This window comes from Artemia sp. Qi Xiang Cuo, chromosome 12, assembly GCF_049724085.1.
Source record: "Artemia sp. Qi Xiang Cuo chromosome 12, ASM4972408v1, whole genome shotgun sequence".
Classification (NCBI taxonomy): Eukaryota; Metazoa; Arthropoda; class Branchiopoda; order Anostraca; family Artemiidae; genus Artemia; species Artemia sp. Qi Xiang Cuo.
Genome location: NC_142805.1, coordinates 14,638,038 through 14,710,126, shown reverse-complemented (window position 1 = coordinate 14,710,126; position 72,089 = coordinate 14,638,038). Strand labels below are relative to the sequence as shown.

Genomic DNA, 72,089 nt, shown 5'->3' with positions numbered 1-72,089 from the left:
CCCCCAGGGCATAACTTAAAACCCTTGTCTTGAGGGTTTTGGGGGAATGTCCTCCTCAAAAATATATTTTCTATTTGGAAATCAACTACGCTGAACAAAATGGCTATCTCAAAATTTTGATTGGATGTGTTTGGGGAAATGATGGGTGTGGGGGGGGGGCTAGTTTCACTCCAATCACTGCTTTTAATTGCTTTCACTTTAATTGCTTTTTCACTTGCACTGATATTAATTGCTTTCAGCAATTAATATCATTATACATCAAATATTCAGTTTAATTTATTAGTCCTTTCCAAGTTTGGTCAAGACAAATATAGTTTCACTACAAACAAAATTTGGATACTGCCCCCTTCTTTAACTGCAAAAACCTAAAGGCTTCTGCGTCGTTAGCACTTCACTGTAAACGAATTACTCTTATATTACAAATTTATTCTTTTCCAGTTCTTACAACATTGAAAATAAAAGTAAAAATTACAGTGAAAAAAAAAATCTTGAACTGATCGATCTTTCAAAAATTAATATCATTATATATCTAGTATTCAATTTTATTTTGTTTATACTTTCCAAGACTGTTCATGACTCATATAGTATCAGTAAGGCGCCAATGACGCAGTAGGTTTTAGGCTTCTGCAGTGAGGCGATACCCAAACTCTTGTTTGTATTTATTTTTGTTCGATTCAAAATTGATTTGCGATTTTGATTTATTTTTATTCGATTCAAACTCAATTTAAGTTTCACTCGTTTTACGATTTATTTGATTTTGATTTATTTTTATTCGATTCAAACTCAATTTAAGTTTCACTCGTTTTAAGATTTATTTATTCATTTACATTAATATATAGTGTATGTTCGTTCGCATTGATTGTTTATTTAATTTCTGTTCGTTTTAAGTTTTATTTATACTTGAATAGCAAACTATTTTTTTTCGTTTTAAGCTTGATTTTCATATTCAGTCTAAGCATTACACGCTTTAAAATCCATTTTTTTTATTTATATTATTGCTTGTTGTATGTTTTTGCTATGATTGTTTATTTAATTTCTGTTCGCTTTGGGTTTCATTTATTCTTTAATAGTAATTTCTGGTCGTTTTGGGTTTGAATTTTAACAGGTATTCATATCTCCTGAGCTTAAGTTTAAAATAGCCTTTACTTTTCTTTGAAAAGCTTATTTTTCGGATAGTTTTTTTTAATTAATACACATCAAAGGCTATAAGTCTGAGAACATTTGTCTTATTTTTGAAAAGGGGGGGGGGGGCTCCTTTGAGGTCGAAGAATCTTAATGAAACTCACACCATCAGCTTCAGCGTATCAGAGAGACTTATTGTAGAGGTTTCAACCTCTTATCTGCAAAAATGTGAAATTTTCTAATTTTTGTTTATAGAAGAAAGGTCACGGATGCGTGTTTATATGTTTGTTTGTTTTTTTCCCAAGTCTAATCCTATCGACCCACAGATCCTAGAACATTGTGAGAGGGGTCATTCGAACATGCATAGAAAGTTCTAGTGTCCTTTTTATGTAACCAAAAAGATTCGAGATCAGCATGGCCCCCATCCCCACCCCTTCCCCCCCAAAAATTGTCTGATCAATTTTGAGATATAGGTAGCCGTTTTGTTTATCATAGCTTAATGGCCCCATAATGATGCCTTTGGATACAACATGACCTTCCCCCCAGCCCCTAGGGAAAGTTCCTTAAGTTATACAATTTTAAAATTCGTCCATTGTTTCTCATAGTATTGGTTATTGGGCAGTATGCATACATTTTTGGTTGGGGGAAGTTTTCAGGGGAATTTCACAGTAGGGGAATTTGCCATAATTCCTATACAAAATTAATTTTTTTGTCCTACTTCTTTTTTCCGTCTCATTTTACGAGCGGAGATGTTAAAGGTAAGTTTCCGGGGTAAATTTTCACAGAGAAGGAATTTTTTAGTGGATAATTCCGTGGGGAGGGGTGTTTCTGCATGGAGAGTAGCCAGATTTCCTGGCAATATTTAAAAAACGATCAGAAATTAAATGAAAAACAATTTTTTGCAACTAAAAGGAAAGAGCTACATTAAAACTTAAAACTGAAAGAAATCACTACGTAAATAATATCCTCTCAATAACTTTTGTGAGGGCCCTATAGTAGAGGGGGGGGTTCTACTCGTGACAGCACACCAAATATGGGCATAGAATACTGACAGCACACCAAATATGGGCATAGAATACTGACAGCACACCAAATATGGGCATGGAATCCCCAGGGAGAATGATTGCGTAATCGGTCAATGACCTAAATTGATTGCGTAATCAAAGTGTGTCAACAACAACAACATCGACCTTGACATTCGCTGAGAGCGTGCACTTACAACAACAACAACATCGACCTTGGAACACCTGTGCTGTCGACCTCAATTCACCTATCGTGAATCAATAATTCCCCTTAGAAACAACAAATTAATTCCCCTTTCTTGACAGATCAATCATCTGTCAGACTTTAAAAATTTTCGCATAGAAACGATTCTCCAGGAATAGATCCAAGTCATTAATGTCTTTGCCTCGGAAACAACTCTTTTGGTCGAACTCCAAAGGATATTAATAGCCAAAAGCCATGGAAACAATTCTCCAAGAAACATCTTAGCGATGAATTGTTTTAGCGCGGGAATCAGGTTTCTTATTAATTTGAAATGCATTAGCGCAGAGATGCCAAAAACAAAAGGAACACGCTGAATTACGTTTAGGGATTATTTGGGCGAAACTGTTTTAGACAGGTTATGGAACTATTTCGGCGAAACAGTTAGAGACATTTTAAAAGATGATTTTTGAAGAGATTTTAGAAGAGAATTTAATGGTGAAACTCTGTGGTCGTTATAATACACAAGTTTCATTTGAACAGTGTTGTGAGGTCCTCTAACCCAACCCAAAGGGTTCCAATCCTCCTACCCAACCCCGAAGGAAGCCCCCGGTCCTCAAAGGTCCCCCAAGCTCCCAAAGGGCCACCGGCGCCCCCAAAGGCCCACCCAGACCTCCAAAGGCCATCCCCGGGCCCCCCAAAGGTCCATCGAGCTCCCAAAGGACCAACGGGCCCCCCAAAGGCCCATCGAGCTCCCAAAGGACCAACGGGGTCCCAAAGGCCCTCCACCGGTCCCCAACGGCCCCCCCCCCGGACCCCCAAAGGCCCTCCCTGTGCCCCAAAGGCCCTCACTGTGCCCCAAAGGCCCTCCCCCGGCCCCCAAAGGTCCCCGGGACCAGAGAAGCGCCACCGGGATGCGCCGCGGGCCAGGAAAGTGCCGCAGGATGTGCCGCAGGGATGCGCCGCGGGTCAGGAAAGCGCCTCAGGATGCGCCGCAGGGATGCGCCGTAAAAAAAAGTAAACTAAAAAGTAAAGATTTCGAAATGTTATCCCCCAAACACCTTCCTCAAACCCCCAAAGGCCCTCCCCTGGTCCTCAAAGGTCCCCCGGGCACCCAAAGGACCACCCGGCCCTCAAGGGCCCCCGGATCCCCAAACACCCTCCCCGGGCCCCCCAAACAGTCCCCGCTCCATTTTTTAATAATTTTTTATGGCTTTATTATATCTTTTCAGAACAAGTTCCAGAACCTATTTTCCAGATCCACTTTTCAGAACAACTTCAGAGCAAGTTACTTACTTAATGTCCCTCCTAAACCCATTTTCTAACTTGAAGTACTTATCTTGTTCACTCACAACTATACTTTACAGATTTGGATACCTCAACACCAAGAAATATTTTTCAAAAGTCATTTCAGAGCAAGTTAATTTCTTAATTTCACTCCTAAACACATTTTGCAACTTGAAGTACTTGTCTTTTTCGATCACAACAATACTTTAGAGGTTTTAGGATACCTCAACACAAAGAAATACATTTCAAAGGCCATGTCAGAGCAAGTTACTTTCTTAATGACCATCCTAAACCCATTTTCCAACTTGAAGTACTTATCTTGTTCACCCACAACTATACTCTACAGCTTTTTGGATACCTCAACACCAAGAAATACTTTTCAAAGACCATTACAGAGCAAGTTACTTTCTTAATGTCCCTCCTAAATCCATTTTCCAACTTAAAGTACTTATCTTTTTCACCCGAAACTATACTTTACACCTTTTTGGTTACTTCAACACCAAGAAATACTTTTCAAAGACCATTTCATAGCAAGTTACTTTCTTAATGTCCCTCATAAACCCATTTTGCAACTTGAATTACTTATCTTTTTCATCACAACTATACTTTACAGCTTTTGGGATACCTCAACACTAAGAAATACTTTTCAAGGACCATTTCAGAGCAAGTTACTTTCTTAATGTCCATCCTAAACCCATTTTGCAACTTGAATTACTTATCTTTTTCACCCGAAACTATACTTTACAGCTTTTTGGTTACCTCGACACCAAGAAATACTTTTCAAAGATCATTTCAGAGCAAGTTGCTTTCTTAATGTCCCTCCTAAACCCATTTTCCAACTTGAAGTACTTATCTTTTTCACCCGCAACTATACTTTACAGCTTTTTGGATACCTCAACACCAAGAAATACTTTTCAAGGACCATTTCAGAGCAAGTTGCTTTCTTAATGACCATCCTAAACCAAGTTTCCAACTTGAAGTACATATCGTTTTCAACCTCAACTATACTCTACAGCTTTTTGGATACCTCAACACCAAGAATTACTTTTCAAAGACCATTTCAGAGCAAATTACTTTCTTAATGTCACTCCTAAACTCATTTTCCAACTTAAAGTAGTTATCTTTTTCACCCGCAACTATATTTTACAGCTTTTTGGATACCTCAACACCAACAAATACTTTTCAAAGACCATTTCAGAGCAAGTTACTTTCTTAATGTCCCTCCTAAACACATTTTCCAACTTGAAGTACTTATCTTTTTCACCCACAACTCTACTTTATAGCTTTTTGGATACCTCAGCACCAAGAAATACTTTTCAAAGACCATTTCAGAACAAGTTTCTTTCCTAATATCACTCCGCAACACATTTTTAAACATGAATTACTTATCTTTTTAACTCGCAACTATAATTTACAGATTTTTGGTTACCTCAACACCAAAAAATACTTTTCAAGGACCATTTCAGAGCAAGTTACTTTCCTAATGTCCCTTCTAAACCCATTTTCCAACTTGAAGTACTTATCTTATTCACCCACAACTATACTTTACAGCTTTTTGGATACCTCAACACCAAGAAATACTTTTCAAAGACCATTTCAGAGCAAGTTACTTTCTTAATTTCACTCCTAAACCCATATTCCAACTTGAATTACTTATCTTTTTCATCACAACTATACCCTACAGCTTTTTGGATACCTCAACACCAAGAAATACTTTTAAAAGACCATTTCAGAGCAAGTTACTTTCTTAATTTCATTCCTAAACCCATTTTCCAACTTGAAGTACTTATCTTTTTCATCACAACTATACCCTACAGCTTTTTGGATGCCTCAACACCAAGAAATACTTTTCAAAGACCATTTCAGAGCAAGTTACTTTCTTAATGTCACTCCTAAACCCATTTTCCAACTTAAAGTACTTATCTTTTTCCCCCGAAACTATACTTTACAACTTTTTGGATACCTCAACACCAAGAAATACTTTTCAAAGACCATTTCAGAGCAAGTTACTTTCTTAATGTCCCTCCTAAACCCATTTTCCAACTTGAATTACTTATCTTTTTCGATCACAACTATACCCTACAGCTTTTTGGTTACCTCAACACCAAGAAATACATTTCAAAGACCATTTCAGAGCAAGTTACTTTCTTAATGACCATCCTAAACCAAGTTTCCAACTTGAAGTACTGATCTTTTTCACCCTCAACTATACTTTACAGCTTTTTGGTTACCTAAACACCAAGAAATACTTTTCAAAGACCATTTCAGAGCAAGTTTCTTTCTTAATGTCCCTCCTAAACCCATTTTCCAACTGGAAGTACTTATCTTTTTCGATCACAACTATCCTTTAAAGCTTTTTGGATACATAAACGCAAATAAATACTTTTATAACAAGATCTCAGATAGAGTTCCAATATAAATGACCCTCCCAAACCCATTTTCAAACTTGGCGCAATGATATTTATTAACCACAACTCTACTTATAAGCTTTTGGGTTATTTGAAAATAAAGAAATACTTTTCAACGACCATTTCAGAGCAAGTTTCTTTCCTAATGTCACTCCTAAACCCATTTTCCAACTTGAAGTACTTATCTTTTTCACCCGCAACTATACTTTACACCTTTTTGGATACCTCAACACCAAGAAATACTTTTCAAGGACCATTTCAGAGCAAGTTGCTTTCCTAATGTCCCTTCTAAACCCATTTTCCAACCTGAAGTACTTATCTTTTTCAACCGCAACTATACTATACACCTTTTTGGTTACCTCAACACCAAGAAATACTTTTCAAGGACCATTTCAGAGCAAGTTGCTTTCTTAATGTCACTCCTAAACCTATTTTTCAACTTGAAGTACTTATCTTTTTCAACCGCAACTATACTTTACAGCTTTTTGGATACCTCAACACCAAGAAATACTTTTAAAGTACCATTTCAGAGCAAGTTTCTTTCATAATGTCCCTTCTAAACCCAGTTTACAACTAGAAGTACTTATATTTTTCATCCACAAATAGACTTTACATATTTTTGTATTCCTCAACACCAAGAAATACTTTTCAAAGACCATTTCAGAGAAAGTTAGTTTCTTAATGTCACTCATAACCACATTTTCCAACTTTAAGTAATTATCTTTTTCATCACAACTATACCCTACAGCTGTTTGGTTAACTCAACACCAAGAAATACTTTTCAAAGACCATTTCAGAGCAAGTTACTTTCTTAATGTCCCTCCTAAACCCATTTTGCAACTTGAAGTACTTATCTTTTTCACCCACTTTCTAAATGAAAAAGAAATTAGTTTTTAATCAATTCTTTTTTTCCAAATAATATAAAAATTTTCCACTTCGGTTCAGATTTTTCTCAAGGGGAAGAAAAAATTTAAAATAATGTTCCAAATTTTCTCTACGCGCGCGTACGTAGGCTAACCTAGCCTAACCTAACTTAATCTAACCTAACTTAATCTAACCTAACCTAATCATACACCTAACTTTTTGCCTGACTCTCACCTAACCTAAGTGAAGCGTACGTAGGTTAACCTAACCTAACCTAATCTAACCTAACTTAATCTGGCCTATTCTAACCATACTTGCCAGAAAAGTTTAGGTTATCTTATCATGAGCGCTCATGATAAGTTAATCTAACCTAATCTAACTTAAACCTGTAGAAATGTTTCTATTTATTTATTAATATTTATTTATGCCTAACCTAACTTATTGTTTTGGAGGTTAGATGAACGAGTTTGAACGATTGCCTTTAATAATAGAACGAGTCACTCATTTTCTAATTTAAAATTTGAGGGGTAAATCCATAAGACAAAGGAGATAAAATTTAATTTAAAATTAGAATAGAACTTTAAATTTTTCATCTCTTTGAGAAAACACCAGAAGTGAAATGGAACCTTTTTATTTTCTTGGAAAAATTAGAAGAGAACTTTGAATTTTTTATGTCTTTGAGAAATTAAGAACTGAAGTGGAAGCTTTTTCATTTCCATTGGTAAAATTCAGAATTGAGCGAACTTTTTTTACTTCTTTAAGAAAATTCAGAAGAGAACTTGAACATTTTGCACTTCTTCGAGAAAACTCAGAATTAAAGTGATGCACCTTATCTTCATGTCGAATATTCAAAATCAATGTATAACTTTTTCCATCTTCTATGAAAAATTTGGAACATAACTTTAAATTTTTCATCTCTTTGCAAAAAATCGGAACTGAATTTAAGAAAATTAGAATTAAAGTGAAACTTTTTATCTTCACTGGAAAATAATCACAATCATAGTATAACTTTTCCTATCTTCTACAGAAAAGTTTAGAACTGAAATTTAAATTTTTATGTCTTTGAGAAATTTTGAACTGAAGTGGAAGGTTTTTTCATTTTCATGGGTAAAATTCAGAATTGAGTTAACTTTTTCTCTTCTTTAAGAAAATTCAGAAGAGAACTTGAACATTTTGCACTTCTTCGAGAAAACTCTGAATTAAAGTGGAGTTCCATATCTTCATGTTGAATATTCACAATAAATGTATAATGTTTTCTATCTTATATGAAAAGTATGGAACAGAACTTGAAATTTTTTATTTATTTGATAAAAATCAAATCCAAATTTAAGAAAAATTTTAAACAAAGTGAAACTTTGATCTTCATCGACAATAATAACAATAAGTGGGTTGCTTTTTCTATTTTCCATCTAAATATTTAGAATATAAATTTAAATTTCTTTATTTCTTTGGGGAACTTAAAACTGAAAGTGGAATATTTTTATTTTCTCTGGAGAAATTAGAATTGAAGTGTGATCTTTGGTAAATTTCAGAAGAGAACTTGAACTTTTCTTCACTATGTCGAGAAAATTTTAATTGAACTAGAACTTTTTATCTTCCGTGAAAATATTCACAAGTATGGTATTACTTTTTCTATCTTCCACGGATAAATTTAGAATTGAACTTTAAATTTCTTTATGTCCTTGTGAAATAAAGAGGTGAAGTGGAAGATTTTTATTGTATCTTGTGAAATTAGAATTCAATTGTGTTCTTTAGTAAAATTCAGATGAGAACTTGAACTTTTCTTCACATCGTTTAGTAAATTTTAAGTTGAACTAGAACTTTATATCTTCCAGGAAAATATTCACAAGTATGGTATTACTTTTTACATCTTCCACCAAAAATTAGAATTGAACTTTAAATTTCTTTATGTCTTTGTGAAATTAAGAACTTAAGTGAAAGATTTTTGTTTTCTCTGTAGAAATTAGAATTGAATTGTGTTCTTTAGTAAAATTCAGAAGAGAACTTGACCTTTTCTTCACTTCGTTGAGGAAATTGTAAATTGAACTAGAACTTTTTATCTTCCGGGAAAATATTCACAAGTATGGTATTACTTTTTCCATCTTCCTTCAAAAATTAGAATTGAACTTTAAATTTCTTTATGTCTATGTGAAATAAAGAGCTGAATTGGAATATTTTTATTTTCTCGGGAGAAATTAGAATTGAATTGTGTTCTTTGGTAAAGTTCAGAAGAGAACTTGAACTTTTCTTCACTTCTTAGAGAAAATTTTAAATTGAACTAGAACTTTTCATCTTCCATGAAAATAGTCACAAGTATGGTATTACTTTTTCTATCTTCCACCGAAAAATTTAGAAATGAACTTTACATTTCTGTATGTCATTGTGAAATAAAGAACTTAAGTGGAAGATTTTTATTTTCTTTGGTGAAATTAGAATTGAATTGTTTTCTTTAGTAAAATTCAGAAGCGATCTTGAACTTTTCTTCACTTTGTTGAGAAAATTTTAAATTGAACTAGAACTTTTTATCTTCCATGAAAATATTCACAAGTATGGTATTACTTTTTCTATCTTCCGCCGAAATATTTAGAATTGAACTTTAAATTTCTTTATGTCATTGTGAAATAAAGAATTTAAGTGGAAGATTTTTATTTTCTCTGGTGAAATTAGAATTGTATTGTGTTCTATAGTAAAATTCAGTAGATAACTTTAACTTTTCTTAACTTCTTTGATGAAATTTTAAATTTAACTAGAACTTTTAATAGTCCGTGAAAATATTCACATGTATGGCATTACTTTTTTCATCTTCCACCGAAAAATTTAGAGATGAACTTTAAATTTCTTTATGTCCTTGTGAAATTAAGAACATAAGTGGAAGATTTTTGTTTTCTCTGGAGAGATTGGCATTGTAGATTGTTCTTTGTTGAAGTTCAGAAGAAAACTTGAAATTTTCTTCACTTCGTGGAGAAAATTTTAAATTGGACAAGAACTTTTCATCTTCCAGGAAAATATTACCAAGTGTGGTATTAATTTTTCTATCTTCCACCGAAAAATTAGAATTGAATTTTAAATTTCTTTATGTCTTTGTGAATTAAAGAAGTGAAGTGGAAGATTTTTTTTTTCTCTGGAGAAATTAGAATTGGAGCGTGTTCTTTGGTAAAATTCAGAGGAGATCAAAAACTTTTCTTCACTTTGTCGAGAAAATTTCGAACATTATTTAAAATTTGTTCATCCCCTTGAGAAAAATCTGAACCGAAGTGGAAAATTTTTATATTATTTGGAAAAAAAGAATTGATTAAAAACTAATTTCTTTTTCATTAAGAAAAAGGGTGAAAAAGATAAGTACTTCAAGTTGCAAAATGGGTTTAGGAGGGACATTAAGAAAGTAACTTGCTCTGAAATGGTCTTTGAAAAGTATTTCTTAGTGTTGAGGTAACCAAAATGTTGTAAACTACAGTTGCGGATGAAAAAAGATAAGTACTTCAAGTTGCAAAATGGGTTTAGGAGGGACATTAAGAAAGTAACTTTCTCTGAAATGGTCTTTAAAAAGTATTTCTTGGTTTTGAGGTATCCAAAAAGCTGTAGGGTATAGTTGTGATGAAAAAGATAAGTACTTCAAGTTGGAAAATGGTTTTAGGAGGGACATTAAGAAAGTAACTTGCTCTGAAATGGTCTTTGAAAAGTATTTCTTGGTGTTGAGGTATCCAAAAAGCTGTAAAGTATAGTTGTGGTTGAAAAAGATAAGTAATTCAAGTTGGAAACTTGGTTTAGAAGGGACATTAGGAAAGTAACTTGCTCTGAAATGGTCTTTGAAAAGTATTTCTTGGTGTTGAGGTTTCCAAAAAGCTGTAAAGTATAGTTACGGGTGAAAAAGATAAGTACTTCAAGTTGGAAAAGGGGTTTAGGAGTGAAATTAAGAAAGTAACTTGCTCTGAAATGGTCTTTGAAAAGTATTTCTTGGTGTTGAGGTAACCAAAAAGGTGTAAAGTATAGTTGCGGTTGAAAAAGATAAGTACTTCAGGTTGGAAAATGGGTTTAGAAGGGACATTAGGAAAGCAACTTGCTCTGAAATGGTCATTGAAAAGTATTTCTTGGTGTTGAGGTATCCCAAAATCTGTAAAGTATAGTTGAGGGTGAAAAAGATAAGTACTTCAAGTTGGAAAATGGGTTTAGGAGTGACATTAGGAAAGCAACTTGCTCTGAAATGGTCTTTGAAATGTGTTTTTGTGCTATCAGGTAAACTAAGGGCTTTAAACGATATTTGCGGTTGATAAAGATAATTACACCAAGTTAGAAAATGGGTTTAGGATGGACATTTATATTTGAACTCTCTCTCACAAGTTGATTTAAAAATATTTCTGTACGTTGAGGTATCCAAAAAGCTGTAAAATATAGTTGTGATCGAAAAAGATAAGTGCTTCAAGTTGGAAAATGGTTTTAGGAGGGACATTAAGAAAGTAACTTGCTCTGAAATGGTCTTTGAAAAGTATTTCTTGGTGTTGAGGTATCCAAAAAGCTGTAGAGTATAGTTGAGGGTGAAAAAGATAAGTACTTCAAGTTGGAAACTTGGTTTAGGATGGTCTTTAAGAAAGTAACTTGCTCTGAAATGGTCTTTGAAATGTATTTCTTGGTGTTGAGGTAACCAAAAAGCTGTAGGGTATAGTTGTGATCGAAAAAGATAAGTACTTCAAGTTGCAAAATTGGTTTAGGAGGGACATTAAGAAAGTAACTTGCTCTGAAATGGTCATTGAAAAGTATTTCTTAGTGTTGAGGTATCCAAAAAGCTGTAAAGTATAGTTTCGGGTGAAAAAGATAAGTAATTCAAGTTGCAAAATGGGTTTAGGAGGGAAATTAAGATATTAACTTTCTCTGAAATTTTCCTTTAAATGTATTTCTTTGTTTTGAGGCAACAAAAAATCTGTATTGTCGAGTTGTGATGAAAATGAATAGTATATAAATTTGGAAAATGGGTTTAGGAGTGTAATTAAGAAAGTAACTTGCTCTGAAATAGTCATTGAAAATTATTTCTTGGTGTTGATGTAACCAAAAAGCTGTAAGGTATAGTTGTGAGTGAACAAGAAAAGTACTTCAAGTTGGAAAATGGGTTTAGAAGGGACATTAGGAAAGCAACTTGCTCTGAAATGGTCCTTGAAATGTATTTCTTGGTGTTGAGGTATCCAAAAAGCTGTAAAGTATAGTTGTGGTTGAAAAAGATAAGTACTTCAAGTTGTAAAATGGGTTTAGGAGTGACATTAAGAAAGTAACTTGCTCTGAAATGGTCTTTGAAAAGTATTTCTTGGTGTTGAGGTATCCAAAAAGCTGTAAAGTATAGTTGTGGGTGAAAAAGATAAGTACTTCAAGTAGGACAATGGGGTTAGGAGGGCCATTAAGAAAGTCACTTGCTCTGAACTGGTCTTTGAAAAGTATTTCTTTGTTTTGAGGTATCTCAAAAGCTGTAAAGTATAGTTGTGATGAAAAAGATAAGTACTTCAAGTTGGAAAATGGATTTAGGAGGGACATTAAGAAAGTAACTTGCTCTGAAATGGTCCTTGAAAAGTATTTCTTGGTGTTGAGGTATCCAAAAAGCTGTAGAGTATAGTTGAGGTTGAAAACGATATGTACTTCAAGCTGGAAACTTGGTTTAGGATGGTCATTAAGAAAGCAACTTGCTCTGAAATGGTCCTTGAAAAGTATTTCTTGGTGTTGAGGTATCCAAAAAGCTGTAAAGTATAGTTGCGGGTGAAAAAGATAAGTACTTCAAGTTGGAAAATGGGTTTAGAAGGGACATTAAGAAAGCAACTTGCTCTGAAATGATCATTGAAAAGTATTTCTTGGTGTTGAGGTAACCAAAAAGGTGTAAAGTATAGTTTCGGGTGAAAAAGATAAGTAATTCAAGTTGCAAAATGGGTTTAGGATGGACATTAAGAAAGTAACTTGCTCTGAAATGGTCCTTGAAAAGTATTTCTTAGTGTTGAGGTATCCCAAAAGCTGTAAAGTATAGTTGCGGGTGAAAAAGATAAGTACTTCAAGTTGCAAAATGGGTTTAGGAGTGACATTAAGAAAGTAACTTGCTCTGAAATGGTCTTTGAAAAGTATTTCTTGGTGTTGAGGTAACCAAAAAGGTGTAAAGTATAGTTGCGTGTGAAAAAGATAAGTACTTCAAGTTGGAAAATGGATTTAGGAGTGACATTAAGAAAGTAACTTGCTCTGAAAAGGTCTTTGAAAAGTATTTCTTGGCGTTGAGGTATCCAAAAACCTGTAAAGTATAGTTATGGGTGAACAAGATAAGTACTTCAAGTTGGAAAATGGGTTTAGGATGGTCATTAAGAAAGTAACTTGCTCTGAAATGGTCTTTGAAATGTATTTCTTTGTGTTGAGGTATCCAAAAACCTGTAAAGTATTGTTGTGATCGAAAAAGATAAGTAATTCAAGTTGCAAAATGGGTTTAGGAGGGACATTAAGAAAGTAACTTGCTCTGAAATGACTTTTGAAAAATATTTCTTGGTGTTGAGGTATCCAAATCTGTAAAGTATAGTTGTGGGTGAACAAGATAAGTACTTCAAGTTAGAAAATGGGTTTAGGAGGGACATTAAGAAAGTAACTTGCTCTGAAGTTGTTCTGAGAAGTGGATCTGGAAAATAGGTTCTGGAACTTGTTCTGAAAAGATATAATAACGCCATAAAAAAGTATTAAAAAAAAATGGTGAGGGGCCACTTTGGGGGGCCCGGGGAGGGTTTTGGGGGAGCGTGGAGCTCTTGAGGGCGGGGTGGTCCTGTGGGGGCCGGGGGGACCTTTGCGGACCTGGGGAGTGCGTGTGGGGGTTTGAGGAGGGCGTTTGGGGGATAACATTTCGAAATTTTTACTTTTTAGTTTCCTTTTTTATTTTTTTTTGCGGCGCATCCCTGCGGCGCATCCTGCGGCGCTTTCCTGCGGTGCCTCCCTGCGACGCACCCCCTGCGGCGCTTTCCTGACCCCGCTGCGCATCCCTGCGGCACATCCTGCGGCACTTTCCTGGCCCACGGCGCATCCCGGCGGCGCTTCTCTGGTCCGGGGGACCTTTGGGGGCCGGGGGAGGGCCTTTGGGGCACAGGGAGGGCCTTTGGGGCACAGGGAGGGCCTTTGGGGGTCCGGGGGGCAGTTGGGGGCCTGGGGGACATTTGGGGACCGGTGGAGGGCCTTTGGGACCCCGTTGGTCCTTTGAGAGCTCGATGGGCCTTTGGGGGGCCCGGGGATGGCCTTTGGGGTCTGGGTGGGCCTTTGGGGGCGCCGATGGCCCTTTGGGAGCTTGGGGGGCCTTTGAGGACCGGGGGCTTCCTTCGGGGTTGGGGTAGGAGGATTGGAACCCTTTGGGGTTGGGTTAGAGGACCTCACAACACTGTTCAAATGAAACTTGTGTATTATAACGACCACAGAGTTTCACCATTAAATTCTCTTCTAAAATCTCTTCAAAAATCATCTTTTAAAATGTCTCTAACTGTTTCGCCGAAATAGTTCCATAACCTGTCTAAAACAGTTTCGCCCAAATAATCCCTACACGTAATTCAGCGTGTTCCTTTTGTTTTTGGCATCTCTGCGCTAATGCATTTCAAATTAATAAGAAACCTGATTCCCGCGCTAAAACAATTCATCGCTAAGATGTTTTTTGGAGAATTGTTTCCATGGCCTTTGGCTATTAATATCCTTTGGAGTTCGACCAAAAGAGTTGTTTCCGAGGCAAAGACATTAATGACTTGGATCTATTCCTGGAGAATCGTTTCTATGAGAAAATTTTTAAAGTCTGACAGATGATGTCATTGTTGATTGATCTGTCAAGAAAGGGGAATTAATTTGTTGTTTCTAAGGGGAATTATTGATTCACGATAGGTGAATTGAGGTCGACAGCACAGGTGTTCCAAGGTCGATGTTGTTGTTGTTGTAAGTGCACGCTCTCAGCGAATGTCAAGGTCGATGTTGTTGTTGTTGACAGACTTTGATTACGCAATCAATTTAGGTCATTGACCGATTACGCAATCATTCTCCCTGGGGATTCCATGCCCATATTTGGTGTGCTGTCAGTATTCTATCAGTATTCTATGCCCATATTTGGTGTGCTGTCAGTATTCTATGCCCATATTTGGTGTGCTGTCACGAGTAGAACCCCCCCCCCCTCTACTCCCTATCCCTTAGAATCCCAATGCCGGTGCTTTTTTTTAAGCAACTGGATATTTGGCAAAGTTTCTTGAAGTAGGGAAAGTTTCTAAAATGATATCCAATTCCGCTTCCCCCGCTTCTGGCCCCGCTTACAGCGATTCTTGTTCCCGATTCTGCTGGTACAGACGCCGGTCCCAGTCCCAGTCCTGATTTCACCGATTCTTTTTCCGTTTGTTGCAGTTCCGCCATTTCTGACCCTCGATTCCACGGTTCCGATTCCACCAATTCTGCTTCAAGCTCTGTTGGTTCCAGAATTTTCATTTTCTGCTAATGGTAATTATATCAAACAACTGGCCCTGGCATTTCAGGAGGAGTTATTTCGAGTTGAAACAACATTTTATTTGGGAACCGTTTTGTACTTCTTCCCGCGCCTCTGGGAGCTTTATCACTCAAAAATTAACAGACTAATAATATATTCTATTTCAGCCTGATATATTCTTTTTCGGGATGAATTCATAGGTGTTTTAATGGGGAAACAATTTTTATTTTCTCTAGGTATTTTCAAATATTTTTTAAATAAAATGAAATCCAATTCCGCTTCCCCCGCTTCTGGCCCCGCTTACAGCGATTCTTGTTCCCGATTCTGCTGGTACAGACGCCGGTCCCAGTCCTGATTCCACCGATTACGGTGGAATCGATTACGATTCTCCATGGTCTCTTTCTCCAGGTGTGTTTTTGGCACGCTCTCAGCGAATGTTATGATCCAGAAATAGGAGATAGATTGTTTCCGGGGAAGCTAATTAATGTCTGACAGATGACGTCAAGTTAATTAATGTCTTTGGAGTTCGACCAGAATTGTTTCCGAGGCAAAGTTTAGATCACACATGACAGATGATGTCATGATTGATTGATTGGCATGAAAGGGGAATTAATTTGTTGTTTCTAAAGAGAATTGATTTGACACGAAAGGGAATTAATTATTTGTTTCTAAAGAGAACTGTCTCCGAGCGAATGTTTAGATCTTAGCGATGAAGAGATTGATTCACGAAAGGGTTTACAAATAATTTGAAATGTATCAGCCCAGAGATGCCAAACAAAAGGAACACGCTGAAATTACGTTTAGGGATTATTTGGGCGAAACCGTTCTAGTCATTTTATGGAATTATTTCGGCGAAACAGTTAGAGACATTTTAAAAGATGATTTAAAAGATGATTTTAGAAGAGGATTTGAGGGTGAAACTCTGTGGTCCTTATGATACACAAGTTCTATTTGAACAGTGTTGTGAGGTCCTCTACCCCGACCCCAAAGGGTTCCAATCCCCCCACCCCAACCCCGAAGGAAGCCCCCGGTACTCAAAGGTCCCCCAACCCCAAAGGCTTCCAATCCCCCTACCCTAACCCCAAAGGGTTCCAATCCCCCCACCCCAACCCCAAAGGGTTCCGATCCCCCTACCCCAACCCCAAAGGGTTCCAATCCCCCTACCCCAACCCCGAAGGAAGCCCCCGGTCCTCAAAGGTCCCCCAAGCTCCCAAAGGGCCCCCGAACCCCCAAAGGCCCTCCCCTGGTCCCCAAAGGTCCACCGGGCTCCCAAAGGACCAATCGGCGCGCAAGGGCCCCCCCATACTCCCAAAGGCCCTCACCGGACCCCCGAAGGAAGCCCCCAGTCCTCAAAGGTCCCCCAAGCTCCCAAAGGGCCCCCAGACCCCAAAGGCCCTCCCCAGTCCCCAAAGGTCCACCGGGCTCCCAAAAGACCATTCGGCCCTCAAGGGCCCCCCAGACCCCCAAAGGCCCTCCTCCCCCCCCCCAAAGGCCCTCCCCCGGTCCCCAAAGGTCCCTCGGGCTCCCAAAGGACCACCCGGGCCTCAAGGGCCCCCAGGATCCCCAAACGCTCTCCCCGGGCCCCCCAAAGAGTCCCCTCTCCATTTTTTTAATACATTTTTATGACTTTATTATATCTTTTCAGAACAAGTTCCTTTCATAATGTCATTCCTAAACCCATTTTCCAACTTGAAGCACCAATCCTTTCACCCACAACTATACTTTACAGATTTGGATACCTCAACACCAAGAAATATTTTTCAAAAGTCATTTCAGAGCAAGTTTCTTTCTTAATTTCCCTCCTAAACCCATTTTCCAACTTGAAGTACCCATCCTTTTCACACACAACATTACTTTACAGCTCTTGAAGGCCACAACACCAAGCAATACTTTTCAAAGGGCATTTCAGAACAAGTTATTTTCTGAATGTCCCTTCTTAACCCATTTTACAAGTTGAAGTACTTATCCTTTTCACACACAACTTTACTTTACAGTCTTTTGCATACCACAACACCAAGAAATACTTTTCAAAGACATTTCAGAACAAGTTTTTTTCTTAATGTTCCATTCTAAACCCATTTTCCAAGTTGAAGTACCCATCCTTTTCACCTACAACTTTACTTTACAGCTTTTTAATGCCCCAACTCCAAGCAATACTTTTCAAAAGGCATTTCAGAACAAGTTATTTTCTTAATGTCCCTTCCAAACCTATTTTCCAACTTGAAGTACCCGTCCTTCTAACCCACAACTTTACTTTACAGTTTTTGAATGCCCCAACACCTAGCAATACTTTTCAAAAGGCATTTCAGAACCAGTTCCTCTCTTAATGTCCCTCCTAAACCCATTTTACAAGTTGAAGTTCCCATCCTTTTCACTCACAACTTTACTTTACTGTTTCTTGAATGCTCCAACACCCAGCAATACTTTTCAATGGCATTTCAGAACAGATTCTTCACGTAATGTCCCTCCTAAACCCATTTTACAAGTTGAAGTGCCCATCCTTTTCAACCCACAACTTTACTTTACATGTTTTGAATGCCCCAACACCTAGCAATACTTTTCAAAAGGCATTTCAGAACCAGTTCCTTTCTTAATGTCCCTTCTAAACCCATTTTACAAGTTGAAGTTCCCATCCTTTTCACCCACAACTTTACTTTACAGCTTTTGAATGCCCCAACACCAAGCAATACTTTTCAAAAGGCATTTCAGAACTAGTTCCTCTCTTAATGTCCCTCCTAAACCTTTTTACAAATTGAAGTTCCCATCCTTTTCACCCACAACATTACTTTACTGCTTCTTGAATGCTCCAACACCCAGCAATACTTTTCAATGGCATTTCAGAACAGGTTCTTTACGTAATGTCCTCCCTAAACCCATTTTACAAGTTGAAGTACCCATCCTTTTCACCCACAACATTACTTTACAGCTCTTGAATGCCCCAACTCCAAGCAATACATTTCAATGCATTTCACAACAAGTTCTTTTCCTAATGTCCCTCCTAAACCCATTTTACAAGTTGAAGTACCCACCCTTTTCAACCCACAACTTTACTTTACAGCTTTTGAATGCCCCAACACCAAGCAATACTTTTCAAAAGGCATTTCAGAACCAGTTCCTTTCTTAATGTCCCTCCCAAACCCATTTTACAAGTTGAAGTACCCATCCTTTTCACACACAACATTACTTTACAGCTATTGAAGGCCACAACACCAAGAAATACTTTTCAATGCATTTCACAACAAGTTCTTTTCTTAATGTCCCTCCTAAACCCATTTTACAAGTTGAAGTACCCATACTTTTCACACACAACTTTACTTTACAGCTTTTTGAATGCCCCAACACCAAGCAATACTTTTCAAAGGGCATTTCAGAACAAGTTATTTTCTCAATGTCCGTTCTAAACCTATTTTCCAACTTGAAGTACCCATCCTTCTCACCCACAACTTTACATTACAGCTTTTTGGATACCTCAACACCAAGAAATACTTTTCAAAAGACATTTCAGAACAAGTTCCTTTCTTAATCTCACTCCTAACCCCATATTACAAATTGAAGTACCCATCCTTTTCACCCACAACTTTACATTACAGCTTTTTGGATACCTCAACACCAAGAAATACTTTTCAAATGGCATTTCAGATCAAGTTCTTTTCTTAATGTCCCTCCTAAACCCATTTTACAAGTTGAAGAACCCATACTTTACACCCACAACTTTACTATACACTTTCTTGAATGCTCCAACACCAAGCAATACTTCTCAAAGGGCATTTCACAACAAGCTTCTTTCTTAATGTCCCTTCTAAACCTATTTTCCAACTTGAAGTACCCATACTTCTCACCCACAACATTACATTACAGCTTTTTGAATACCTCAACACCAAGAAATACTTTTCAAAAGGCATTTCAGAACAAGTTATTTTCTTAATGTCACTCCTAAACCCATTTTACAAGTTGAAGTACCCATCCTTTTCACCCACAACTTTACATTACAGCTTTTTGTATACCCCATCACCAAGCAATACTTTTCAAAAGGCATTTCAGAACAAGTTATTTTCTTAATGTCCCTCCTAAGCCCATTTTACAAGTTGAAGTACCCATCCTTTTCACCCACAACTTTACTATACTCCTTTTTGAATGCTCCACCACCCAACAAATCTTTTCAAAGGCATTTCACAACAAGTTCTTTTCCTAATGTCCCTCCTAAACCCATTTTACAAGTTGAAGTACCCATCCTTTTCAACCCACATCATTACTTTACAGCTCTTGAATGCCACAACACCAAGCAATACTTTTCAAAGGCATTTCAGAACCAGTTCTTTTCTTAATGTCCCTCCTAAGCCCGTTTTACAAGTTGAAGTACCCACCCTTTTCAACCCACAACTTTACTTTACAGCTCTTGAATGCTCCAACACCTAGCAATACCTTTCAAATGGCATTTCAGAACAAGTTATTTTCTTAATGTCCTTCCTAAACCCATTTTACAAGTTGAAGTTCCCATCCTTTTCACCCACAACTTTACAGCTTTTTTGAATACCCCAACACCAAGCAATACTTTTCAAAAGGCATTTCACAACCAGTTCCTTTCTTAATGTCCCTCCTAAGCCCATTTTACAAATTGAAGTACCCATCCTGTTCACACACAACATTACTTTACAGCTCTTGAAGGCCACAACACCAAGCTATACTTTTCAATGCATTTCACAACAAGTTCTTTTCTTAATGTCCCTCCTAAACCCATTTTACAAGTTGAAGTACCCATCCTTTTCAACCAACAACTTTAATTTAAAGATTTTGAATGCCCCAACACATAGCAATACTTTTCAAATGGCATTTCAGAACAAGTTATTTTCTTAATGTCCCTCCTAAACCCATTTTACAAGTTGAGGTACCCACCCTTTTCACCCTCAACTCTACTATACTGCCTTTTTGAATGCTCCAACACCAAGCAATACTTTTCAAAAGGCATTTCAGAACAAGTTATTTTCTTCATGTCCTTCCTAAACCCATTTTACAAGTTGAAGTACCCATCCTTTTCACCCCCAACTTTATTTTACAGCTTTTTGAATGCCCCAACACCAAGCAATACTTTTCAAATACATTTCAGAACAAGTTTTTTTCATAATGTCCATCCTACATCCATTTTACAAGTGGAAGTGTCCATCCTTTTCACCCACAACTTTACTTTACAGTTTTTTGAATGCCCAACATCAAGCAATACTTTTCAAATGGCATTTCAGAACAAGTTTGTTTCTTAATGTCCCTCCTAAACCCATTTTACATGTTGAAGTACCCATCCTTTACACCCACAACCTTACTTTACAGCTTTTTGAATGCTCCAACACCAAGCAATACTTTTCAAAAGACATTTCAGAACAATTTCATTTCTTAATATCACTCCTAAGCCCATTTTACAAGTTGAAGTACTCATCCTTTTAACCCAAAATTTTACTTTACAGCTTTTGAATGCTCCAACACCAAGCAATACTTTTCAAAAGGCATTTCAGAACAAGTTCTTTTCTTAATGTTCCTCCTAAACCCATTTTACAAGTTGAAGTACTCATCCCTTTCACCATAACTTTAGTATACTACTTTTTTGAATGCTCCAACACCATGCAATACTTCTCAAATGACATTTCAGGAGCTAATTTTCTCATTGATGTGAAGAAAAGTTCAAGTTCTTTTCCTAACTATCCCTATGAAAAGAAATAAGTTACCGATCAATTCTATTTTTCAAGAAAAAATAAAAATTTTCCACTTCAGTTCAGATTTTTCTCAAAGAGATGGAAAAATTTAAAATTACTGTTCTAAATTTTTCTTAGAAGATACACATTTTCTTAGAAGATATAAAAAGTTACACGTTGATCATGAAAAGTTAACTCAAGTCTGAATTTTATTAAGGAACTTACAGTTCAATTCTAATTTCTCCAGAGAAAAATAAAAATCTTCCTCTTCAGTTATTAATTTCACAAAAACACAAAGAAATTTAAATTTCTCTTCTGAATTTTCGTAGTGAAAAGAAAAAGTTATTGTTCAATTGTATTTTTTTTTCAAAGAAAATAAAAAATATCCAACTTTTTAATAAACATTTTAAGCGCTTAACATGCTAATGTTTCCTAAGATAATAGAAATATAACAAAGTAATGCATAAAATATTTTTATTGAAGTAACAACATAAAAATATGTTACAGACATTATTTTACATTATTAACATCATTGAACAGCATTGAACATTCTGAATCTGTTCCATAAAATAATTTATCGAGTTCTCTCTCTCTTGATACTAGAGTTACTCGCTTCTCTTAGTTCATAACCACTAGAATAATCATTCATCCATTTTGAGTCATATACAATTTCCACTGGGAATGTCACCTACTGATTCAATACACGTTTCATCATAGGTATTATTTGATTCATTGACTATATGATCAATAGTAGTAATAATGTTCACTTGTGCTTCATTTTCCAATCAAATTGTCATTATATTCCTTAGTAATATTGTCTGCCAATGCTCTTTTTATTTTACCGACAATTACTACTATCTATTATCACATGATTTTTACAGAGGCAACAGTTCTGGCACGTTGATAAGATATGATTTATAATGTTGGTGCAGCAGTAGGCCCTTCTTTTCTTTACTGATTTCATTCGAATGCTAACACCGGAAAGATGACAATAAGATCTATCAACAGCTAACATGTTACCAGAACCATTAGCTAGAAGTTGTCCATCTTCATCAACTATTATTTTTAAGTTGGCATTCTCTTTGAGCACTAACTTCTCTGGAAATGATACTTTCACATATCCACCTTTTGAACGATGAAAATTCTTGACTACTCCAAAGGAATTTAACTCCTCACTGTCATCACAACGTAGGCACACATTCCCAATAAGATCACCACCACTACTTGTCCCATAGTTCAAATATAACTCTTTGTCAGCATTCAAGGCAACATTGACTTTATCATGTGCACACACTTTCTTCGAATAATTCATTTTCACGTCTTTTTTAAAAATATGTTTAGGTGTTTATCCCTCCAATGGTAAAAAATGACTGATTTAACGCACGTAATAAACTCGATAGTCTCGATAACCTTCCATGGAGTACCACTGGGAAAGCCACTCCCATTATAAGAGCAACCATAGAGTACGTTTGCTACACCCGCAAGCATGCTTAGTGAGAGAAAAATACAAAGTCGACCTGGGGGGATTTTCCGGCGAGTATGGTTAGGTTAGGTTAGACTAGATTAAGTTAGGTAAAGTCAGGTTAGGTAAATTAGGATAGGTTAGGTAAGTTAGGTTAGGCTAGGTTAGCTAGTAACCAGATTTCCAGTGTTAAGTTAGGTTAGGTTAGGCTATATGACGTTTTGGGCGGTGAAGTTAGGTTAGGTTAGCAGTCATACGTGTGCGTAATTCTGCTAGCCTAACCTAACCTAACTTAAACGCAACGCACTTACTCTATCCTAACCCAACTTAAATCTGGAGAGATGATTACTAACTAAACTAGCCTAACTTAGCTAACCTAACCTAACTTACCTAACCTGACTTTATCTAACTTAACTTAATCTAGTCTAACCTAACCTAACCATACTCGCTGAAAAATCCCCCCCAGGTCGACTTTGTAGTTTTCTCTCACTAAGCATGCGTGCGGGTGTAGGAAGCTTGCTGTATTGCGGCTTATATAATGGGAGCGGCTTTCCCAGTGGTACTCCATGGTAGGTTATCGAGACTATCGAGTTTATTACGTGCTTTAAATCAGTCATTTTTTACCATTGGAGGGATAAACACCTAAACATATTTTTAAAAAAGACGTTAAAATGAATTATTTGAAGAAAGTGTGTGCACATGATAAAGTCATTGTTGCCTTTAATGCTGACAAAGAGATATATTTGAACTATGGGACAAGTAGTAGTGAAGATCTTATTGATAATGTGTGCCTACGTTGTCATGACAATGAGGAGTTAAATTCCTTTAGAGTAGTCAAGAATTTTCATCGTTCAAGAGTGGATATGTGAAAGTATCATTTCCAGAGAAATTAGTGCTCAAAGAGAATGCCAACATAAAAATAATAGTTGATGAAGATGGGCAACTTCTAGCTAATGGTTCTGGTAACATGTTAGCTGTTGATAGATCTTATTGTCATCTTTCCGGTGTTAACATTCGAATGAAATCAGTAAGGAAAAGAAGGGCCTACTGCTGCACCAACATTATAAATTATATCTTGTCAACGTGCAAAAACTGCTGCCTCTGTAAAAGTAATGAGATAATAGACAGTGAAATTGCTGTTAAAATAAAAAGAGTGTTGACAGACAATATTACTAATGAATATAATGACAAATTGATTGGAAAATGAAGCACAAGTGAGCATTATTACTGCTATTGATCATAAAGTCAATGAATCAAATAATACCTATGATGAAACGTGTATTGAATCAGTAGGTGACATTCCCAGTGGAAATTGCATATGACTCAAAATGGATGAATGATTATTCTAGAGGTTATGAACTAAGAGAAGCGAGTAACTCTAGTGTCAAGAGAGAGATAACTCGATTAATTATTTTATGAAACAGATTTAGAATGTTCAATGTTGTTCAATGATGTTAATAATGTAAAATAATGTATGTAACATATTTTTATGTTGTTACTTCAATAAAAATATTTTATGCATTACTTTGTTATATTTCTATTATCTTAGGGAACGTTAGCATGTTAAGCACCTAGAATGTTTATTAAAAAGTTGGAGATTTTTCATTTTCTTTGAAAAAAAAATTTGAATTGAACTATAACTTTTTCTTTTCTCTACAAAAATTCAGAGGAGAAATTTAAATTTCTTTGTGTCTTTGTGAAATTATGAACTGCAGAGGAAGATTTTTATTTTTCTCTGGAGAAATTAGAATTGAACTGTAAGTTCTTTAATAAAATTCAGACTTGAGTTAACTTTTCATGATCAACGTGTAACTTTTTTTATCTTCTAAGAAAAATTTAGAACAGTAATTTTAAATTTTTCCATCTCTTTGAGAAAAATCTGAACTGAAGTGGAAAATTTTTATATTTTCTTGAAAAATAGAACTGATCTGTAACTTATTTCTTTTCAGATGGATAGTTAAGAAAAGAACGTGAACTTTCTTTCACATCAATGTGAAAATTAGTTCCTGATATGTCATTTGAGAAGTATTGCCTGGTGTTGGAGAATTCATAAAAGTAGTAAAGTAAAGTTATAGTGAAAGGGATGAGTACTTCAACTTGTAAAATGGGTTTAGGTGGGAAATTAAGAAAAGAACTTTTTCTGAAATGCGTTTGAAAAGTATTGCTTGGTTTTGGTGCAATCAAAAGCTGTAAAGTAAAATTGTGGGTTAAAAGGATGAGTAAAATGGGCTTAGGAGTGATATTAAGAAAGGAACTTGTTGTGAAATGTCTTTTGAAAAGTATTGCTTGGTGTTGGAGCATTCAAAAAGCTGTAAAGTAAGGTTTTGGGTGTAAAGTATGGTTACTTCAACTTGTAAAATGGGTTTAGGAGGGACATTAAGAAACAAACTAGTTCTGAAATGCCTTTGAAAAGTATTGCTTGATGTTGGGCATTCAAAAAGCTGTAAAGTAAAGTTGTGGGTGAAAAGGATGGGCACTTCAACTTGTAAAATGGGTGTAGGATTGACATTATGAAAAAAACTTGTTCTGAAATGTATTTGAAAAGTATTGCTTGGTGTTGGGGCATTCAAAAAGCTGTAAAGTAAAGTTGTGGGTGAAAAGGATGGGAACTTCAACTTGTAAAATGGGTTTAGGAGTATTAAGAAAAAAACTTGTTCTGAAATGCCATTTGAAAAGTATTGCTTGGTGTTGGAGCATTCAAAAAGGCAGTATAGTAAAGTTGAGGGTGAAAAGGGTGGGTACCTCAACTTGTAAAATGGGTTTAGGAGGGACATTAAGAAAATATCTTGTTCTGAAATGCCATTTGAAAAGTATTGCTATGTGTTGGGGCATTCAAAAGCTTTTAAAGTTGTGGGTTGAAAAGGATTGGTACTTCAATTTGTAAAATGGGTTTAGGAAGGTCATTAAGAAAAGAACTTGTTGTGAAATGCATTGAAAAGTATAGCTTGGTGTTGTGGCCTTCAAGAGCTGTAAAGTAATGTTGTGTGTGAACAGGATGGGTACTTCAATTTGTAAAATGGGCTTAGGAGGGACATTAAGAAAGGAACTGGTTGTGAAATGCCTTTTGAAAAGTATTGCTTGGTGTTGGGGTATTCAAAAAAGCTGTAAAGTAAAGTTGTGAGTGAAAAGGATGGGAACTTCAACTTGTAAAATGGGTTTAGGAAGGACATTAAGAAAATAACTTGTTCTGAAATGCCATTTGAAAAGTATTGCTGGGTGTTGGAGCATTCAAAAGCTGTAAAGTAAAGTTGTGGGTTGAAAAGGGTGGGTACTTCAACTTGTAAAATGGGTTTAGGAGGGACATTAAGAAAAGAACTGGTTCTGAAATGCCTTTGAAAAGTATTGCTTGGTGTTGTGGCATTCAAGAGCTGTAAAGTAATGATGTGGGTTGAAAAGGATGGGTACTTCAACTTGTAAAATGGGTTTAGGAGGGACATTAGGAAAAGAACTTGTTGTGAAATGCCTTTGAAAAGTTTTGTTGGGTGTTGGAGCATTCAAGAAGGAGTATAGTAAAGTTGTGGGTGAAAAGGATGGGTACTTCAACTTGTAAAATGGGCTTAGGAGGGACATTAAGAAAATAACTTGTTCTGAAATGCCTTTTGAAAAGTATTGCTTGGTGATGAGGCAACCAAAAAGCTGCAAAGTAAAGTTGTGGGTGAAAAGGATGGGAACTTCAACTTGTAAAATGGGGTTATAAGGGATATTAAGAAAATAACTTGCTCTGAAATGCCTTTTGAAAAGTATTGCTTGGTGTTGATGTATACAAAAAGCTGTAATGTAAAGTTTTGGGTGAGAAGGATGGGTACTTCAAGTTGGAAAATAGGTTTAGAAGTGACATTAAGAAAGAAACTTGTTGTGAAATGCCCTTTGAGAAGTATTGCTTGGTGTTGGAGCATTCAAGAAAGAGTATAGTAAAAGTTGTGGGTGAAAAGTATGGGTTCTTCAACTTGTAAAATGGGTTTAGGAGAGACATTAAGAAAATAACTTGTTCTGAAATGCCATTTGAAAAGTATTGCTTGGTGTTGAGGTATCCAAAAAGCTGTAATGTAAAGTTGTGGGTGAAAAGGATGGGTACTTCAATTTGTAAAATGGGGTTAGGAGTGATATTAAGAAAGGAACTTGTTCTGAAATGTCTTTTGAAAAGTATTTCTTGGTGTTGAGGTATCCAAAAAGCTGTAATGTAAAGTTGTGGGTGAGAAGGATGGGTACTTCAAGTTGTAAAATAGGTTTAGGAGGGACATTAAGAAAATAACTTGTTCTGAAATGCCCTTTGAAAATTATTGCTTGGTGTTGGGGCATTCAAAAAGCTGTAAAGTAATGTTGTGTGTGAAATGGATGGGTGCTTCAACTTGTAAAATGGGTTTAGGAGGGACATTAAGAAAAGAACTTGTTGTGAAATGCATTGAAAAGTATTGCTTGGTGTTGTGGCCTTCAAGAGCTGTAAAGTAATGTTGTGGGTGAGAAGGATGGGTACTTCAACTTGTAAAATGGGTTTAGGAGGGACATTAAGAAAGGAACTGGTTCTGAAAGGCCTTTTGAAAAGTATTGCTTGGTGTTGGGGCATTCAAAAGCTGTAAAGTAAAGTTGTGGGTTGAAAAGGGTGGGTACTTCAACTTGTAAAATGGGTTTAGGAGGGACATTAGGAAAAGAACTTGTTGTGAAATGCATTGAAATGTATTGCTTGGAGTTGGGGTATCCAAAAAGCTGTAAAGTAATGTTGTGGGTGAAAGGGATGGGTACTTCAACTTGTTAAATGGGTTTAGGGAGGACATTACGTAAAGAACCTGTTCTGAAATGCCATTGAAAAGTATTGCTGGGTGTTGGAGCATTCAAGAAGCAGTAAAGTAATGTTGTGTGTGAAAAGGATGGGAACTTCAATTTGTAAAAAGGTTTAGCAGGGACATTAAGAAAGGAACTTGTTCTGAAATGCCTTTTGAAAAGTATTGCTAGGTGTTGGGGCATTCAAAAGCTGTAAAGTAAAGTTGTGGGTTGAAAAGGATGGGTACTTCAACTTGTAAAATGGGGTTAGGAGGGATATTACGTAAAGAACCTGTTCTGAAATGCCATTAAAAAGTTTTGGTGGGTGTTGGAGCATTCAAGAAGCAGTAAAGTAAAGTTGTGGGTGAAAAGGATGGGAACTTCAACTTGTAAAATGGGTTTAGGAGGGACATTAAGAGAGGAACTGGTTCTGAAATGCCTTTTGAAAAGTATTGCTAGGTGTTGGGGCATTCAAAAACTGTAAAGTAAAGTTGTGGGTGAGAAGGATGGGTACTTCAAGTTGGAAAATAGGTTTGGAAGGGACATTAAGAAAATAACTGGTTGTGGAATGCCTTTTGAAAAGTATTGCTTGGAGTTGGGGCATTCAAAAAGTTGTAAAGTATAGTTGTGGGTGAAAAGGATGGGAACTTCAACTTGTAAAATGGTTTTAGAAGGGACATTAAGAAAGGAACTTGCTCTGAAATGTCTTTTGAAAAGTATTGCTTGGTGTTGAGATATCCAAAAAGCTGTAAAGTAAAGTTGTAGGTGAAAAGGATGGGTACTTCAACTTGGAAAATGGGTTTAGAATGGAACATTAAGAAAAAACTTGTTCTGAAATGTCTTTTGAAAAGTATTTCTTGGTGTTGTGGTATGCAAAAGACTGTAAAGTAAAGTTGTGTGTGAAAAAGATAAGTACTTCAAGTTGGAAAATAGGTTTAGAAGGGACATTGAGAAAATAACTTGTTCTGAAATGCCTTTTGAAAAGTATTGCTTGGTGTTGAGGTATCCAAAAAGCTTTAAAGTAAAGTTGTGTGTGAATACTATGGGTACTTCAACTTGTAAAATGGGTTTAGGAGGGACATTAAGAAAAGAACTTGTTGTGAAATGCATTAAAAAGTATTGCTTGGTGTTGTGGCCCTCAAGAGCTGTAAAGTAAGGTTGTGTGTGAAAAGGATGGGTACTTCAAGTTGGAAAATGGGTTTAGGAGGGAAATTAAGAAAGGAACTTGCTCTGAAATGACTTTTGAAAAATATTTCTTGGTGTTGAGGTATCCAAATCTGTAAAGTATAGTTGTGGGTGAAAGGATTGGTACTTCAAGTTGGAAAATGGGTTTAGGAATGACATTATGAAAGGAACTTGTTCTGAAAAGATATAATAAAGCCATAAAAAGTATTAAAAAAATGGAGCGGGGGCTCTTTGGGGGGCCCGGGGAGGTTGTTTGGGGATCCGGGGGCCCTTGAGGGCCAGGTGGTCCTTTGGGAGTCCGGGGGACCTTTGGGGACCGGTGGAGGGCCTTTGGGGGCCCCGGGGAGGGCCTTTGGGGGTCTGGGGGCCCTTTGAGGGCCGAATGGTCTTTTGGGAGCCCGGTGGACCTTTGGGGACTGGGGAGGGCCTTTGGGGTCTGGGGGCCCTTTGAGAGCTTGGGGGACCTTTGAGGACCGGGGGCTTCCTTCGGGGGTCCGGTGAGGGCCTTTGGGGGTCTGGGGGGGCCTTGAGTGCCGATTGGTCCTTTGGGAGCCCGGTGGATCTTTGGGGACCGGGGGAGGGCCTTTGGGGGTTCGGGGGCCCTTTGGGAGCTTGGGGGGACCCTTGAGGACCGGGGGCTTCCTTCAGGGTTGGGGTAGGGGGATCGGAACCCTTAGGGGTTGGGGTGGGGGGATTGGAACCCTTTGGGGTTGGGGTAGGGGGATTGGAAGCCTTTTGGGTTGGGGGACCTTTGAGTACCAGGGGCTTCCTTCGGGGTTGGGGTGGGGGGGATTGGAACCCTTTGGGGTTGGGGTAGAGGACCTCACAACACTGTTCAAATGGAACTTGTGTATTATAAGGACCACAGAGTTTCACCCTCAAATCCTCTTCTAAAATCATCTTTTAAATCAACTTTTAAAATGTCTCTAACTGTTTCGCCGAAATAATTGCATAAAATGACTAGAACGGTTTCGCCCAAATAATTCCTAAACGTAATTTCAGCGTGTTCCTTTTGTTTGGCATCTCTGCGCTGATACATTTCAAATTATTTGTAAACCCTTTCGTGAATCAATCTCTTCATCGCTAAGATCTAAACCTTCGCTCGGAGACAGTTCTCTTTAGAAACAACAAATTAATTCACTTTCGTGTCAAATCAATTCTCTTTAGAAACAACAAATTAATTCCCCTTTCATGTCAATCAATCAATCATGACATCATCTGTCATGTGTGATCTAAACTTTGCCTCGGAAACAATTCTGGTCGAACTCCAAAGACATTAATTAACTTGACGTCATCTGTCAGACATTAATTAGCTTCCCCGGAAACAATCTATCTCCTAATTCTGGATCATAACATTCGCTGAGAGCGTGCCAAAAACACACCTGGAGAAAGAGACCATGGAGAAAAAGGTCATTGACCCCATCAACCACGTGTTCTCCCTAGGGAGGCTATGCCCATATTTGGTGTTAAAAAAGTTGTAGGTGGCAGCACATGTGTTCTCGTGGGAGTAGCACCTCCCCTTCTACTGTCGAGTTACTTACAGTTCATTACCACTAACTGTTTGATAAATCTTCATACACAGATATCTGGTAGCAAAGTAAGAAATAAAGACCAACCGTTTGTAAAAAAAATAAGGCTGAAAATAATATAAAACTTTGCAGGAAATCAGTCTGGAAATAATTATCGAATTTTTACTTTTGGCTATAATATGCAAATTTTTATGAATCATGTTTTGGGGTCGCTTCCGTTTTTATCTACTATTCCCCGAATTTGAATATAATCAATAGCTTAATTTTTTCTCATTAAGAAGGGCAGAGGGGAGGGGCTGCAATTTTTACAGTAAGAATATTATATTTAGGAAAAGCTTGAAATGGCAAATCCAATTCTACCATAATTTTTTCAGTTCTTTTGTTTTTATCTTAGGATTAGCCTACATACAGGGTTAATAATTGTTCAAGCATTAAAAGCTGTGGAGATAGGCCTAGGTATTTAAATAAAATTTCCAACACCCTAATTTGAGCAGAAGATCTATTCCGTAAAATTTCGTTTACTTAATAACTTTCGTAGACCGTAAAAAGATCCTAGACTGCAGTTGAACCAATCAATCAAGCATGGACACCCGCCAAAAATATTTCAGGGGGGAGGGCACTAGAGTAGCACTGAGGAGGGGAGGAGGAGAAGGGAAATACATTTGAAGAAGATGAATGGTTATATGCAAAATAAAATTCTCATAGAAAAAAGGAAAGTACTTGATTTTTATGTATTTCTTGAAGCAAAATTCAACAAACTTTTAAATGGTGGAGATTCATGGCAAAAAAGATCAACTCCCTTCATTCGTACTTATGTATAATACCACCAATACTTGAGAAGTGAAGTTAGGTTAATCCAAATGAAAAATATCAAAACATGATGAAAATATAATACTTTAGAAACAAATTTGGGCTGTATATTTGCACATTAAGGGTGGGGGGTTGATTGTAACATGACTTAAACTAACCTAACAGCACAACTTGTGTTTTGATAGCTATTCTTTGAGCAAAAATTATTTTTTTGTATGTAAAAATGGTATTTTCAAACAAAATCTGCCAACAAATTTGAAAACTGCCAAGTAGCATTGCTACTTTGCTACCCCACTTTTTGGACGGCGGGATAGGGCCCTCACAACAAGTTCTTGAGGGGATACTACTTACGTATAAGAAGGGGGTTCCTCCTCCTTATCACCTCGCTCTATACGCTAAATTTTTAATTTTGTCTCAATTCTTTAACAAAGACTCCTGAAACACAAGGGTCGTTTAATTAGAATAATAAAAAGCTGTTTTTTAAAGTACTAAGAAACTTTAGTGTAAAAAGCGGGGGCGTATGGTAGGGGGTAACCCCCATCATATACGTAGTGATTTCTGTCCGTTTTATGTTTTAATGTAATTCAATACAAACACGTAAATAAAGTTGGGGAAATACGCTGGAGCTTAGTTCCCAATGTGTTCTCAGCCCTGAAAGTCTCATCTTAATACTTTAAGCCATTCCTGAGAAATTGCTCACACACTCTTTTGGCAACATAAATGAACATTTGTGGACATTGTGTGTTTTGATTTAGTGGAACATCCACCTAAATATTCCCTGGAAGTTTTACCCTAATACCCTCAAAGTATTAGTAATATTTGCTGCAGTAGTAATAGTAGCAATGGTGGCAACATGCCGATAATACCTTTTTATTAGTTCAACATTTGCCTCTAAATGCCCTGAAAGTTTCAACTTTATAGTGTAAGACGTCCCTTTTGACGATCCATAAACTAATATTCCGTTTCGGTTTTGTTCAGTAGCCTCTTATACATTCCCTGAAAGTTTCACTTTAACACTCTTAGCTGTGGTAGTAATAACATTGAGTAGGAGTACAATTAGTAGCTGTGTGTACATAGCTTATCTTGTTTCTTTTTCAACATCCCCCTCAAAATACGCTGGAAGTTTCAAGTTAATGCTTAGTTCCTGTTACATTGCTGATACATCCTTTCGACGACCTGCATGCATGTAGTGTGTTTTGATTAGTTGAATAATCCAGTTGAACATCCCCTTTAACATGCCCATAATTTTCAACTTAAAACTCTAAGCTGTTCCTTAGAAATTTGACAACCTGTATGCACATATTTGTTTTAATTTAGTTCAAGTTTCCCTTTAACATTTTCTGAAATTTTCACCTTACTATCGTTGGCTTTAGCGGTAGTCGCAATAAGAATAGTATCTGTAACAACAGTGGTAGTAGTAGCAGTAGCGTGCACATATCGTCTTTAGGTCAACTGAGCATCCCCTCGACATTCTCTGAAAGTTCCAACTTAATACCTATAGCCATTCAAGGGAAATACTCTTTTGAAACCTGAATCCACATAGGGCTATAGGAGATTAGTTTATCCCCAAAAGCAATGTTACTGGACCTTTCAACGATGAACAAAATGGTTATCGCAAAATTTTGATCGGATGTATTTTTGGAAGAAGTTGCGTGGGCTGGTGGTGGGTTGGCCTCCAATCGCTTTTGACACTTGAAAAGGACACTAGAACTTTCAGTTTCGAATCGAATTAGCCTTTTCAGTGCCTTGTTGAAAAGAAAAAAAAAATATATTATGCCCATTTCACTCTTTACCTTACAGCGCATTAGCAATGAGTGCTTCCTATAATGAGATATGTTTAAAAATTGTTATTTTCCTTTAAATTTTTTCATTGGAAAGCTGTAAACTTTTTCTAGAAACTAGATTTACAATATGTTCTTTTGGAGTAGGCCAAAAAATATAATCCATTTACAATAAGACCATCTTTATTTCTGTCTGTCAATATAAAAACCGAGCTTAATAAATATAGGTTTTGTTCTCCTTTTTTCCTTTGTTATTCATTAATTATTTTGGTTTTAGGGATTTCCAATTGCCTGGAACAGTTAAGAGAAACTGACTGCGTATTTGACTCATCTGATGAAATATGGAAAAACTGGATCTCTTTGGTATCGCTGCTGTTAAGCAAGGTAATTGGTATTATGGGTGGTTGAGCCAATTTTCTGCTTGTTTGTGCTACTTTTGCTCCAAAATCTGGACCATCGATACAATTCCCCTCTTATTTACGCTACTTTTACTTGAAAAACAGATTGATGAAACTATGAAAACTAACTATTATCGGTTAAGAAGATTTTTCAAAAAGAAACATTTCCAAGCTTTGGTCTTGCTAATGATGCTTTTCTATTACCTTTGTGCTATATGATTGTAACTTAATCCAGAATGACCAAAGAAAAGATAAAACATTTATGGTAAAAGTTTCTATAATGAAGGGTTATTTTACATTTACAAATTGACTGCAGCTGGTATTTTATTCTATTGGTTCTGTAGGCATACAAATAAGTGCTGGAGAGTGCTGGCGAAGCTGTTAAATACGTTCTAGAAAGAGAGAACATATACTAAGGGGATGTTTGGACACTTACCAGTAGGGTACTAATTTCGTTAATATCTGAAATCATGAGTCATCGTTCACTTAAAAGAGGGAGAAGATCTAGGTTTATCCCCATTTATACCTTGCAATTAAGGCCGACAGGGTTTATCCAGAGCAAAGTCTAGGGATTGAAGCTCCCCCAAGAGAATTACTACTACTACTAACAACTCACCGCAGCACCAAGCCACCTGAGACCAAAACATCTATGCACGCTCCTCTTCCGTCCCAATCTATTCAAAGCCTCCCTCTTTACATCCTCCTTTGAAGTTCCCATTTCCCTTAAGTCTTTCCTCATGACATCCTTCCACTCCAACCTCGGACGACCTGCTTTCCGTTTAGCCCATGACGGTTGGCCAAGAAGGACAATCTTCAGCAATCTGTCATCCTTCATCCGCGGAACGTGCACAACTTCAAGAGAATTCTTGTGGTCCAAAACTAGTTCTCTATCGAGTATAAACAAGTAACGTATCATCAAGTTCACATTATTCAGAATTTCAATTCAAAGTTTGTACCTACAAGTGTATGTACTGGTTTTAGTTAAAAACAATGAAATAACTTGTTTGGTGCTCTTAATTCAAACAATAGACTTGTTCTTTATTAACGTAAAGTATTTAACTTTGTTTAACTGAAAGTTTTAAGCCATTTTTTTTTTTACTGTTGAGAAGAAACAGAAATTATAAAAGGAATTAAAAAAGCATAAATTTTGTAAAGTATGTCAAGCATTTCAACTTTGGTCAAATCTTTCCTATCTCTACTTTATCACACTTGTATCTATCAAAAGTCGCTCATTCTCTAAGTTCCCCCACTATTTGTTCCAAAGTATGAAGGCGCACTAGATACTAACTATACTCTTTAAAAGCATATGCTAAGTTATACCATAAAGTTAGGGAGTGATTTGGGGGTTTTCGAATCTTCTATGCAAGAATAGTTTGTTTTTACTTTAAAGAGATTGCCGACTTTTATTATGATTCACTAAAAAAAAAGGTTTTTTTCGCAAAACTGAAAATGAAGCGTTCATTCACTAACGAAATAGCCAAAATTGGACGTAATTTCACATTCAAACAGAGCGTGATGAAACAAGGGCTACAAGAAGTGGGTAAAAAAAATCCAACAAAAAGGCTAAAAAGTGTTGGTATGATTTTTCTGATGAAATTTAAGCAATAGCCTACCATTAGGAAAATGAAAAATTAACCTTTTCCACAACTATGTCAATCAAGAGAAGGGATTTCACCCTCTTCCTGAGACGAGGGGTAGCAATTTTATTTTTCTGGATGTAGTTTAAACTCATCATTCAGAAATTGGGCAGATTCCTATATGCTAACAGGGAATACTTATAGTTCTCTCGAAGGCTTTAAATGTTTCATTTAGGAAGGAAAGGGAGGGTCAGACAATGGTAGCAACATTTATACAACTTTGCCTTTTCCCCCTTGAACTGGAACCAACTGGGCAAAAAAGAAATTACCACAAAAATTGTTTGATCTAAAATTCGACATTATAAGCAATTTACTGGAGAAACTATGGGTAAACTTTTGAGATATTTAATGGATATAATCACCTTAATTGGCAAGAAAAATGCTAGGACCTGAGCCCTATGAAAGACAACGATTTGGCATTTTACATTAAAATTACCTCATATAATCTATATATGTATCTACATGTATGTAATTTATATGTATATGATCTAAATTAGCCCTATGAAAGGACACTATTTTACATTTTACCTTCGAGTTATCTGATATTATCTATATATGTAAAAGGCAAATGTTTGACAAAAAAATTATTTTAAGACAGCGAAATTTTTACTAAATGAATATTTTGGCTCTATATTGAAGAATCATCATTAGCAAAACACAGATAAATATAAAATAAAACTTACAACAAAACACGTGACAATTAAAACAATATGAGCATCATCACTTCAAGATAGTTCAATCGGTACAGAAGAAAAAACACAAATTAGGGGAATTCATAAAGACGTTTAATAAAAAACAAGTTTTTTCCAACTGGAAGTAGAGAGCAATGCCAAACTTAAAACGAGCAAATTTTTCCGGCACATTAGGGGGGTTGCCCTTTCCTCAAGACTAACCCTTTACGCCAAAGTCTTAACGTTCTTTAACAATACTTCTGATCCATATTCAACAGCCCTTGTGTTTCAAGGGCCGCTCTTAAAGAATTGTGACAAAAAATTAAAGTTTCTATAGGACCAAGTCACTCCTTACTTACAGTTTTTGCCCCAAAATTCTGATTTTATATTTACATTCGGTGTAAATAGGTCAACTTACGACATTTTTTTCTCCAACTTTCGCCAAAATCGTTGTTTATACATGCAAATTCCAGACACGTTTCTATTCATCGTTAATCTTAAATTACCTTTTACCTTACCTTAAACCTTAGTTCCTCCTGTGCCTCCAGAGATACCTAGAGCATCCACGAAAAGTCTCCAGTCATCTCGGAGGTGTCCTGGAGCTAGTACGTCTTCCCATTCGGGCTGTAGGAACGCATGTACATTCGACAAGCCTCTTCTGTGTGAACGTCTCTGGGTGTTTCTAGGACGGCCTCGTCTTCTTGATCCTTCAGGTTGCCAGAAGAGGATGGAGTTTGGCAAGCGATTTCTGCCCATCCTGATGACATGCCCAAGATAACGCCACCTACGTTGACGGATAACTCTTAAAATTAGCTCTTAAAAATTTTAAAATCAACATATAGAAGAATATGTACATGTTGATCCCCTTACGAGACTAAAGCTAAAATCGGAATGGTCCAAAAATACAATCAATGGGAGGCGGGAGCTCATAGGTTCGCTATTAATAGCGGCATAATGAAATAAAAAGCCTCAAGAATTAGATACGGGATACCAAAACCTATATAGTGTTTTTTATTGTTTTTTGTGGGACGTTAGGTAGGGAGGTGGTATCTCAAAAATTTGTCTTCAATTACTTACAACATAATCGCCGTACCCCGCGAGCAAATTTTTAAAGAGGAATTTCTACATGGTTTTTAAGATTATTATCTTTTTACTATACCCCTTTGCCGAGCAATGCCAGGTAGTAAAACAGTAGGTAATAAGATGGTAAAGTGAATTTCTTTTTTCGCTGTCCCTTCCCATTTTAGCTTTGAGTATTTATGCTCAATCCTCATTCCAGTATCAACATGTACATACTCTATTGATGTCTGTTGGAACATTTAACAGCTAACTGTCTTTACTTTTTAACTGCTTGGTACACACCCTCTCCCCATCAAGTGGAAGAGCGCATGCTCATCTCATCCCAGGATCGGGACAGCTGCGCTGCTACATATTATGTAAATCAGTATTTCAGAATAAGCTTGTCCTATGGCTGAGTGATACAAAATGGCCAAGCTTTCAGTCCTTTAGCCAGTTCTGTAAAAACCAGCTTTGTCTAGCTCTCAACTTGCGTTTTATAACGTTATTAAAAATATAATTTGTATCAATTTTATTTGGTTATAACAGGCTAATAAAATGAATAAGGGACAGACTCGTTAGTTTCTTTCTGTGGCTCAAAACCAAATTAAAAAAAGCAACGGAAAGTGGAACAATAAGTAGAAGGTATTTAAAAGGGATTTGAATCCCATCTACGTCTTCCTCTAGTAAAACAATAATAGAAAGAGAAGACAATCTTAACAGTGAAAGCAGCTCAACTTTGACCAAATTAATTAATAAACGTGATCCAATTAATGGTCTAGCCTCAGCTTTGGCTCATATTTGTGACAACCCATTTCAACGAAGAGACTTGTTTCCACTTCGACTAGAGGGAGAAAATTTGAAATAGAATCATCAGAATGTTCAGACATTTTTAAAACACATTTAGGCTTGTATTTTTACACAAGTTTTTAAACATCATTTTCCCCACAGGTGGTTTTTGAGGAAGGGTTAAGGGAGCACTCGCCCCAGGTGCAAAAATTTTAAGGGCGCACATTTATAATCATTTTGTGGTTCATGAAATTTTATCTTTATTAAAATAAAGTAGAGATTATAGTTAGCAGACAATTACTTATTTACTGTAATACTTATATTATAATATTTAATACTAACTGCAAGTGTAAGCAAATTGAAGTGGCCAGAACCACCACTGCTTTCCCCTGAAGGATAGCCCCTGCCCATGGACTATCTGGATGTCGACCCCATCCTGCCCACCCAATAAAAATTTTGGAGCTACGTCGCTGCTGTTGTAGCAATAGTACAAAAAAAACCAGATAAATGCTACCATGGTCGAAAATTTGTTAGATAAAAAGTATCAAACAGTACGTGGTAACGAACTTTTAGTAAGGAACATCATGGCTTAATAGTAGCCAAAACTCTAAAAACGGAAATTATATATCAAAAGAATTGACTTACTATACGGATTCCAGGGGAGTAGCTCCAGAAATTTTATTGGGGGGGGGGGGGGCAAGAGGGTTACGAATCCGGATGGTCAAGGGGCATGGGCTATATAATAGTTTTTTCTCCAAATTATTGGGGGGGGGCCAACTCCCCCTCCCCCAAAATGACGCCCTTGGCTAATCCCAAATATTAAATATTCTTTAAGTTATTGTTACCTATCAAAGGCTTCAAGCCTGAGAAAAATTGTAAGGTTTGTAAAAAAAGAGAAGAAAAATGTTCCTAAAAGGCAAATAATCTGAATGACAATCACACCATTAGATTCAGCTAGTCAGAGAACACTATTCACTTTTGATACATTCAATGACATCTAAGCTCCGTTTTAAAAGTTTTGCTTACTACTGAGCCGTATCACTTGTTTTTTTTATTGTTTTTTTTTTTTATTACGCATATTTTATTAAGTATATGATGGGGCTGTCCCCTTATTAAATAAAAAGCAATTTACGTTAAATGTTAAAAAAACGAGCCACGTTCTCAGGCTCGTAGCCTTTGATGAGTAATACTAAACTTAATAAAATTTGTATATTTAGAATCAGCATTATAAGCCCATTCTTTTGATACATTTATTGACATCAAAATTCCGTTTTTAAGTTTCGATTACTATTGAGCCGTATCGCTTGTTTTTTTTCTTGTTGTTTTTTTTTATTACGTATATGTTATTACGTATATGAGGGGGTTCTCCCCTTAGTCAATACCACGCTCTTTACGTTAAAAGTTAAAAAAAATTTAATTCACAAACCCATGAATCACAAAGGCCGTTTAATTAGAATAGATAGCTCATTTGAAAGCACTAAAAAAAACTCTAGCGTAAAGAGCGAGATATTGACTTGGGGGAGAACCCCCTCATATACGTAATAATTTCTGTTCGTTTTAAGTTCTAATGTTGCTTCTTACTTTCAGTTGAAATTTTTTTTTTTTAATTTAATTTCTGATCGTTTTTTAAATAATGCTTGTAAATCCGGCGCCCTCTTCATAGAAATGTCCCTTACCCCAAAGAAACATCCTCTACGGAAAGATTCTCCCGAGTAACCCTCTACTCCAGCCCCCCCCCCCACCAGAAAAAAACCTTTCCTGAAAATGTCTGTATACTTCCCAATAACCAATACAATATGTAAGCAATGGGCAAAGTTCATAACTGACAGCCCTTCCCCTGGGAACTGTGGGGGATTAAGTCATCGTAAAAGACATATTTATTAGATTTTCGACTATGCTGAACAAATGGCTATCTCAAAATTTTAATTGGGTGACTTTGAGATAAAAAAGAGCGCGTGAGGGGGCCTAATTGCCCTCCATTTTTTTCGTCCCTTAGAAAGCGCACTAGAACTTTTAATCTCGGTTCTAATGAGCCCTCCTACGATATTGTAGGATCACTGGGCCAATACGATCACACCTTTGGAAAAGAAAAGAAAAAAAAAAATAAACACACATTCATGATCTTTCTTCTGGCAAAAAATGGAAAATTCCACATTTTTGTAGATAGGAGCTTGAAACCTCTACAGTAGGGTTCTCTGATACGCTGAATAAGATGTTGTAATTTTCATTGAGGTTCAATTACTTTTAGGGGGTTTTTCCCCCTTTTTTCGAAAATCAGCCAAATTTCCTCAGGCGCGTACCTTTTGATGGGTAAGATTAAACTTGATGAAACTTATATTTTTGAAATCAGAATTAAAATATGATTCTTTTGATGTATCTATTGGTATCAAAATTCCGTTTTTTAAAGTTTCGGTTACCATTGAGCCAGGTCGCTCCTTACTTACAGTTCGTTACCACGAACTGTTTGAAAAGATTAGTCACTTTTTGTTTCAAATAAAATAGCCTGAATAGCGGTTAGTATTTCTGAATCAGTATTTTTTGGAAAAGAGTTTACACTGGACATTTTCGAAGAAAATATACTTTCAATTTTTTGTACACTATTTACCGAGGACCTATACTTCAGGTATGTGTCCAGCCATGGGTTTTAGCTATGGGTGCAAACATGAAAAGTAAAGAACATATATTATCTCAGACATTTATCAGATAAACCAGTCAAGGAGTCTGGCTCTAAAATAAATGCAATGACATGACCAAGAGCAAAAGCTTATAAATTAAGCAAAATATAAATATATAAACAATGTAAAAATGATTTTTCTCTTTTTGAAGAGGGAGCTGAGTTTGGACTGTAAATATTTTGTACGTAGTTTTATAGCAGTGGCCAAAAACTTCTGATGAAGAATTTAGACAATGGTGATTCCAATGGTGCTCTTTCCATTTGCATTCGGTGCATCCATATGTTGGTTTTCCTTAGAGGTCTTTACTGTTAAGATAACCCCGAAATAAAAGTCACCATTCCTGCCAATCAGCATAGTCACCAAACTGATGAGTCACCAAAACAAATTGATATATTATCTAAGACGTTTATCAGACAAACTATTCGAGGAGTCTATTCTAGGAGTCCGGCTCTAAAATAAATGTAACCAATAGGCCCAGAGCAAAAGCTTAAAAATTTCCAAAAAATAAATATGGCTATCAACAAAAATATTTAAAAAGGATTTTCTTCTTTTTGAAAATGAGTGAATATGTAAAAGTACTAATATATAAAATATAAAAATATATAATGTATACAAAAGATTTTCTTCTTTTTTAAGATGAAGGAATATGTCAACAACAATGGCCTATAAAAAGGATTTTTTTTTTTCTTTTTGAATATGAAGTCGGAGTCTTATAGCTGTAGCCAAAAACTTCTGGTGAAGAATCTAGGCAATGGTGATTCCAATGGTGCTCTTTCCATTTGCATTCGGTGCATCCATAAGTTAGTTTTACTTAGAAACTTTTAGTATTAAGATAACCCGAAATAAAAGTCACTATTCCTGCGAATCAGCATAGTCACCCTAGTGATGAGTCACCATAAAACTGGAAATTTCAAGTTTTTCTGACCAAAAAGTTTTTTTCAAAACAAGTCTAAAAATTTCTGTTGTTGTGGCTGATGGTTTGCTCTCTACTAGGAAGCAACTATTTTTCAACCATGATGAAACTTTTTAACCGAACTTAAGATAATTGGAAATTATCTTCCTGACCTTGTTTGATTTTTTTAAATCATCTTTTTCGAGGCCTCATCTCTTCTTCTTTATACAATACGAAGTTTCTATATGTCAGGAGGATCAATTCACCTTTACTCATCCTCGAAGTGCCATATAAAAATTATAAGACATTCTAAATATTTTTTTTATAAGTAATAGACATTTTGTTGTGAGCTTGTTTATGTGATTTTTACTCCAATTTTTGTAGAAGCTGAAGATACATCCTCAAATGATAAAAAAGATCTTTTTGGAAGTGCACAACCCATGTTATTTATGGAACTTGAAGCCAATCTTTTTGCTGGATCTCCTAGCTTACCTACATTTTGTCAACATACTTCTGACTTACTTAAACGGGAGTCGAAAACTGACGGAGTCAAAGGTATGCTTCAGATTTTCTGATCCTTCTCTGCGTTTTTATCTGTCCAAAATGAAATATTGTATCTTAAACTTCCTTTTAAGCTTGGCGGGTCGTCACAGATAGGTGTTTTTTGTATTTGAGTGCGCTGACTTCAATTGAAAAGAAATGTTTAATAAATAATCGTCCCGGATTGTTTTAGTTTTAAGATATGATATTTTGTATTTTCTCTATTTCCAGTTATAAAAAAGAAAGTAAAGTGCGTCAAATGAAGCTAAACCAGTAACTGTGTCCTTTTTGGCCACATTCAGCCCTTGGATCGGTATTTTTTTTAGAGTTACCATAATTGTTCCATATTGTATTAAAAAAGTATTATAGTTGTTATAGGCGAATTAAGTTCTCGAGACTTGATTGGCTTTTTTTCTTGCAACTGGTAAAATTTATCCTATTAGTTTTTTATCTGCCTTAAAGTCCTTCATTCTTTCACAAAAAAAAATCAAGTTCACAGTTTTCTTCTGGTAAAAAACAGGTAGGAAACTGCGTCAGTATACCTCCTTTCTAGAACTAAGATGTTTGGAAAATATGAAACAGACATTTGGAAGATTCTACTAAAAAGAGCTTTATCAGAAATCTGTTATTTGCTTGTTACATAGATCCTTTATTGCTTTGACTACCCTCGACTCGACAAGCTGTTTATACATAGTGTGAAATTATTTAAAATACTACACAGTATATAAAAGATGTGGAAAATTATTTGATATGAATATAATTATTCTATGTGAAGAAATTACGTTAATTGACAGAGTTAGGGTGTTAACATAGTAGTATTATAGTACAGTGATAATTTTTAAAACAACCCAAGCTCAGGTAATATTGATGTACAACCTTATGCTTGAAAATTATAAATTATAGAATAAAGAAAGGAATAAAGAGGAATACCACGAAACTGGCTTATTGTAAATTAACTCCTAAGTTTAAAAGTCTTTCAAATTGAAGTCTTAATAATTTTTTCTATTAAACATTATAAGAACTTGAGTTGTGCACCAAATAAAAAAGGGCTTAAAAATGTAAGACTGAGTAATGTATTTGAAGTGAATTTTGTGTTATTTTAGTTCTCCCTGCTGTAATGCAACACCACACTAATATCAGCAAACAAGGAAGTGGATTACCTAGCATGCCAGGCCTTACAAGAATATGTTTAAAAAAAGAAATGAATTTGAATTATCAAGTTGAGATGTTTAGTTCAAATTGTGTATTTGCTGAGAATAATGTGGAAAAAAAAGAGGTTTTTCATATTGGAGAAAAACCTGTTGAACGTGCCACTTGTAAGAAAATATTCCAGCGAGAAGTCCACCAATCTAAACGTCACAGAACTAATACTAGAGAAAAAATTTTCGAATGTGATATATGTAACAAAGTTTTACTTCAGATTTCAGTTTTTCTTATCATCAAAAAACTCATACCGGAGAAAAGCCTTTCGAATGTGATAGATGTGAGAAAAGGTTCCGCCAAAAACACCACCTATCTGGTCATCAAATGACTCACACTGGAGAAAAACCTTTCGAATGTGATAGATGTGAGAAAAAATTCAGTCGAAAATCTACAGTATCTGAACATCTGAGAACTCACACTGGAGAAAAACCTTTCGAATGTGATAGATGTGAGAAAAAATTCTGCCAAAAAAACCACCTATCTAATCATCAAAGAACTCATACTAGAGAAAAACCTTTCGAATGTGACATTTGTGACAAGCGATTTACTTCAAATGCCAGTTTTTCTTATCATAAAAAAACTCATGCTGGAGAAAAACCTTTCAAATGTAATATTTGTGAGAAAGGTTTTACTTTAAGTCTAGGTTTATCTGATCATGAAAGAATTCATACTGGAGAAAAATCGTTCGAATGTGATAGATGTGAGAAAAAGTTCCGCCGAAAACAGCACCTGTCTATTCATCAAAGAACTCATACTAGAGAAAAACCGTTCGAATGTGATAGATGTGAGAAAAAGTTCCGCCAAAAGCCGCACCTGTCTAATCATCAAAGAACTCATACTAGAGAAAAACCTTTCGAATGTGATAGACGTGAGAAAAAGTTCCGCCAAAAACACCACCTATCTAATCATCAAAAAAATCATACTAGTGAAAAACCTTTCAAATGTGATATATATGACTAGCGTTTTACTTCAAATGCCAGTTTTTCTTATCATCAAAAAACTCATACTGGAGAAAAACCTTTCGAATGTGATTTATGTAAGAAACGTTTTACTGTTCATGACAGTTTATATCGTCATAAAAAAAATCATACTGAAGAAAAGCCTTTTGGATATGATATATGTAAGAAATGTTTTACTGTTAGTGACAGTTTATATCGTCATAAGAAAACTCATACTGGAGAGAAGCCTTTCAAATGTCCTATATGTGAGAAACCTTTTCGCCAATAACACCACCTATCTGTTCATCAAAAAACTTATACTGAAAAAAAGCCTTTCGAATGTGAAATATGTAAAAAAAACGTTTTAGTTCAATTTTTGGGTTATCTTATCATCAAAGAAGTCAGTCTGAAGATAAACCTTGTGTATATGTCAGTATGTAAGAGTGAAATATGTTCATGTCAAAATTGTCAAAGAATTCTTGCTAGAGAAAAACTTTTCCATATACTTAATTGTTTTCTCAGGAATATCCTTTTCTGCAGCACATATGAAAACCTATTCCGTCTTCGTTTTATTTTTGTATTCTTTTTGTTCTTTTTCTTTTCAAATATTTCTTGCAGGTTGAATAAAATAATCCAATTTGCTAATTTTGCTCTCGTTTTGTGGTTTATCTCTCCCTGCTGTTTTGGCTGAATTTACTACCTTTTCTACTACCATCTTCTGGTTGCTTTAGGTTCCTTAGACGTCAGTTCGTCCTGAAGTATCGATTTACTCTTTTTCATGGTTATCGATCCTGCCGTTCTCCTTTTTGTCTTTTTTACCTGTAATCTCAGAGTTAATACGGGTTATAACAGGGCGGATTTTTTCAATTTCTAATGTATTTTTTATTTCTGTCACTTAAGTGTAAAACACTTTTATAACAGTTTTCAATAATTAACCTATCTTTTTGGGACAAAATCATGCTCCAACATATTCGCTTTTGAACATAGCGGGAGTTTTGGGAGACATCGCTTCCAAAAGTTGCTCTCCTCAGATTTCAAAATGGACAAGGACCGATTACATTTAGGGAGGTTATACATCTTGAGGTTATAAAGTCTTCTTTTCCCTTGGAGTCTATTCAAATGAAAGATTCCATTAGTTTATTTCTGCCAATTCGCTTGCAAATTCTGCTCTGGTGTTACCCACATTTTCAGTAATACTGCTCATTTGCGACTGTGTGACAGTGAATTGCCGAGAAACATCATTCATTTTTGTTGTAATCTGTAAACAGTGAATTTAGTTAAAATTATTTACCTAGTTCTCTGCCAACAATTTTTTCCTCAACAGATATTCTATGTGGTGTTCCACCCTAAGCTGGGATACAACTATATGGAAATCTCTCCATTAGTCAGAAAAAAGTGTAATGACTTATAAAAATGACTGTAATAGTATGCAGGTAATATTGTAATGACTTATTTTTTCACTGTTAGGTGTTGGCGCTTTAACTGACCAAAGAAAACAATATCCAGCTTATTTGCAATTAGTTCTATTGGTTCTATTCAGAACACAATTGGTTCTATTGTTTACAACACATAAATGAAAACCCATCTTTTTCTTATCTTGAGTTTAGGTTTCTTTTACTTGCATTTAATTATTTTACAATTAAATAGATTTTGGTACTTTTCTGTGGCATAATTTTTGTTGCTAAAAAAAGTGTACGGGTTGTTTAATTTTTTTCGAATAAACTCTATATTAATAGTCTGTGACTAATGGTTTAACTTACTTGGGCCATAGAGTTCGCAGGCTCTTTGAGTTTTGACTTGAATTAGAAGGGAATCGTATCTCTTTTTGGCCTGAACATGCGAAAAGCCTCTCTGTGCAAGCTGTAACACCCGATCTGCGTAAGATTGGTTTTAATGCTTTTTATTTTGATGGAAGACTTTTCCAACAGTACCTCGTTGATACCGCTATTCGTGTTGAGCGTGATCGTATTGATTGGATAAAATTTAACCTGAAAACTATTATGGGTGAAAACAACGTAGGTGTTAAGCGACTTCTTAAGCACTTAGCATCGAAAAAGGATGCATTCGTTGGTGAAAAGGTTATACTACCTCCGTGATTCGTCTGATCAATACGATACTTTCCTGAACGTTTTGAAGACGCCTTGGCTAATTTCCGTCGCATTGGACCCCCAGATTTCCTTATAACTGTGACTTGCAATCCTGATTGGCCTGAATTTAAAGCAGCACCAAGTATAAAACCTGATGAAAATTCCTCTGTCCCCTCAAGATTGTCCCGGTCTCATTACGCGAATTGCTAAACTGAAATTTGATGATATAATCAATGATATTGATAAGTATCAGATATTTGGGAAGGTGGCAGCATGTGTTTATACGATTGAATTTCAGAAACGTGGACTACCACATATGCATTTGCTATTGATTATGAGTCCTCCTGATCGAATCCATAATCCAGTTTGAATTGATTATCTTATTTCAGCTGAAATACCAAATTCAAATGATCCATTATTAAGAGAATTAGTTTTAAAGTGGATGATTCATAATCCCTATGGGAACTTAAATCCAAATGCGAGTTGTAAGAATAACAAAAAATAGTGCTGCTTCGGTTTTCCAAAGCAAAGTGGTTTTCGGTTTTGAAAATTCAGTCACGTCTCTAGCGGATGCTAAAAAACCAAAGTATAGACTTCGTTATGATCCAAAATTAGACGAAATGAATAGAGAAGAGTTTTCACTTGACCGTGCTGTTTATCGAAAAGATTCTAGTAATTGCCGAATTACTCGTGATACTTGTCACATCGCTCTGTATAATCCTCATATGCTTAAAAAGTACCAATGTCACATAAATGTCGAATGTGTAGGAAATACATGTCCGGTAAAGTGTCTAAAAAAATACATCTACAAAGCGCGTGATTGTGCTTCAATAAATATTGGCGAAAATTAACGGTGAAATGGTTTACAATGAAGCAGAAACCTATGTAAAAGGACGCTGTGTTACACCAACTGAAGCATGTTGGTGACTATTTAGTTACGATATTCAGAAAAAGAGCCATGTCGTTCAACGTTTAAATGTTTATTTGCCAGGACTGTATCTAATAAAAGTATCAGCAAAGCTCAAGAAGATATGGTAGATATTTGACAACAAGGCTCAATGTTGGAAGCACATTTTCGACACAACAAGGTGTTAAAACAAATGAAAAAGAAAGAATTTCTCTATTATTGGGAAATACCTGAAAACTGTAAATGGAATGGCAATACCAGTACATGGGAACAAAGAATCCGTCGATTACGTGTCATTGGACGAATTCAGAACGTAAATTTTGCAGCTTTTCCCGAGTACTTCTATTTACGAGTACTTTTGTATCATGTGAAGAATGCAACAAGTTTTGACGATCTTCAAACAGTTGATAACGTTATATATCCCACACACTAAAAAGCTTGCATGGCTCATGGCCTTGAATTAAACGATAAACAGTGGTTCGACGCCCTAGAAGAATAGGCACTGTCCAAAAGACCTTCTGTAATGCGAATACTCTTCGCACAGGTTCTTGTTTATGGTAATCCTGCTGTGAACTTCATAGTCAATGTATATTTCTCTGTTATTCAGATTTCAAATAGGACGCTATTTGTCTGATGTTAAGGTCAAGAGATATCAACCTACATATTTTTATGATTACCTAGTTTCCATATTGTAAAGCAATGAACCCACAGCTTGCAATAAATCAGAGGTCGATTGCTTTATTGTAGCATTTCCCTCATAGGGGTGTCGTATCATCGCTTAAAATATATACGACTTTACTAATTTCGACTTTATGAATACCTCAATACTAAGCCATCCTATTCAAAAAGCTTTATTGTATCATTTCCCTCATATGGCTGTCATATCATCGCTTAAAATAATTATGACTTTATTAATATCAACTTTATACATATCCCAATACTAAATAATCCTGTTCAAAAGGCCTTACTGTATCATTTCCTTCATAGGGCTATCTTATCAACGTTTAAAATATATACAAATTTATTAATTTTGACTTTCTGCATACCCCAATACTAAACAATACTTTTCAAAACGCTTTATTGTTTCATTTCCCTCTTAGGGCTGTCGTATTTTTGTGAAAAATTTCAGTTCAATAATAAAAACTAAGTAAAGAAAAAAAACGCCACAACAAACTTTATTTTTCTAAAAGAAAAACCATGACTGACATTTTTATAACGTCCTCTTTTGTAGTTTTAAAATATCATAGGTGATTTTTTGGCTTAAAGTATATTTAATGTAATCTTAAGACATGGAAAAAAGGTTGAAAAAAATGTTCAGAATAAAACACGATTAAGATTTGCATCGAGGGCTAAGCTTGCAAACTACCTGAAGGCTGTTTTTATCCGCTTTTTTAGTTTTCATATTGCTCTTTACCGTCCCACAAAGATCCAAGTTCAAAAATATTTTACGGATTGAATTCAATAGTTCAAGAACGGGTTGTAGGGGGGGGGGGGTGTTTTTTAAAACCAAAGATGATATAAGATATTCAAACACATATAACATAGTGTCAATATAAATTCAATAGGTGTAGTCGGTCATATTACAATTTTTGGAGATCGAGACATTTAAATTAACCATCCAAAGAATAAGTCTGTCCAGTATGCATCTCATATCACCGTGGTGTCCATATTTTCAGAACGATGCCAAGAATGGTGCCCGGAAAAAGATCACTGTTAACACTTACCAAAAATCCAATTGATAAATCGATTGTGCAAATAATTTGTTACGATATTGTGACGCTTGTGATCAGTTTGCCAACATCCCAGAAACAATACCTTGAATGCATTAGAATGTATTTCTAAGTAGATAATACTGCTTAGAAAAAAAATAAATAAATATCGATGGAAAAGAAAACATGAAACCATCTATAAATATAGTTAATAATAAAGCTTTCTATGACTTTGACTATGAAGTTGGTAGGATTGGAGGAATCACCGTTAAATTTTCTTCTTCATAAAAATGATACCTGGGCGTTTGTAGTAATAATAAATTATCATTAATCAATAATCGACTCGATACCATTAGAGTACGAAAAGATTTCTACCAATTATATATTAGAACCCATAACAAAACTACGTTTATTAGTTATTTTGTCACTTCAAATATTAAACGAAATACTTGACAAACGAAACAGGAATTCTTCTATCAAAGATCACGTGAGCAATAAACCCGCTCTGAAATCATTTGCATTGCTACAGAAACACTTTCCGAGAACCCCTATCATCCGTGACATTGAGATAAGAGGCCTCCCGGAATGATGTCCTTTGTGGGCGCCTAAAGTAATAGTTAAAAAGAGAGAGAAGATATGAGGGATTGATAAATCGCTAAATAATGCCCTATGTGTGCTGTTAAAGTAATGCCCTGTAGGGCCGCTTAAAGTAATTAAATAAAAAAAACAAGTTTTTTAAACTGAAAGTAAGGAGCGACATTAAAACTTAAAATGAACAGAAATTATTCCGTATATGAAAGGGGCTGTCCCCTCGTCAACGCCTCGCTCTTTATGCTAAAGTTTTTTATTGTTTTAAAAAATAAAGTTGTGAGACAGAGTCAAACTTTAGCGTAAAGAGCGAGATGCTGAGGAGGGGACAACCCCTTTCATATACGGAATAATTTTTGTTCGTTTTAAGTTTTAATGTCGCTCCTTATTTTCAGTTTAAAAAACTTGTTTTTTTTATTTAATTTATGATCGTTTTTTAGTTAATGCAGCTTTTATTTTGGCTCACCGTCATTGAATGAGTAAACGAAATTTGCATAAAAATTTTACTTTTTTTTGCTCAATGGCTGTCTCTAAATTTGGTTCTGACGTAATTTACAAATTAACTTACGTAACGAACTTCTATATTCGTATATTTTTCTTCTGGCAAAAAATACAAAGTTGTAGATTTTTGCAGATATGAGCTTGAAACCTATGTAATAGGGTTTTCTGATACGCTGAATCTGACGGTGTGATTTTCATTTAAAATTTTTCACTTTTAGGGGATGTTTCCCCCCTTTTTAAAAAATCAGGTGAGTTTTCTGAGGCTCGTAGCCTTTGATGAGTAATACTAAACTTAATAAAATTCATATATTTAGAATCAGCATTACAAGCCCATTCTTTTGATACATTTATTGACATCAAAGTTCCGCTTTTAAAAGTTTAGCTTACTATTGAGCCGTATCGCTTGTTTTTTTTTATTGTTTTTTTTTTTATTACATATATAATATTACGTATATGATGGGGTTCTCCCCTTAGTCAATACCACGCTCTTTACTTTAAAAGTTAAAAAAAAATTTAATTCACAAACCCCTGAATCACAAAGGCCGTTTAATTAGAATAGATAGCTCTTTTGAAAGCACTAAAAAAAAAACTGTAGCGTAAAGAGCGAGGTATTGAATTGGGGGAGAACCTCATATACGTAATAATTTCTGTTCATTTTAAGTTCTAATGTTGCTTCTTACTTTCAGTTGAAAGTACTTGTTTTTTTTAATTTAATTTCTGATCGTTTTTTAAATAATGCTTGGAAATCCGGCGCCCCCTTCATAGAAATCTCCCTTACCCCAAAGAAACCTCCTCCACGGAAATATTCTCCCGAGTAGCCCCCGTCTCCCGCCCCCCCCCCCCCACCATAAAAAAATTCTTCCTGAAAATGTCTGTATACTTCCCAATCACCAATACAATATGTAAGCAATGGGCAAAGTTCATAACTTGCAGCCCTTCCCCTGGGAACTGTGGGGGATTAAGTCATCGTAAAAGACATAATTATTAGGTTTTCGACTATGCTAAACACAATGGCTATCTCAAAATTTTAATTAGGTGACTTTGAGAAAAAAATGAGCGTGGGAGGGGGCCTAGTTGCCCTCCATTTTTTTTGGTCACTTAAAAAGGGCACTATAACTGTTAATTTCCGTTCCAATGAGCCCTCTTACGATATTCTAGGACCACAGGGTCGATAAGATTACCCCTAGGAAAAAAATAAACAAATAAGCCCACATCCGTGATCTTTCTTCTGGCAAAAAATACTAAGTTCAAAATTTTTGTAGATAGGATCTTGAAACCTCTGCAGTAGGGTTATCTGATACGCTGAATATGATGGTGTGAATTTCATTAAGGTTCTATAACTTTTAGGGGGTCTTCCCGTTTTTCGAAAATGAACCAAATTTTCTCAGGCGCATAACTTTTGATGGGTAAGATTAAACTTTGTACCGCTCATTTAGATTGACCCAATGCTTCGTGAAATTCTAGGAAACCTATGTGCAAAAAGGATAGGGCGCTGCTTGTACGGTGGGGGTACTGGCCTCTCGGAATGACAGGAATACTAGCCTTCCGGAATGACAGGGGTACTGGCTACTCGTATCTATAAATACAATACTACTATACTGGCCTCTCCCTAAGCTGTAAAAGTGTAAAGCCTACTTCGTCATTGGCGCTCCACTGAAAACGAATTATATTACAAATATTTTTCTTTTCAGTTTTTACAACATTGAAAATGAAAATTAAAGCGAAATAAAATCTTGAACTGATTATCCTTCAATAACTGATATCATTATATATCTAATATTTAGCTTCATTTTATTTGTACTTTCCAAGATTGTTAAAGACCCATATAGTTTTCAGTAAAGCGCCAATGACGGAATTGGTTTTAGACTTTTACAGTGAGAGAAGGATTCAAAATCCTTGTTTGCAGTGATTTTTGTTCGTTTCAAGCTTGATTTGTATATTCAATTCAAATTTAGCTCGTTTTAAGATTTATTTATTCATTTATGTTAGTACCTATTGTACGTTTGTTTTCTATAATTGTTTATTTAATTTTTGTTCGTTTTAGGTTTCATTTATTCTTTAATAGTAATTTCTTTTAATTTATTCATTTATATTAGTACTTGTTGTATGTTTTTTTTGCTATGAGTTTTTCTTTAATTTCTGTTCGTTTTGGGTTTTATTTATTCTTTAATAGTAATTTCTTGTCGTTTCTAGTTTGAATTTTAACAGGCATTTCCATCTGCTGATCTTAAGTTTAATATTGCCTTTACTTCTCTTTGGGAAATTTTTCTTTAATTTTTTTTTTTTCATTTTTGATTTCAAAAAGTTTCAAGTTTTTATAAAATGTCTTATTTCAAAATCATTTTTTTTTCAACATCAAACTTTCATCAAAGTAAAGAAAGCATCTAAGTAAACAAGGTATCAAGCTAAACAAAGTATGAAAGTAACAATAAGCAAGTTCCGTAACTCAGAGCCATTTCCCTATTGCTGGGGGGGTTCAGACGCGGAAGAATTTATTTGACCTTTGAACCATTTTGAACAAAATGGCTATCTCAAAATTTTTACCAGATATCCTTTTGGAAAGTCGAGCGTGGGCTAATTGCCCGTTGATTACTTTTGACTCTTAAAAAAGAACTAAAAATTTCAATTTCCGATCAAATGAGCACCCTCCGAAGTTAATACGACCACCCCTTCCACAAAAAACTTGTATGCTAATATTGGGCCACTTGCATAAGTTACAATGCTTTCCCTGGGGGCTATGGGGGATTTCTCAACCCTTCAGTTATAGCAAATTGAATTTCGGACTATTTTGAACAAAATGGCTACTTGAAAATTTTTATAAGATGAATTTGGGGGAAATAGGCACAAGAAAGGGGGGGGGGAGCTTGTTACTTTTGATCATTTTCGACTCTTAAAAAGGGCACAATCAATTTCGATCTTAGATCGAATGGATTTCCTCCAAACTTTATACGACCACGCCTTCTATAGAAACTATATGTTAACGATGGGCTGCTAGAATCACTTACAGCCCTTTCCTCCAGAGCTGAGTGGGGGGGGGGTTGAAACCCGTAACCATACCTATTTGATATTTAGACGATTTTGAACAAAAAGGCTAATTCAAAATTATGATCAAAAGTATTTTGAAAAAAAGGCGTTGGGGGGGGGGGGGGTGTCTACTGTCCGATTATTCTTGACTTTTAAAAATTAAGCTAGATCTTTCGATTTAAATCGAATGAAGTTTTTCCAAAGTCTATAATATTACCCCTTCGATAAAAACCTTGTGTATGAACAATGGACAGCTTGCTTAACTTACAGCCCTTACCTTGGGGGCAGTGGCGGGTATTGTCTACCCCCGAGGAATACTTATCTTAGTTAATTCACCTCTTGGTTATTTTGGACATAATGACCATATCAAAATTTTGATTGCATGCATTTGGGGATAAAAGGGCATGGAAAGGGGGAGGGGCTTGATGCCCTTCAATCGCGTTTGACTCCTAAAAAGGGCACTAGAAATTATTATTACCAATTGAATGAGTCCCTTCCGAAGTTTATAACATCCTCCCCCCCCCTTCTGCATATGAAGTGCCTCTGGAGAAAAAATTGGAGCCTTATGGTATTGGGGTTGGTAAGGGGAGGCTAGTTGCCATCAGATCGCTTTTGACTCTTAAAAAGCGAACCTTGAACTTTCAAATTCTAATCATTTGAGCCCCCCCCCCCCCCCGAAGTTTATACAGCCACCTTTTCCGCAAAAACTTTAAAATGGCTCTCTCAAAATTTTGATCAGACACATTTGGGGAAAAAGGGGCCTTGGGGGGGGGGGTTAATTGCCCTTCGACCACTTTTGAGTCTTAAAAGGGGCAAAAAAAATTCCGGTTTACGATCGAATGAGCCCCCTCCAAAGTTTATGCTACCATCTCTTCCATAAAAACTTTATATGCCCCGGACCATAGTTTACAACATTTTCCCACCAGGTTTTGGTGGGCTTTGTTATCCCCGCGGTCTGTTATATGATCTTTGGTCTATTTTGAACAAAATGGCCATATAACAAATTTTATCGGACGCAATTGGGGAAAAGAAGGATGGCTGGTGGGAGGAGGAGGCTAGTTGCAATCGGATCACTTTTGACACTTAAAAAGGGAATTGGGACTTTCAATTTCTAATCATTTGAGTCCCCTCCGAGGCTTATACGACCACTTCTTCCATAAAAACTTTGTATGCCCCCAGGGCATAAGTTACAACCCTTCCCCCAGGCTCTAGGGGGGGGGTATGTTGACCCCGAAGTTCTTGTTATCTGATCGTTGGACTATTTCAAACAAACTGGTAATCTCAAAGTTTTGATTGGATGCATTTTGGGGGAAAAATGGTGTATGTGGGGCACAGTTTACAGAATTATCCAGTAAGTTTATCGCAGATCATTTCTGGTCTTCATTCTCGGTACGAACAAAAAGCTCCTCCCACTTCTTTCTGCATTAGCGGGTTAGTCTGTTTCTGATTGTTTACAACAAAGTGCATTATTCGTAACGGCGGGTTTCCACTTGTTTCCGATTGTTTCACGTCTGACTTGTCTACCCGTGAAAATATCTGATGCCGCTTATGTTTCTATCTGCAAAAACGTTCTCTGGAGCACTCGCACCTTGGTCCGGGTTCTTATAATGGGTGAGATAGGGAAAGATCATACTCGATAATTATATAAACTGTGATGTGGGGGAGTAGAGATGGGGGTACCAGCGCGGACAGGACATAATTTATGCATGTTTTATGGTTTTTGTCAGTGAGAATTTGAAAAACAGGAATTTTGTCACATTTATGGATGGTTTTATGGACTTTGTCAGTGAGAATTTGAAAAACAGGAATTTTGTCACATTTATTTGATGTTTTATGGATTTTGTCAGTGAGAATGAAAAAACAGGAAGTTTGTCACATTCATGGACTATAGAGTCATTAGGGAGAACACGTGGTTAATGGGGTCAATGTTATTGTTGTTGTTTTGAGCACGCGATAGAGTCATTAGGGAGAACACGTGGTTAATGGGGTCAATGTTGTTGTTGTTGTTCAATGCAGATGTTATGAGTTTCCGGGAGATCGCGTGTTTCCAATATTTGTTGTTCGAGCCAAATGTTACGAGCTCCCGGGAAACAGTCAGATCGCATGTTTACAATATTTGTTGTTCAATGCAAATGATATGAGTTTCCGAGAGATCGCGTGTTTCCAGTATTTGTTTTTCAAAACAAATGTTATGAGTTCCCGGGAAACAGTTAATTAATGTCTGACAGATAACATAAAGTTAATTAATGTCTTTGGATTTCGAACAGAAATGTTTCCGAGAAACAGTTAGATCACACATGATGTCATGATTGTTTGAATTGTCTCCGGCGCGAAGTTTATTAATGTCTGGAGTTCTTCCAGAAGAATCGTTTCCGAGCAAATGTTTTGATCTTAGCGCAAGAAAAGGTTTCCAAATAATTGAAATAAGCCAGCGCAGGGATGCCAAACAAAAGGAACATGCTGAAATTCCGTTTGGGGATAATTTTGGCGAAACCGTTTATCTATTTTATGGAACTATTTCGACGAAACTGTTAGAGACATTATAAAATATGATTTTTGAAGAGATTTTAGAAGAGAATTTAATGGTGAAACTCTGTGGTCGTTATAATACACAAGTTCCATTTGAACAGTGTTGTGAGATCCCACTACCCCAACCCCAAAGGGCTCCACTGCCCCTACCCCACCCCCAAAGGGGTTCCAATCCCCCTACCTCAACCCCGAAGGAAGCCCCAGGTCCTCAAAGGTCCATCAGGCTCCCAAAGGGCCACCCGGCCCTCAAGCGTCCCCCAGACCCCCCCGGGCCCCAAAGGGCCCCTCCCCCTTCGGCCCCCAAAGGGCCCCTCTCCCTCCATCCCCCCTCCTCACCTTCCCCTCACCTTCCCCTCCTTCCCCCTCCTCCCCCTCCCCTCCTCCCCCTCCCCCACTCCTCCTCCCCCTCCCCTCCTCCCCCTCCCTTACTCCCCTTCCCTCCCCCATTTTTTAATATTTTTTTGTGCGTTGAGACACAGAACGACCCCCTCCCCCGGCCCCTCCCCCCCGCTCCCAAAAGGCCCCTGGCACCCCAAAGGCCTGATTTTTCAAAGTTCATTTTGAATTTCTTTTGTTGAAAAGCAAGAGTTGGAATATTTCACTATTGTTTGGTTGTGGTTTGCCTTGTCACAGTTACATTTTCTTGATTTTTCAAAGTTCATTTAGGTTTTCTTTCATTGAAATGCAAGAGTTGGAATATTTCACTAGTGTTTTGTCGTGGTTTACCTTGTTAGAGTTACATTTTCATGATTTTTGAAAGTTCATTTTGAATTTCTTTTATTGAAATGCAAGAGTTGGAATATTTCAGTAGTGTTTTGTTGTGGTTTACCTTATCACAGTTACATTCTCTTGATTTTTCAAAGTACATTTTGAATTTCTTTCATTGAAATGCAAGAGTTGAATTATTTCAGTAGTGTTTGGTCATGGTTTACCGTGTCACAGTTACATTCTCATGATTTTTCAAGGTTAATTTTGGATTTCTTTAATTGAAATGAAAGAGTTGGATTATTTCAGTAGAGTGTTGTCATGGTTTAACTAGTCAGAATTAAATTCTCTTTATTTTTCAAACTTCATTTTGAATTTTAAGTTGAAATGAAAGAGTTGGAATATTTCAGTAGTGTTTTTGTCGTGGTTTACCTTGTTAGAGTTACATTTTCATGATTTTTCAAAGTTCATTTTGAATTTCTTTCGTTGAAAAGCAAGAGTTGGAATATTTCACTATTGTTTGGTTGTGGTTTACCTTGTCACAGTTAAATTCTCTTGATTTTTAAAAGTTCATTTTGAATTTCTTTTGTTGAAATGCAAGAGTTGGAATATTTTAGTAGTGTTTTGTCGTGGTTTACCTTGTTAGAGTTACATTCTCTTGATTTTTCAAAGTACATTTTGAATTTCTTTTGTTGAAATGCAAGAGTGGGATTATTTCACTAGTGCTTTGTCGTGGTTTAACTTATCTCAGTTACATTCCCTTGATTTTTCAAAATTCATTTTGAATTTCTTTCATTGAAATGCAAGAGTTGGAATATTTCAGTAGTGTTTTGTTATGGTTTACCTTATCACAGTTACAGTTTCTTGATTTATCAAAGTTCATTTTGAATTTCTTTTATTGAAATGCAAGAGTTGGAATATTTCAGTAGTGTTTTGTCGTGGTTTACCTTGTAAGAGTTACATTTTCACGATTTTTCAAAGTTCATTTTGAATTTCTTTCGTTGAAATGCAAGAGCTGGGATATTTCAGTAGTGTTTTGTTGTGGTTTACCTTGTCACACTTACATTTTCTTGATTTTGAAAAGTTCATTTTGGATTTCGTTCATTGAAATGCAAGAGTTGGAATATTTCAGTATTGTTTTGTCGGGGTTTACCTTGTCACAGTTACATCCTTTTGATTTTTCAAAGTTCATTTTGGATTTATCACGTTGAAATGCAAGAGTTGGAATATTTCAGTAGTGTTATGTCATGGTTTACCTTGTCACAGTTACATTCTCTTGATTTTTCAAATCTTCAGTTTGAATTTCTTATGTTGAAAAGCAAGAGTGGGAATTAGGTTAGGTTAAGTTAGGTTAGGTTGGGTTAGCCTACATACGCGCGCGTATGTAGGCTAACCTAACCTAACCTAGTCTAACAAAAATCAAGAAATTTAACTGTGTCAAGGTAAAGCACGACAAAACATATTTCAAAGAAAGAAATCCATAATGAAATTTGGGAAATCAAGAGACAGTAACCGTGACTAAGTAAACCCCGAAAAAAGACTGCTGAAACAATCCAACTGTTGAATTTAAACAAAGAAAATCCTATATGAAATTTGAAAAATAAAGAGACTGTAAATTTCACAAAGTAAACCACGACAAAACACTACTGAAGTATTCCGACTCTTTCATTTCAATGAAAGAAAACCAAAATGAACTTTGAAAAATCGTGAGAATGTATGTGTGACAAAGTAAAACACAACAAAACACTACTGAAATGTTCCAACTCTTGCGTTCCAATGAAAGAAATCCAAGATAACTTTTAAAAATCAAGAGAATGTAACTGTGACAAGGTAAACAATTACAAAAAACTAGTGAAATAATCCAACTCTTTCATTTCAATAAAAGAAATCCAAGATGTACTTTGAAAAATCAATAGAATATAACTGTGACAAGGTAAGCCACCACAAAACGCTTCTGAAATATACCAACTCTTGCATTTCAACTAGAGAAATCCAAAATGAACTTTGAAAAATCAAGGGAATGTAACTGTGACAAGGTAAACCATGACAAAACACTACTGAAATATTCCAACTCTTGCATTTCAATGAAAGAAAACCAAAATGAACCTTGAAAAATCAAGAAAATGTAACTGTGACAAGGTAAACCACTACAAAACACTACTGAAATAATCCAACTCTTGCATTTCAATGAATGAAAGTCAAAATGAACTTTGAAAAATCAAGAGAATGTAACTTTGACAAGGTAAACCACGAAAAAACACTACTGAAATAATCCAACTCTTGCATTTAAATGAAAGAAATTCAAAATGAACTTTGAAAAATCAATAGAATGTAACTGTGACAAGGTAAACCATGGCAAAACACTACTGAAATATTCCAACTCTTGCATTTCAACGAAAAAAATCCAAAATGAACTTTGAAAAATCAAGAGAATGTAACTGTGACAAGGTAAAGCACGACAAAACACTACTGAAATAATTCAACTCTTGCATTTCAACGAGATAAATCCAAAATGAACTTAGAAAAATCAAGAGAATGTAACTGTGACAAGGTAAACCACGATAAAACACTACTGAAATATTCCAACTCTTGCATTTAAATGAAAGAAATCCAAAATGAACTTTGAAAAATCAAGAAAATGTAAGTGTGACAAGGTAAACCATAACAAAACACTATTGAAATATTCCAACTCTTGTATTTCAATGAAAGAAATCAAAAAGGAACTTTGAAAAATCAAGACAATGTAAGTGTGATAAGGTAAACCATAATAAAACACTACTGAAATATTCCAACTCTTGCATTTCAATGATAGAAATCTAAAATGAACTTTGAAAAATCTATAGAATGTAAGTGTGACAAGGTAAACCACGACAAAACACTACTAAAATATCCCAACTCTTGCATTTCAATGAAAGAAATCCAAAAAGAACTTTGGAAAATCAAGAGAATGTAACTGTGACATGGTAAACCATGGCAAAACGCTGCTGAAATATTCCAACTATTGCATTTCAAGGAATGAAATCCAAAATGAACTTTGAAAAATCAAGAGAATGTAACTGTGACAAGGTAAACCATGACAAAACACTACTGAAATATTCCAACTCTTGCATTTCAACGAAAGAAAACCGAAATGAACTTCTAAAAATGAAGAAAATGTAACTGTGACAAGGTAAACCACAACAAAACACTAGTGAAATATTCCAACTCTTGCATTTCAATAAAAAAAATTCAAAATGAACTTTGATAAATCAAGAAAATGTAACTGTGATAAGGTAAACCACAACAAAACACTACTAAAATATTCCAACTCTTTCATTTCAATGAAAGAAATCCAAAATGAACTTTGAAAAATCAAGAGAATGTAACTGTGCCAAGGCAAACCATGACAAAACACTACTGAAATATTCCAACTCTTGCACTTCAATGAAAGAAAACCGAAATGAACTTTTAAAAATCAAGAAAATGTGACTGTGACAAGGTAAACCACAACAGAACACTAGTGAAATATTCCAACTCTTGCATTTCAACGAAAGAAATTCAAAATGAACTTTGAAAAATCATGAAAATGTAACTCTAACAAGGCAAATCACTACAAAACACTAATTAAATATTCCAACCCTAGAATTTAAATAAACTAAACATTTAAACTCTTGATTTTAAATAAAATAAATCAAAAATAAAAATTTAAAAATCAAGAATTTGTAAGTCGGACACGGTAAACCTGAGGAAAACTCTCCTGAAATACTCGAACTCTTGAATTTCAATTAAAAAAATCCAAAATGAACTTTGAAAAATCTATAGAATGTAAGTGTGACAAGGTAAACCACGACAAAACACTACTAAAATATACCAACTCTTGCATTTCAATGAAAGAAATCCAAAATGAACTTTGAAAAATCGTGAGAAAGTAACTGTGACATGGTAAACCATGGTAAAACACTACTTAAATATTCCAACTCTGGCATTTTAAGGAAATAAATCCAAAATGAACTTTGAAAAATCTATAGAATGTAAGTGTGACAATATAAACCATGGCAAAACACCACTAAAATATCCCAACTCTTGCATTTCAATGAAAGAAATCCAAAATTAGCTTTGAAAAATCATGAGAATGTAACTGTGACATGGTGAACCATGGCAAAACACTACTGAAATAATCCCACTCTTGCATTTCAACGAAAGAAATCCAAAATGAACTTTGAAAAATCAAGAGAATGTAACTGTGATATGGTAAACCATGGCAAAACTCTACTGAAATATTCCAACTTTTGCATTTCAAGGATTGAAATCCAAAATGAACTTTGAAAAATCAAGAGAATGTAACAGTGACAAGGTAAACCATGACAAAACACTACTGAAATATTCCAACTCTTGCATTTCAACGAAAGAAAACCGAAATGAACTTTTAAAAATCAAGAAAATGTAACTGTGACAAGGTAAACCACAACAAAACACTAGTGAAATATTCCAACTATTGCATTTCAACGAAAGAAATTCAAAATGAACTTTGAAAAATCATGAAAATGTAACTCTAACAAGCTAAACCACGACAAAACACTACTGAAATATTCCAACTCTTGCATTTCAATAAAAGAAATTCAAAATGAACTTTGATAAATCAAGAAAATGTAACTGTGATAAGATAAACCACAACAAAACACTACTAAAATATTCCAACTCTTGCATTTCAATGAAGGAAATCCAAAATGAACTGAAAAATCATGAAAATGTAACTCTAACAAGGTAAACCACGACAAAACACTACTGAAATATTCCAACTCTTGCATTTCAATAAAAGAAATTCAAAATGAACTTTGATAAATCAAGAAAATGTAACTGTGATATGGTAAACCACAACAAAACCCTACTGAAATATTCCCACTCTTGCTTTTCAACATAAGAAATTCAAACTGAAGATTTGAAAAATCAAGAGAATGTAACTGTGACAAGGTAAACCATGACATAACACTACTGAAATATTCCAACTCTTACATTTCAACGTGATAAATCCAAAATGAACTTTGAAAAATCAAGAGGATGTAACTGTGACAAGGTAAACCACGACAAAACACTACTAAAATATTCCAACTCTTGCATTTCAACGAAAGAAATCCAAAATGAACTTTGAAAAATCAAGAAAATGTAAGTGTGACAAGGTAAACCACAACAAAACACTACTGAAATATTCCAACTCTTCCCTTTGAAAGAAAAAAATTCAAAATGAACTTTGAAAAATCGTGAAAATGTAACTCTAACAAGGTAAACCACGACAAAACACTACTGAAATATTCCAACTCTTGCATTTCAATAAAAGAAATTCAAAATGAACTTTGATAAATCAAGAAAATGCAACTGTGATAAGGTAAACCATAACAAAACACTACTGAAATATTCCAACTCTTGCATTTCAATGAAAGAAATACAAAATGAACTTTTATAAATCAAGAAAATGTTACTGTGACAAGGTAAACCACAACAAAACACTACTGAAATATTTCAACTATTGAATTTCAACGAAAGAAATCCAAATGAACTTTGAAAAATCATGAGAATGTAACTGTGACAAGGTAAACCAACAACAAAACACTACTGAAATATTCCAGCTCTTGCATTTCAATAAAAGAAATTCAAAATGAACTTTGAAAAATCGTGAAAATGTAACTCTAACAAGGTAAACCACGACAAAACACTACTGAAATATTCCAACTCTTGCATTTCAATGAAAGAAACTCAAAATGAACTTTGAAAAATCAAGGGAATGTAACTGTGACATGGTAAACCACGACAAAACACTAGTGAAATAATCCCACTCTTGCATTTCAATGAAAGAAACTCAAAATGAACTTTGAAAAATCATGAAAATGTAACTCTAACAAGGTAAACCATGACCAAACACTACTGAAATAATTCAACTCTTGCATTTCAATGAAAGAAATTCAAAATGTACTTTGAAAAATCAAGAGAATGTACCTGTGATAAGGTAAACCACAACAAAACACTACTGAAATATTCCAACTCTTGCATTTCAATAAAAGAAATTCAAAACGAACTTTGAAAAATCATGAAAATGTAACTCTAACAAGGTAAACCACGACAAAACACTAGTGAAATATTCCAACTCTTGCATTTCAATGAAAGAAAACCTAAATGAACTTTGAAAAATCAAGAAAATGTAACTGTGACAAGGTAAACCACAACCAAACAATAGTGAAATATTCCAACTCTTGCTTTTCAACGAAAGAAATTCAAAATGAACTTTGAAAAATCAGGCCTTTGGGGTGCCAGGGGCCCTTTGGGAGGGGAGGGGAGGGGCCGGGGGAGGGGGTCGTTCTGTGTCTCAACGCACAAAAAATATTAAAAAATGGGGGAGGGAAGGGAGTAAGGGAGGGGGAGGAGGTCTTGGGGAGGGGAGGAGGGGGAAGGGAAAGTGAGGAGGGGGGAAGGAGGGAGAGGGGCCCTTTTGGGGCCGAAGGAGGGAGGGGCCCGGGGGGGTCTGGGGGACCCTTGAGGGCCGGGTGGCCCTTTGGGAGCCTGATGGACCTTTGAGGACCTGGGGCTTCCTTCGGGGTTGAGGTAGGGGGATTGGAACCCTTTGGGGTTGGGGTAGGGGGATTGGTGCCCTTTGGGGTTGGGGTAGTGGGATCTCACAACACTGTTCAAATGGAACTTGTGTATTATAACGACCACAGAGTTTCACCATTAAATTCTCTTCTAAAATCTCTTCAAAAATCATATTTTATAATGTCTAACTGTTTCGTCAAAATAGTTCCATAAAATAGCTGAAACGGTTTCTCCAAAATTATCCCCAAACGGAATTTCAGCATGTTCCTTTTGTTTGGCATCCCTGCGCTGGCTTATTTCAATTATTTGGAAACCTTTTCGTGCGCTAAGATCAAAACATTTGCTCGGAAACGATTCTTCTGGAAGAACTCCAGACATTAATAAACTTCGCGCCGGAGACAATTCAAACAATCATGACATCATGTGTGATCTAACTGTTTCTCAGAAACATTTCTGTTCGAAATCCAAAGACATTAATTAACTTTAAGTTATCTGTCAGACATTAATTAACTGTTTCCCGGGAACTCATAACATTTGGTTCGAACAACAAATATTGGAAACACGCGATCTCTCGGAAACTCATAACATTTGCATTGAACAACAAATATTGGAAACACGCGATCTGACTGTTTACCGGGAACTCTTAACATTTGGCTCAAACAACAAATATTGGAAACACGCGATCTCCCGGAAACTCATAACATCTGCATTGAACAACAGCATTGACCCCATTAACCACGTGTTCTCCCTAATGACTCTATCGCGTGCTCAAAACAACAACAATAACATTGACCCCATTAACCACGTGTTCTCCCTAATGACTCTATAGTCCATGAATGTGACAAACTTCCTGTTTTTTCATTCTCACTGACAAAATCCATAAAACATCAAATAAATGTGACAAAATTCCTGTTTTTCAAATTCTCACTGACAAAGTCCATAAAACCATCCATAAATGTGACAAAATTCCTGTTTTTCAAATTCTCACTGACAAAAACCATAAAACATGCATAAATTATGTCCTGTCCGCGCTGGTACCCCCATCTCTACTTGGGGGAGAGGGGATAAACCCTCCAATCCCTTTTGACTCATAAAAAGGTAATAAGAACTTTCAATTTCGAATCAAATTAGCTACCTTTGAAGTTTATACTACCTCCCCTTACATAAAAACCTAATATGCCCTCGGGGCATAACTTAACCCTTTCGCGACCGACGGGACTTTACAGTCCCAATATGTAAAAACCCTTTTGGCGCTTCCAAACCGATTGCTACAGTAATAGAACCTGTTCCATCGTGTTCCGCCTTTTTTAGCCATTCGATTGATGAGTACCAAGTCATAGTAGCGCTCAGCTGGAGCTATTTAGCTGACAGTGAAGTTAGGCTGTTTGTTTTTTTCAAAAAAGGTAAGAAGTCTGTTTTTTATTTGTGATAGAAAGTTACAGCGTAATAAGATCAGAACAACAACTTCAAAAGTCAATGCTGATGTGTAATGAAACATTCAGGTACATAAAAAAAAATATGATAAAGCCATTTGGACGCCTTCAGTGATGAATTCTATTTTTGGGACCCTGCAGTCCCAGTGGTCAAGCCCCTTGCGTGGCGGAGACTATAAAGTCCTGCTCTTTGAAGTTACTAAAATAAAAATTTTGAAAATGCTCGGCAATAAGAAATTTCTAAAGCAGCAGTAATCTTGGAATTGTTTTCTTCTTGTTTATTTCAATTTAATATGGCTTATTGGTTTAACTGACCTTACTCATCACGCACGCTAACTCTCACTCTCTCTCTCTCTCTCTCTCTCTCTCTCTTATATTTTTTCCGCCTGTTAATACCGCCTTTCTCTCTCTTTTTGAAGGCATGATTATACAAAGAATAAAAAACTTCTTCTTTCATTCTCTCTCTCTCTATCTAGCTGTCTCTCTCTCTCTCTTTTTTTTCTCTCTCTCTCTCTAGCTGTCTCTCTCTCTCTCTTTCTCTCTCTCTCTCTCTCTTCTTTTCTCTCCCTCTCCCTATTTCCCGTACGATTTTGTTTAAAGTTCTTTCTTTTTTCAGACCATGAGAAAGGATAGTTTCCATTCAGTATGTGACCATACTGAAGACATTAGAAGAGTTGAGAAGCGATCTTAGTCATTTAGATGGAGATGATGGCTGGTTTCAGCAGCCTGAAGAGATGTAACTGGATCTGCAGAAAAACATCGACACAGAAGACAATGCTATGGAGTCGGACCTGACTGATATGGCATCAGCTAATGTTCCCACAAGTTCAGACATACCAAAAAATAAGAAAGACTCATCACTAATTTCTCCAATCCCAACCGATACAGATCCTTGGCTTGTTGCACCTTCCACTTCATCGGCACCAACTGCAGCTTATCAGCTGAAGAAAGATATAAAGTCACCGACAAGGAAGGCAAAAGTCGTTGAACCACAAAGGACTTGGGAGAAATTTGTCGCAAAAACCCATCAGTTGAACTCGATAAATCCTGTGGCTAATTTAGAGCAAGCAGGGAGTGAATCAACTCCTGTCTATTTTTTTCTCACCTGCTTGAGCAATGAGCTTCTTTAACTTCTGGTTTTTCAGTCAAATCTTTAATCACTTGAGAAAGGCAGGAATATTAATGGAAAAGACAATGGACTTAAGGTATTCCTTGGGATAAATTTGTTAATGGGGTACCACTGACTAACAAGCATGAGAGATTACTGTTACTGATCCTGACTTAGGTGTCCCTTTTGTATTGTCAAGGATATCGCTTGAAGCACTATCTGCTTCAAGCAGATAGTGAAGCCTGGAGCCTACCTGAGTATTGACGACTTCAACATTCTCTTCAAAGGACGTTCCATGCAGAAGCAATATAACCCACTGAAGCCGATCAAAAGAGGTTACAAGCTTTGTTGATTGGCCTGCATGAGCGGTTGTATTTACAATTTTGACGTTTATCAAGAAAAATTTCAAGCTTTCACAGATGATTCGGGATTTGGACTTGGCGGTAGAGTCGTTTGACTAATGACTGAAGGTCAAAGTGAAAAAGAGCATAATGTCATCTTTAATAACTTCTTCTGTCTCCCTTTTTGAGCAACTTAGAGACTATGGTATCTTGGCGTGTTGCACTATTCGCTCAATAGGAAAGAGTTTCGTATTCTTGCACCCGACAGAACTTTAGATAGGGAGCTTTGACCAAAAACATTGCGGATTGATTGGTATCTCTATAAATGGATCGATTCCAAGGCGGTTTTGTTTGCCTCCAACTATCATGGTACAGAGGCAGCCTCTGTAAGGAGACAAAATTATGATGGTTCTACCTCTGATATTACATCCCCTCATGTAGCAAAAGATTGTAATGACCACATGGGGATGAAGACCGTTCTGACGAAAAAAGGGCAACTCATGGAAGAGATAGAAAGTCATTGAAATGGTGGCACCGGTTTTTCTAGGGTTTTGTTGATTTTATACTCTGTAATGCCTATGCTCTTTGAGCCAAGACTGTTCTCGATTTGCTCTAAATGTGCTGTGACGTTGTGCGTCAACGAACGGAAGAATTGTTTTGCTGAGTATCATGAGTATTATTAATGACAAAATTGTAATTAACATTTTTGATAAAATTTTTCCATTCGGAATAAGAGATTTTGTCTTCTAGAAAAAAGTTACTAGCTCAGCGGGACTTCTCGGTCCCTTCGGCTTGCATTTGATCAGGTTGCTTTGTCCAGCGGGACCGCAGAGTCCCCCCTTGAACAGAATCTTTCCTATTCGTTATATAAGATTTTCATGTGCATATTCAAGATCAGCGTGTCTTTCTGGTCAGGAATCATATATTTTTCGTAAATTTTTTTCGAAAAAAGAGGGCTTGGTCGTGAAAGGGTTTAACCACTTGCCCCCGGGCTCTGGGAGTTTGTGTTGACTCTGGAGTTTTTATTATCTGATTTTTCAACTATTTTTAACAAAATGGCTATATCAAATTTTCATCGAATGGGATTGGGGAAAAGGTGCCCTTCAGTCTCTTTTGACTCTTCAAAAGTGAACTAGAACTTTCAATTTCCAATAAAATGAGCTCTCTTTAATATTTATACGATCATCTCTTCTATGAAGCCGTATATGCCCTCAGGGCATAACTTATAAAGCCTGCCCCCCGGCCCTGGGGGGGGGGTGATAACCCCAGTTTTTATTATCTGATGTTTGGGCTACTTTTAACAAGATGGCTATCTCAAAATTTTCATCAGAAGGATTTGGGGGAAAAAAGGCGTGGGGGGGGGCTAGTTATCCTCCGATCTCTCTTGACTCTTAAAATGGGCATTAGAGCTTCCAATTTCCAATCGAATGAAGCCCCTCTGAAGTTTATATGATGACCCTTTCTATATGAAGTGCCTCTGGGGAAAAATTAGAAATGAATAAATAATAAAACATTGGAGCCGTATGGCCTTTAATATATGCAACGCTATAGCGTTGCCTCTGATCTGAAATCCAGCAGGTAAAAAAGGGTAAATTGCATAATTTACTATCCCTACCCTGGGTCTGTGGACTTAATACCCACAGCCCTTCTTAAGATATGGCAGATTCGTGTTATTGATAAACTAGATGCACACAGTGCAATTTATTTTATTTTAATATGCCTCTTAACGTTCTCCAAACATTTCATTTTAATACCCTTAGCCTTTTTGTATACACCCGGACTACGTTTCCCCTTTTCCTAGTGATAAGTCCTTCATGTAACGAATAGGCAAACTGCATAATTTACAATCCTTGCCCTGGGACTATCAGGAGTAGTAAAAATCTTGGAGAAATGTTTTTTCTTGGCTATTTTGAACAGAATGGATATCTCAAAATTTGGACCGGATACAATTGGGAAAAAAGAGCAAGGGAGAGGGCAAGTTGCCCGCCGATCAATTTTAACTCTTCGAAAAGGCACTAGAACTTTCAACTTCTAAACGAATGAGCCACCGAAAAATGTAATTTAACTGCCCTTGCTATATGAAGTGCATCTGGAAAAAAAATTAATAATAAAATATTGAAGTCTTATCGCCCTCTACTATAGGCAATATTGTAGCTTTATGACTAATTTGATAGGTCATAGTTTTGATCAAATAATCAAAGAAGTTGCGAGAGGACCATGTGGACAAAATGGGCACCAGAGAAGGGAATTAGCCTCTTAAAGTCATCTCCAATCCTTTAAAGGTTACCGGAGCTCTTATTCGGATTGAACAGAGGAATATGTATCTTTCTAAGGATACCAGTAAGTTAGTTTTAAAGACTTTTCTTATATATTGGATCAAATATTTTACTGTAACAACTATGAATAGAGCGAATAAAAAAAAAAAAAAAAAAAAAAAAGGTACAAAACCTCTAAGTAGTGAAGTTAGGCTGTTTGTTTTTTTGAAAAAAGGTAAGAAGTCTGTTTTTTATTTGTGATAGAAAGTCACAGCGTAATAAGATCAGAGCAACAACTTCAAAAGTCAATGCTGATGTGTAATGAAACATTCTGTAATATAAAAATAATCTGATAAAGCCATTTGGGACTCCCAGTGATGGATTCTATGTTTGGGACCATGCAGACACAATGGTCAAGGCCCTTGCGTGACGCAAAATAACAATTTTGAAAATGCTCGACAATAAGCAATTTCTAAAGCAGCAGTAATCTTGGAATTGTTTTCTTTTTGTTTATTTTTATTTCATATGGCCTATGGCTTTTTGGTTTAACTGACCTTGCTCATCACACACGCTAACTCTCTCTCGCTCTTATTTCTTTTTCGCCTGTTAATACCGCCCTTCTCTCTCTTTGTGAAGGCATGATTATACAAAGAATAAAAAAACTTATTCGTTCATTCCGTCTCTCTCTCTCTTTAGCTGTCTCTCTCTCTCTCTCTCTCTCTCTCTCTCTCTCTCTCTCTCTCTCTCTCTCTCTCTCTCTCTCTTTTTTTCTCTCTCTCTCTCTCTCTTTCTCCTTCTTTGTATTTCCCGTACGATTTTATTTATAGTTCGTTCTTTTTCCAGACCATGAGAAAAGATAGTTTCCATTTTTTTATAGTTTCACTCAGTGTGTGACCATACTGAACACATTAGAAGAGTTAGGAAGCGATCTTAGTGATTTAAATGGAGATGATGACTGGTTTCAGCAGCCTGAAGAGATGGAACTGGATCTGCAAAAAAACCCCGACGCAAAAGACAATGCTTTGGAGTCGGACCTGACTGACATGGCATCAGCTAATGTTCCCACTAGTTCAGACATACCAAAAAATGGGAAAGATTCAACACTAATTTCTCCAATCCCAACCGATACAGATCCTTCGCTTGTTTCACCTTCAACTTCATCGGCATCGTCTGCTGCTTATCAGCTGAAGAAAAATCTAAAGTCCCCGACAAGGAAGGCAAAAGTCGTTGAACCACAAAGGACTTGGAAGAATGTTGTCACAAAAACCATTAAGTTGAACTTGATAAATCCTGAGGCTAATTTAGAGGAAGCAGTGAGTGAATCAACTCCCATCTATTTTTTTTTTGTCTTCTGCTTGTGCAATGAGCTTCGTCAGCTTCTGGTTATTCAGTCAAATCTTTAATCACTTGAGAAGGGCAGGAATATTAATGTAACAGATAATAGACTTAAAGTATTCCTTGGGATAAATTTCTTATTGGGGTACAACCGACTTCCCAGCATGAGAGATTACTGTGTTACTGATTCTGACTTAAGTGTCCCTTTTTTATTGTCAAGGATATCGAGAAATATATTCGAAGATGTTTCTAAGAAACTTGCATGTCAGATGCAACCTGACAGTCAAAGCTGGTGAGAAAGATAGGCTTTTCAATCTGCGGCCAATTATTGACCTACTAAACTTCTGCTTCAGGCAGATAGTGAAGCCCGGAGCCTACCTGAGTGTTGACGACTTCACCATTCTCTTCAAAGGACGTTCCACGCAGAAGCAATATAAGCAATATAAGCAATATTGGCTTGCATGAGCGGTTATATCTACAATTTTGACATTTATCAAGAAAAATTTCAAGCTTTCAAAGATGATTTGGGATTTGGATTTGGTGGTAGAGTCGTTTGACAAAAGACTGAAGGTCTAATTGAAAAAGAGCATATTGTCATCTTTAATAACTTGTTTTCCTCGGTCTCGCTTCTTGAACAACTTAGGAAAGATGGTATCTTGGCGTGTTGCACTATTCGCTCAATAGGAAAGGGTTTCGTATCCTTGCACCAGACAGAACTTTAGATAGGGAGCTTAGACCAAAAACATTGCGGACTGATTGGTATCTCTATAAATGGATGGATTCCAAGGCGGTTTTGTTTGCCTCCAACTATCATGGTACAGAGGCAGCGTCTGTAAGGAGACAAAATTATAATGGGCCTACCTCTGTTATTACAGCCCCTCAGGTAGCAAAATATTATAATCACCATATGGGGGTGTAGACCGTCCTGACGAAAAAAGAGCAACTCATGGAAGAGATAGAAAGTCATTGAAATGGTGGCACCGGCTTTTTTAGGGTTTTGTTGGTTTTACACTCTGAAATGCCCATGCTCTTTGAGCCAAGACTGTTCTCGATTTGCTCTAAATGTGCTGTGACGTTGTGCATCAAGGAACGGAAGAATTGTTTTGCTGAATATCATGAGCATTATCAATGGCAAAATTGTAATTAACATCTTTGATTAAATTTTTCCATCCGGATAAATGATTTTGTCTTCTAGAAAAAAGTTACTTGCTCAGCGGGACTTCTCGGTCCCTTCGGCTTGCATTTAATCAGGTTGCTTTGTCCAGCGGGACCGCAGAGTCCCACTTTGAACAGATTTTTCCTACTCGTTTTAGAAGATTTTTATGTGCATATTCAAGATCAGCGTGTCTTTCTGGTCAGGAATCATATATTTTTCGTCAATTTTTTCGAAAAAAGAGGGCTTGGTCGTGAAAGGGTTAAAACACTTGCCTCCGGGCTCTGGATTTTGTGTCGACTCTGGAGTCTTTATTATTTGATTTTTGAACTATTTTTAACAAAATGGCTATCTTAAATTTTCATCGGATGGGTTTGGGGGAAAGGTGCCCTTCAGTCTCTTTTGACTCTTTAAAAGTGAACTAGAACTTTTAATTTCCAATCAAATGAGCTCTCTCTAATATTTATTCGAGCATCTCTTCTATAAAGCCATATATGCCCCCCGGGCATAACTTATAAAGCCTACCCCCGGGCCCTGGGGGGGGGGTGTTGACCCCGATTTTATTGGCTGATGTTTGGCCTATTTTGAACAAGACGGCTATCTCAAAATTTTTATCGGAAAGATTTGTGGGAAAAGGGCGTGGGGGCGGGGGCTAGTTATCCTCCGATCACTCTTGACTCTTAAAAAGGGCACTAAATCTTCCGATTTCCAATCAAATAAAGACCGTCTGAAGTTTATACGATGACCCCTTCTATATGAATTGCCGTTGGGGAAAAAATTAGAAATGAATAAATAAGAAAACATTGGAGCCGTATGGCTTTTAATATATGCAACGCTATAGCGTTGCCTCTGATAAATCCAGCAGGTAAAAAAGGGTAAATTACATAATTTTCTATTCCTACCCTGGGTCTGCGCACTTAATACCCACAGCCCTTCTTAAGATTTGGCAGATTCTCGTTATTGATAAACTGGATGCACACAGTGCATTTTCATTTAGTTTAATATACCTCTTAACGTTCTCCAAACATTTCAATTTAATACCCTTAGCCTTTTTGTATACACCCGGAAACGTATCTCCTTTTCCTAGTGATAAGTCCTTAATGTAAAGAACGGGAAAATTACATAATTTACAATACTTCCCCCGGGACTATCAGGAGTAGTAAAAATCCTGGAGAAATGTTTTTCCTAGGCTATTTTGAACAGAATGGATATCTCAAAATTTGGACCGGATACAATTGGGAAAAAAGAGCAAGTGAGAGGGCAAGTTGCCCGCCGATCAATTTTAACTCTTCAAAAAAGCACTAGAACTTTCAACTTCTGAGCCCCAAAAAACTTTAATCCAACCGCCATTGCTATATGAAGTGCCCCTGGAAGAAAAATTAATAATAAAATATTGAAACCTTATCGCCCTTTACTATAGGAAACATTGTAGCTTTATCACTAATTTGATAGGTCATAGTTTTGATCAAAAAATCAAAGAAGTTGCGAGAGGATTAGGTGGACAAAATGGGCACCAGAGAAGGGAGTTAGCCTGTTACAGTCACCTCCGACTCTTTAAAGGTTACTGGAGCTCTTATTCGGATTGAACAGAGGAACATGTATCTTTCTAAAGATACCAGTAAGTTAGTTTTACAGACATTTTTATCTATTGGATCAAATATTTCACTGTAATAACTATGAATAGATCGAGTAAAGAAAAAAAACGAAAACTCTAAGAACCTGTGAGCTATGACTCAATGAAGTTTGACTTTTTGTAGACTATCAATATAGAGTTCATTTCAAAAATAATTTAGCCTTCTTGTATACATTTTAACCAACAAAACAAATTACGGCACAGGTAGGTATCGACTTCAACTAGATAAGCACATGTACAATAAGTACATGCAATAAGTACATACAATAAGTACAATAAATGCAATAAGTACATACAATAAGTACATTCAAGTAAAAAACAACAGAACACAAGAGAAAGAAAGATAGGTTTCAGTACTTTTATCCGTATTGGAAATTTAGGTGTACTCATATAAGTAGGGTAAATAACAAAACTAATTCTGTTTATTCCTAATTCCAAATTTTTTAGATATTGTTTTCTTTGGTCATTCACAACAATAATATTTAACAGTGGAAAGTGCTCGGTGACTCGTAGAATTTACACGCCCTCCAGAATAGTAGCGTCTCTAGATAGTCATTACAGTTTGTTGCTGATTAAGAAAGAGACCACTATATACCTGTGTTCAGGGCTAAGACGTGACATCTTATAAAAACTCTGTTTCTGGAGAGTGTTGATGGCAGAGAAGTGACAACTAGATTCATTGTTTAGACGTAACAAGAAAAATATATGATAACCTTCAGATGTATAGGATCCCACTGTAGTTTTCTAATTTTTTAAGATATAATTTATACTGGCTTTGCTCCCTCTGCCATTAATCTGGTTCTGGTAGTGCAATTAGTTTGATTTATATTCCACCCCAAAATAGCTAGTTTCGGAATAACGAAACGTGAAGTTCGTTGGAAAAAG

The 72,089-nt window shown here is 36.1% G+C and overlaps 1 protein-coding gene across 2 annotated transcripts; it reads left to right on the top strand.

Moving 5' to 3' along the window:
* The first annotated feature begins 32,808 nt into the window (after positions 1–32,808).
* Positions 32,809–64,131, top strand: LOC148945815 (uncharacterized). Of its 2 annotated transcripts, none has more exons than XM_089098510.1 (3): positions 32,809–32,920; positions 41,039–41,209; positions 63,996–64,131. In XM_089098510.1, the coding sequence occupies exons 1-3, from the start codon at positions 32,878–32,880 to the stop codon at positions 64,010–64,012; spliced, it is 231 nt and encodes a 76-aa protein (XP_088954636.1). In that variant the 5' UTR covers positions 32,809–32,877; the 3' UTR covers positions 64,013–64,131. The 2 variants fall into 2 exon arrangements, with proteins under 2 accessions (XP_088954636.1, XP_088954635.1); XM_089098509.1 differs by lacking the exon at positions 63,996–64,131 and adding an exon at positions 42,298–43,819.
* The last annotated feature ends 7,958 nt before the right edge of the window (positions 64,132–72,089 follow it).

Bases quoted from the DNA above. Each gene is read 5' to 3' on its own strand.
- LOC148945815 (XM_089098509.1), top strand. From the start codon at position 32,878: ATGGAAAAACTGGATCTCTTTGGTATCGCTGCTGTTAAGCAAG. The intron at 32,921-41,038 runs GTAATTGGTATT...CAATTTTTGTAG, and splicing joins TATCGCTGCTGTTAAGCAAG to AAGCTGAAGATACATCCTCA. The intron at 41,210-42,297 runs GTATGCTTCAGA...GTGTTATTTTAG, and splicing joins GAAAACTGACGGAGTCAAAG to TTCTCCCTGCTGTAATGCAA.